This window comes from Rattus norvegicus, chromosome 8 (assembly GCF_036323735.1).
Source record: "Rattus norvegicus strain BN/NHsdMcwi chromosome 8, GRCr8, whole genome shotgun sequence".
Classification (NCBI taxonomy): Eukaryota; Metazoa; Chordata; class Mammalia; order Rodentia; family Muridae; genus Rattus; species Rattus norvegicus.
Genome location: NC_086026.1, coordinates 30,744,214 through 30,816,302, shown reverse-complemented (window position 1 = coordinate 30,816,302; position 72,089 = coordinate 30,744,214). Strand labels below are relative to the sequence as shown.

The following is a 72,089-nucleotide window of genomic DNA, read 5'->3' as shown; positions in this document are numbered from 1 at the left end:
AGAGGGTACCTGGAAGAGAATGGGGGACAAGAGACTCGAAGAAGTATGCCAAGATAAGAGTCTGATCAAGGCAACAATTCTATTTTTTCCCAAGGCTGAATTTATACCATAGCAGGGGTAACAGAGAGACAGGGGAAGTGGCAAGCATCTATGCAAGCCAAGGACACAGTACTCTTGTGGTCAGCTGATGTCAACAGGATGTTTGTTTTTCAGAAAGGTCTCAGGTTTGTCATATCACTGGGCATCCTGACCACCGGATTTGTACTTGTCTTCTGCAGCCGGCTGGGGATTTTCCATGAACCCAGCCATACCTAACTCTACCTATATTATTAACATCAATAATGGGGGTTTTAAGGGCATCGCTCCCAACAGTTGTTCAGTTGTAAATAATGAAGGCCTCACAGTTGTAGCAAAAGTCACATTTCTTGAAATACAGCAGACACGGTTGACAGACATGGAAGTAACAGGTAGTAATTTAGTAAGGAGACCCAGAAAACAAGGCAAAGGGAAGTAGGTTTTCATTACTGCACAGTATATACACTCAATGAAATATGATAATGAACTCACTTATGTGCACAATTGCTATAGGGCGATAAAAAAACTTTTAAACTTTGATTTTCTTGTGATTGTAAGAAAAGCGAGATTCTTTTTTTAAAGCCAGTTTTCCTTACCTGACAAGATAGAAATGCCACAGGCTTTTGCACTGCTTTTCTTGTTCATATTAAGGAGATAAAAAAAAGAATCTTCTAATTAAACCATTAAACCTAAGGGAAAATCCTTCCTACACATTTCTTTTGTTCCAAGTCTCAAACACTTTCCTTTGTAACCTCCAGGTGAGTAAAATTCATTTCTACCGCAGCTAAACATCTCCTGGAGCAGCTAGGTTCACAGCATGCCGTTAAGTCTGCCTCCAGAGCCCTACCCTCATTTCAGGCTTTTGCTCATACATGGGGGACAATATTCTGCTTCAGCTCTTTTTGTTTGCCAGTCATGGGGGTTTTCTCTTTGCTACACAGAAGAGACTCACTGAAAGATGGGCTATGAAGTGAAGTAAAGCGGGCATCAAACCCCGAGGTCCTGTCACTCACCTGTGAGTGTTCGCCCAGTCCTCTCCTCCCTATAACTCTAACAAGGGGGTGTCCTTGCCTTGGAGAGGATAAGACAGGTGACAGACATGGTATTAAAGTCTCTGCTGACATCCTTCTGACTTCCTTCAACTTGAGAGTAGTGTTTCCACTTTCTTCTCCAGAACCTCTAAGCTCTTTGTCCAGAGAGAGTCCTGTATGTAATATCAGTTAACAAAACTCAGTTATTTGTTTGTCTTGGAGTAACAAGCAAGCCTTAGAAGGCAAGTCAATGCACACTGTAAGAGAAAAAGAACATTGTGGATGAAACAAGTGCAGATATTCTCATAGAGGTGTGTGCATGATTCCCACAAAACACATGTAGATTGTTCTGTATGAGTGCCATGGGACAGATGCCATAGACATCTTCTAGAGTCATAAGGATATTTAGAGGGTTAACATCAGACAAATTAATGGTATCCCTCTGAATAGTGTGCCCCAGGGTGGTCTGCCTTTGCTCATCTTTTCCAATCCTACAATGTTGCTTCAGTTGCTTCCTCTCTGTGGAACAAGCAGCTTGACATCTAAGTATGACCCAAATAGTTTAATGCTTAGAAACAGTGGAGAAGTCTAGGCCTTCAAAGTCAAGGTTGACAGAATAGATGGCTGCAATGTCATAAGATTTCAGTATTCTTTGGAATTAGTTCAATTAGGAAGAGTAGATTGTCCAGTTTAGATCTTAAAAAATTACTGGACCCAGTGCTTAGGCTGTTTGGCCAAGGTTAGGCAGCCCTGGCTCACAGGTAACTGGGGCTGCATTCCAGTAACAAGGGTACTGGTGGAATAGACACTGCCACACTACATGGTGCCTGGTGTTTAGGCACCACACATTTCCCACAATAATATTTCCTTTAATTATCACACAGTCCTAGGAGGGAAATGACATCAGGCTCAGGAGTCCCCAACTCTAGTTTCACAATAGTTTTCAAGATACTTAGAAACAAATGAGCAAACACAACATTCTGTGCTTACTTTTAGACATCAGTTGAATGTGTTAAATACCAACCTGAGAATGTGTGTTACAAGTGGGAGGCTGTCTACCGTAATTTGCTTAAGGAGCAAGAATTAGGAAAATATAGAGTTATTTGCTCAACGAAGCTTTCCTTTTCCTGGTGTTACCTAATTTCAATTGAGTTATATTTCCATTAGATATGTGAAGTGCTGACTTACTCTCTATGCTAATGAGGTTATGTTCAATTCAACCTTTTTATTTACTTCACAAATAACTAATGGACAGGTATGGTATATCTTGACTACTGAAATTTGAAAAACATCTTTATCCTGTACAACCATCTAGACTAGAAGAGAGAGCTTGAGAAGTGGGGGAATGTGCTATGTTGAAACATTGAACAGGATTACTTTCTTCCAAATTAAAAACAAGTGGAGCATATAAATTGTGCCATTCATGGGCAAGCACTGGGGTAATGGGGTAATGGGTGAGACTGTGATAGTCATTGGTTGATGGATATTCAACCTAGCTGGCAAGATGGCATCCAAGAGTCATGATGTTAATTTTGCATTGTTATGAATGAAAATGGTGCTGGTAGGATGAGGGGAAGCCTACAACCACTGAGAAGAGCACAGTTTCAGGAAAGCCTACTTTCGAAATGCACTTTTAGGTAAGCATTTTCCAAGCACTCAAAGGGGAAGAGGCATGGAAAAGCTTACTTTATAGAAAGGATCTTGTGGTCAGACCCTTGGCTATATAGGCTAGACACAGCTGTAAAGAGATGGCTAAAAGTTGCTATGGTTTAGACTGAGTTTCTGTTACTGATGGGAGCTCACCAAGGCAGACAGACCCAAGCAGACCCAGGATCTAACTGCCGAAAAATATCTTCAGTTAATCCAACTGTAAATTTATCTGAATAAAAAAGGATGGGACTAATCTCTTATTCAGCTTAGGGAATTGGACTAGGATGTTGTCAACTGGCCTAAATTTGGCCAAAGATGGCCACTGTACTCATGTTTGTACTGAGTGCTCTTCGACCTGAAAACTCAACTTAGGAATAAACTTGTATAACAATGACTAAGCTAGGGCAATCATAGCACATAAGCCTGCTAGAGTCACAAATGTCTACGATATGCCACTCTTAGCATGACTCTGTATTACACTTCTGATTCTTTTGTACCCACATCTCTCTTCTCCTCTCCTCGTCTCCTCTCCTCTCCTCCTCCTCTTCTTCTTCTTCTTCTTCTTCTTCTTCTTCTTCTTCTTCTTCTTCTTCTTCTTCTTCTTCTTCTTCTTCTTCTTCTTCTTCTCCTCCTCCTCCTCCTCCTCCTCCTCCTCCTCCTCCTCCTCCCCCTCCTCCTCCTCCTCCTCCTCCTCCTCCTCCTCCTCCTCCTCCTCCTCCTCCTCCTCCTCCTCCTCCTCCTCCTCCTCCTTCTTCTTCTTCTTCTTCTTCTTCTTCTTCTTCTTCTTCTTCTTCTTCTTCTTCTTCTTCCTCTCTCTCTCTCTCTCTCTCTCTCTCTCTCTCTCTCTCTCTCTCTCTCTCTCTCTCGTTCTTAGATGCTGTCAGCTTCCCAAATTATTCTTTCTTCTGGATAGTCAAACTATCTATTAGCCAGAATGTTGTTACTGTGGCAAACACCTTACATAAACAACTTATGGGGAAAAGGGTTTATTTTAGCTGTGGATAAAAAGATTTACCTGTCCTGGGGAAAAGGGTATTATAAGCAGCTACCATTAAGGTAGCCATGAGCCAGACAAAACCAATGTCCGGATTTCTTTTTTCTGCTTTAGTCTAAGGTGGATCTTCTCTCTTCCTTGATGCCTTCTGGACACTCCCACAAAGTTTCCAAAGGTGGGATCTATGAATGTCCCAAGTGTGTCCCAACTTAACCAAGTTGACAAAAATGACACTCATTAATTTAATTATTTTTTTCTTTTCCTTTTTTATTAGTCATTCCATTCATTTACACCTCAAATGATATTACAGTTCCCGGTTGCTCCCTTTACCAACTCCCATCCCACGTCCACCCTCCACCCTCCCTTTTGCATGTATGAGAGTGTTCCCCGACCCACTCACACTCTTCTGCCCCACTGCTCCAGCATCCCCCTAGGCTGTGGCATCAAACCTCCCCTGGACCAAGGGCCTCCCTTTCTGTCAGGCAAGGCCATCCTCTGCTACATATATAGAGAGCCATGGATCCTTCCAGGTACACTCCTTGGTTGGTTGTCTAGACTCTGGGAGAGCTGAATAGTCAGGCCAGCTTGTGTTGTTCTTCCTATGGGGTTGCAATCCCCCTTAGCTCCTCCAGTCCTTCTGTCAGCTCCCCCACTAGGTTCCCTGAGCTTAGTCTGAAGGTTGGCTCCAAGCATCCACATCTGCATTGGTCAGTTGCTGGCTGGACCTCCTCAGGAACTGCCATACTAGGTTCCTGTCAGCAAGCAACTCTTGATCATGGTAACAGTGTTGGGTTTGGTGTCTGCAGACATGTTGGATCCCCAGGTAGGGCCGTCCCTGGTTGGCCCTTCCTTCAGTCTCTATTCCATTTTTTTGTCTCTGTTCTTCCTTTGGACACAAACATTTCTGGATTTTTAAAAACTTTGAGATGCGTGGGTGTCCCCATCCCTGGACCAGGGTCTAGCCTACCTACTGGAGGTGGTCTCTACAGGTTCTAGCTCCCCCTACTCTGTGCATTTCAGTTAAAGTCATCCCTGTTGAGTCCTGGGAGCCTCACGTTTCCCTGGTGTCTGGGACCATCCAGTAGCTATCCCCAGTTCCTCACATCCCTGCTACATATCTTTGTTGGATTTCCTGTATCTCTCTCACATCTTTTCCAGTTCGTGATACTGAAAGCACTACTCTTATTTCCTCCCCCTCCTTCCTCCCTCCCTGGTTCCCTTCTCCCCCTATCTCCCATAGTCATCTTGTTTCACCCTCAATGCAGGACTGAAGCATCCACACCTCATTCTTCATTCCTTCTAAGCTCCATATGGTCTGTGGGTTATATTATGGGCATTGTGAGCTTTTGGGCTAATATCCACTTATTATTGAGTACATACCATGTGAGTTCCTTTGTGTCTGGGTTACCTCACTCAGGATGATATTTTCTAGTTCCATCCATTTTCCTGCAAATTTCATGAAGTCATTGTTTTTAATCATTGTGTCATACTCCATTGTATATGTCTATATGTACTACATTTTCTGTATCTATTCCTCTGTTGAGGGACATCTGGGTTGTTTCCAGCTTCAGGAAATATAATTATAAATAAGGCTGCTATGAACCTAGTGGAGCATGTGTCTTTGTTATATGTTGTAGCATCTTTTGGATATAAGCCCAGGAGTGGTATAGCTGGGTCCTCAAGTAGAAGTATTTCCAATTTTCTCAGGAACTGCCAGACTGATTTCCAAAGTGGTTGTACCACCTTGCAGTCCCACTAGCAATGGAGGAGTGTTTCTCTTTCTCCACATCCTCTCCAGCATCTGCTGCCACCTGCATTTTTGATCTTAGCCATTCTGAGAATTTAATTTTTTGTGTGTGTGTATAAGTGTGTGTGTGTGTGTGTGTGTATGTGTGTGTGTGTGTATGTGTGTGTTTAAACTTCTGGACAGCAGCAACTAGCAGGTGCTATTTATCAGATCTATTCTATGTTATTATATATATTCCAGCAATCAGTTATTTGTTATCCTAACTACTCTGGGAGGTTGGTACCATTCTTAACTCAAGTGGAGACTGAAGTATTTGAAGTCAAGAAACCTATTAAATATCACATAGAGAAGTCAAGCCAGAGCAGTGCCACTTCAGAGTGCACATGTGTGCAGTCCCTGCTGCCGCTTTCCTTGCTGATTATTCTCCTGTCTGAGGAACCAGTTTATTGCTTATAGGGAATATGACAAACACTTCCTATAAATGATTTACTTTTTAACCAAATAAATCACGCAGTAGCATTATCACCTCTGTCTTACAGATAAGAATCCCAAGGCCCAAGATTACATAGGTGGTAAGTCACGTGGTCATAACATGGAGTGGGGTGAATCAGTGTATCCAAGCCTGCACTTTTACCCACCATTAGGCTGCTCCCAACTGCAACTTACTTAAGGGATTCAGGAATCTGCGTGTAGTTGACACTCTGTATTGTGTTTTGTGTTAAACACTGTAGATAACAAGATAATCTCAATTTCCAGTAAAGTTTGTGAGGAAGAAAAGAAAATTTACCTTTTTTGTGCATTAATTGGATCATCTGTGAGAATGGAAAGAAAAAGAAGGAGGGAGGAAAAGAAGAGACTACTCAGCTATTAAAAACAATAACTTCATGAAATTCAGAGGCAAATAGGTGGAACTAGAAAATATCATCCTGAGTGAGGTAACCCAGTCACACCCCTCCACACACACATACATGGTATGCACTCACTGATAAGTGGATATTAGCCCAAAAGCTCATACTACCCAAGATACTATCCACAGACTATGTAAAGCTCAAGAAGGATGACCAAAGTGTGGATGCTTCAGTTTTCTTAGATGGGGAAACAAAATATTCATAGGAGGAAATACGGAGACAAAGTTTGGAGCAGAGACTGAAGAAAAGGCCATCCTGAGACTGCCCCACCTGGGGACCCAGCTCATATACATAGAGCCACCAAACCCAGACAATATTGCTGTTGCCAAGAAGTGCATGCTGACAGGAGCCTGATATAGCTGTTTCCTGAGAGGCTCGGCCAGACCATGACAAATGCAGAGGCAGATGCTGGTAGCCAACATTGAACTGAGAACAGGGCCCCCTTTAGAGGAGTTAGAGAATTTGTAACCCCATAAGAACAAAAATACCAACCAACCAGTGCCCCTAGGGACTAAACCACTATCCAAAGAGTACACATGAACAGACCCATGACTCCAGCTGCGTATGTAGCAGAGGATGGCCTTGTGGGCACCAATGTGAGGAGAGACCCTTGGTCCTGCCAAGGCTCGATCTCCCAGTGTAGGGGAATGTCAGGGCGGGGAGGTGGGAAGGGGTGGGTGGATGGGTGCATGGGGAAACACCCTTATAGAAGCAGGGGGAGGGGAATGGGAAAGGGGATAACATTTGAAATGTAAATAAAAATATCCAATAAAAATTAAAAATAAATAAAAAAGAATGCTAAAAAACGGTGAAAGAATCAGGAAGAGGAGGAAGAAGAGGAAAAAGGGAGGGGAGGTGTGGTGGTTTGAAAGAGAATGGTTTCTCTCTCTCCCTGCTGCCTGTAGATCCAGATGCATAACACCCAGCTCCTTCTCTCACACCACGTCTGTCTGCATGTCTGTCTGCACGTCTCCATGCTTCCCATCACAACAATAATAGACTAAACCTCTGAACCCTAAGCCAGCCTCAATCGAATGCTTCCTTCTATAAAGGTGGCTTTGATCATGGTGTCTCTGCACAGCAATCGAATAGTGGCTGAGACAGGAGGGCTATCAGTTTTTATCACTGGGGATGTGTCTCTTCCAAATAGTCTATCTATCCTTCCCTCACTTATTTATAAATGAAAATTTTTCCACTAAATTCTGGGACTGACTATTGAAACTCCAGTTCTGAAGTTTGCAAACACACCTTCAATTAGAGGACGAAATGTAGATTAACCATCACTCTATGATTAGGCTAGAATTCTGAGTTTGAGAGAAAGGGCTAGCCTGACAGCGAATCCAGCTAGAATTACATAACACCACATCTGTCCTGTCTCTGATGAGTCAGTCCCACAGACAGCCAGTCTCATTCATATTCAAGTCATAAGTTGAAGAAAAACATATTCAGCTTCCTCATCGTTTAAGTAATGTATTTTGATAATTGAATATATTATTTCTATGAATAAACAGCATTAAAGAGGTGGTGTCTACCTTATATTTTCTAAAAGGGTAGAGGCCTCGGGCTACATGCATTAGGTTGTCTCCTGTGGGCTTGGTTCATGTATGTCAACACCATCTGTCACACATGGCCTACTAGAAACTGTTCCGGATAGACTAGGGTGGTGCTCAGTAGTAGAACAGCTGCCCGCATGTGTGAAGCCCTGAGCTCAACATTCAATCTTGAAAAACAGAAGAGAAAGAAATTTCAAACGTTGAGAAAGTGACCTTGGAGGCACCTGTGCACTGAGATCACAGGGGCTCTCCATTCGTTTCCCTGGTTCTTTGCTGGTGGTGGCCAGGGCTTTTCTTATGTGTCTACGAAGAACTCCTTCTCCAGTGTCCCAGCCCAGACCTGGGCTCCTGTCGTCAACTGCCACAGCAGTCAGAAGCGTGGCGTCTCTTTTTCTGCTGGATCCTGATGGACCTGAAGGATGTCCCATGTTTCCTTCACTGCTCCACTCTGAGGAGTGCTGTGTGCTTTCGTACACATAGGTAGAGCCCATGACCCCAGTACTCCAGGTCCCCTTTAGAAGGCATCTTTGCAGCAACCTGCACACTAACACAGACATGGTTACTACTGTCCTTTTGGGTTCATTCTACTACTATTTCCTGCAATCCACCCAAGATGCATATCACCAGTGAATTGTTACTTTTTATTTGTTTTATTATCCCTTAATTATTTTTTAAATAATATTTTATATTCCTTCTTTGACGATCTCATCCATGTGTAGAGTACATTTGAACATATGTATACCTCCATTGATCACATTCAACATTCCCAGTCCCTGCAGCATATCTACCCGCCAAGTTCATGCCCCACCCTCTCATAGTTGGCATTAACTGGACACAGCCGAGAAACATCTGAAAAGGGAGACTAACTGAAGCAATTGCCATCACTGGATTGATCTGTGAGCATGTCTGTGAAGAACCCTGTTATTTGAATGCACATAGGAATGCACTATTGTGTATTACGAGCGTCACCGTTTTCTGGGAAGATGGCCCTGGATTGCATAAGACAGCTACAGTAAAGGGAAGGGTAGAGTGAGCAAGCCTGGTTGTAAGGTTCTTCCAGGAATTTTGCTTCAGGTTCCTAGCTTGAGTTCATACCTGACCTCCCTCAATGATGGACTGTTATCTGAAAATCTCAACCAAATAAACCCTTTTCTCTCTAAGCTGCTTTGTGTTGGAGAGCTTTATCACATTAACAGAAGAAACTAGAACATCCTCACCTTCTGTGCCCAATTAGTGCTGTGTGGATATGGATGCTGTACCATCCATGGGGTGTGGGGAATATTCCAGTGGTTACATATGCAAAGAAAATTGACTCTTGATCCCCCAGCAGGCATCTATTGCCAATGGCCTTGTGACAGCCCCTCTCCCATCTGCATTAGAACTTTAATTGGCTTGATATTGTGCAATTCTTGTGCAGGTAACCATAGCTACTGATACACTGAGAACACTTCTCCTTATGCTTCACCTCTTAATTCCTTTCTTTTTCCTCTTTCATGAAGCTCCCTGAGACTTAGCAACAGGAGAGATGCTCCACTTCTTACTGCCAAGAGAAGATCTACTGACCAAAAACAGTGCAAACTTATGAATATAAACACACATATTTTAAGAAGAAATTTGACAACATAATCATTCAACAAAACAACAAGAACTTCTCTCTACAGCCTGTGACACACTATGGCTTTCTCAGTGTTTTTGACCATGTTTGCAGTACCAGTCATGAATTCCATGCTGCAGAACAGGTCTTGAATTTGATCAAATTTCTACCTAATTTGGATCCTTACTATGCATTACATGATGTTGAGAAAAATTATTCACAAATAGTTATATGGATAAATTATTTAAAATTATAATCAGTTCTGATCAACAATATAAAAACATACTCTAGCTTTACCACAATAAACTTTTCTAATAATTTAAATTTTATGTCCTCAAGGGTATTGGTTTCATCCATCTTATGGGCAAGAATCAATCCCTGACACAATTAATGATACGCTCGTATGCTTGAAGACAGAAATCTATCATAACTTTCCTCTGAGAGTCTTTACCCAGAAGCTGACAGAAACAGATGCAGAGGACCAAAGCCAAACATTAGATGTTGCTTAGGAAGAAGAGTTAGGGGAAGGATTGAGAAACATGTAGGGGAAAAGGACTTCATAAGATCAACAGAGGCAACTAACCTGGACCCTTGAGGGCTCCCAGGGACTGAACCACTAACCAAAGAACACACCGTGCTGGACCTAGCCTCCCACCTCCCACACATATGTAGCAGATGTAAAGCATGGTCTTCATCTGAGTCCACAACAACTGGAGCATGGCCTTACCCTGTCTCTGCTGCCTACCTGTAGTTTCTGCTCCCCTATCTGGGCTGTCTTGACTGGGCTCTCAGTGACAGAGGATACACCAAGTCCTCAAATGACTAAAAGTGCCAGGGTTGAGTTTGAAATAAAAACAATACCAGGTGTCCCTTAAATTCTTGCCAAAACAATTTTATACCCAAGGTTTTTACCCAAGACAACAATTGTTGCTTAGACATAGCCAATAATTTGAACAATGACTATGAAGATCTAAAAGACCCTAGCTTCTCGAGTCCCTGCCAAGGAATTGCCACTTATATGAATACACCAGGAGAAAGGGGATTTCTGTCCCAAAGTCTGCCTGGATACAGAAAGCTACCTGTGAAACTCACTAATTCAATTCCTGTTGGGGGGACACCTGCCAACGTGTAGTCACTTGCCCAAAGTGCCCTCAGCACCATGTCTGTCCTGCTGGCTATGATGCAAGGTTCTGTGAGACAGATTACAATGAATGTACTTTCAGCCCTTACCACAATGGAGCTGTGTGCCAGGATAGACTCAATGGCCCCTCCTGCTTCTGCATGCCTGGATACCAAGGCAGGCATTGTGACTTGGAAGTGGATGAAAGTTTTCCTGATCCCAGCATGAATGAGGCTGTGTGCCAATGACATAGGAAGAAACATGTGTGTCTGTCCTCAAGAGTGAGCTGTGTGTGAATTGTGAGTTGTTAATTAATGAATGTGGATCCTAGTGGTATCTACATAATGCCACATGTCAGGATGCTCTTGGGGCTTACTTCTGTGACTCTGTACTTGGATCCCTTGGAGAGCACTGTGAACTCAATGTACGTACCAGTCAGCCACATCTCCATGGAGGCATTTGTGTGTGGAGGGAGGAATCAACTGCTGTGTCTCCTCAGATCATGGATTCACAGAGACACACTGTGAGACTTTGAGGCCTCTTTGTTAGTCAAAGCCTTGTCACAATGATATAACATGTGAAGACACTGTTCACAGCTATATTTCTCACTGATGGCCTGGGTACACAGTATGAGACAGACACAAATGACTTCAGTAGCAATCCCTGCCAAATTGTGGGTGGGGCAATGTGCTGAGTTGTCCTTAGAGGATCAATAGGGACACATTGCAGTCCTAGCTTCCTCCTTCACCTACCTTGGAGCCTCCGGATATGTTTGTATCTGTCTGCCTAGATTCACAGACAGGAACCTAGCATGACTGTCCTCTGAGAGGCTCTACTCAGCAGCTGACTGAAAGAGATGCAAAGACCAACAGACAAACATTAAACAGAGCTCTGAAATTCTTGTGGAAAGTTGGCAGAAGGATTGAGGAACTCAGAGGGGAGAAGACTGGCAGAGTCAACTAACCTGAACCCTTGGAGACTCCCAGAAAATGAACCACCAACCAAAGAACATGCATGGGCTAGACTTAGGCCTCCCTTCACACATATAGCGGATGTACAGCTTGGTCTTCATGCAAGTTCCCTAGCAACTGGAGGTGGGGCTTTCCCCGACTCTGTTGTTTGCCTGTGGATCCCTTTTCCCTAACTGGGCTGCTTGCCTGGCCTGAGTGGGAGAGGATGTCCCTAGTCCTCCACTGACTTGAGGTGCCAGGGTGTATTGGTACCCAGGGGGCACCTTCCTTTCTCAGATGTGAGGGGGACAGATGATGGGGAAGGGGCCATGTGAGGAAGAGACTGGGAAGAGAGGGGAGCTGAAATTGGGGTGTAAATTATATAAATAAATTAATTAATGGAAAAAGATTATTGGTTTCAAAAGTAATCTGTTTTCACTTAGTATGAATACTTTTGTTTTGTCCTTAGCCAAGGAGAAGTAAAGTTGAAAACACTTGGCCAGTCAACATTGTTAGCCTGCTGATTACTGGGGAAGTCTGGACCATCCCTGAACTCTTCTTGAAAGACAATGGTTCAAAGGAACTCTGAGTCTTACATATACCCCAATACAATCCCATGAACAGCCACACATCTAGACAATAAATACAAAGGATCTTCTATTTCATGATTCTGGAAAACTGGTGGTGGGTAGCTTTGGGCTTGCTGCCCATCATGTCACCTCAATATCATCAGAATGTGGAGCTCAAAAAAGGCTCTATGGACTGAGTTCTCATCTTGGTTTCTTGATGTCTAATTTTTTCCAACCAAAGTAGTGGTTTGATTAACCTTAGAAAACATTGAGTTTCTGCAAGTTTAAAAGATATTTCCATTTCAGAAGAAATTAATTTTTGCATAAGTGCAATGTCATTTGTTATATAATAGAGCATTTAAGCTTTGGCTTCCTCCCTTCGTTTTTGCATCCCACATAACAAGTGTTTGAAGTTTCACACTGACCTCATTTTCTATGGCAAATTCTCATTTTTTCCCCTCAGTTGCTTACATAAAATTGCAAAGATGCATATTCTTTACAGTTGATTAGAAGCTTTTAGGCGAAGGTCTTGCAATTTACAGGGAAGCAGAACTTGCCCCCAGCATGCAGCACTCAAGCACTCACTATTTGGGTACGGGACCAAAGATGAGGGAAATGATCTGTGACACAGGGAAGAAAGAAGTTAGCACTGCAAGAAGATTAGCCACAGTGAAAGACATCTGGGGTAGGGGTGTCATGTAGGGGCAGCACTTGGGCAAGGAACTACTAGGGGCTCAGCAAAGGGCAGGAAGATGCTTGCTGTAGGGAAACCTACTCTGGACGGATAGGCTGCAGACATTTGATGAGGAGGGCAGTGCAGAAGTTGTTCAGACTACTCTCAAATCCCAAACTCACTCATTCTTACCCATGTGACCTCCTAAGCATTTCTCTTGGATGCTAGTTGATTCGAACACCTTAAGACCGGGCACACTTCTTCCTCTGGCACATTTCTTCCACACTTCTCTGCACCCACATGCAGTCAGTCCCTGCTCATCACTGCTAATTGGGCTTTCAAAGATATGAGGACACATGCTGCAGCTTTCACAAATCGTCTCTTTTCTCTGCTTCTGTGACAATACTTTGATACCTCATCTTCATGGCTATTCTTTGAGCTCTTTTCAGTTCTTCTGGGTCCCTCAGCTCTGTCTTGGATCTAGAAAAGAATCATTTCATGTAGCTAAACTCTGGGATATACTCAACCCACATTAGGACTGGCACTTTTCATTTCTTCAACACCAACTGTATCTATATATAGCATTGCTGATGTCCAGTGAGTCTGCCACTAAATAGGCATGTAGCCAAATGATACAATGGCTCTCATCCAATATGGTAGTATTGGATCATAATTTGATCTCTGAAATGGTAATTTATGTTTCTTCTGCTGGGTAAGACAGACCTAACTTCTCAGCGTCTTCTAGCTGGGGTTATTTGGAAAGCATGTCATTGCTGCATACATACTAGTCATTAGTGAAAACATTGATTGCAATAAAAATGAGGATGGGGCAACCATTAAAAATGTTTTCTTTAATAGTGTATTCTCAAGGACATAATACAAATTGTCAGGTTGAATAGAGAAAACATACTTGAGTACACTCTTTCTGTGACCTTTGACCCTGTGATAGAAAATGTCCATGCATTCTTTCAGAACAATTTGTTTTGATCTACACTTTCATTTAGCTGTTGTTTCAGGTTTAATTGCAAATAAATACAGGAAATACAAATCTGACAATTGGAGTTTCTCATAGCTGACAATTTATTAAGGTAATATCTGGATGACTTTCACGTGAAGCTTTCTTAATATAGTACTGTCTACAGTAATATTTCAATAAGGAGATAATATATTCCTAGCAGATTTTAGTATTTTGTTTCCTAGTGAGAATAGAGAATGATTTTTTAAAGTTACATTGAAAATCTATTTCTAACCTCTTATGAGGATATATATGAATAGATTGTTTTTATCAGATTACATTTTTTCAATAAAAACTTGAGCACTAAAATATTCATTTTTCTATTGTGGAAGAAAATAGAAATATTAATTTTTTCCAGTCTGATTTTCCAGACTATTCAGGCATGCAAGGGAAAAAGAACAATGTGGTTTCCCACACATTATTATACTCAGAAGGAATTAAACCTACTCAAGAACTTTTAAACTAGAAATGGGTCTGCACAACTCTCTGATTACGCAACTGTAACCCTGAGTTGAAATGTTAAAATACACATTAGAAATAATGTGGAATGCCCATAGTTCAGTGGCATATGTGCCCAACTCCATTCTTTAAGTTAGAAAAACTGTATTGCTCTGTGATGGGTAGTGTTAATTATCAACTTGATAAAAATCTAAAATTTCCTCAGAGATGGGTCTATGGTCGCTCTTGAGGAGAATTATCTTGATCATATCATTTGATGTGTGGGGAACCATCTTAACTGTAAGGAAGACCATTTCCAAGACAGGGGACTTTGGCTAGTATAAAATGGAGAAAGTAAAGTTTGCTTTCATTAATTCCTTTCTATTCTTTACTAGAGGTGAGGTATGTTTAGCTCCTATAAGCTCCTGCAGCCGTCACTTCCTGGCTATGATAGACTGTCACTTGGAACTGTGAGCCGGAATAAACCTTCCATAAGTTGTTTTCATTAAAAATGCTTTATTACAGAAACAAAAAAAGAAACTAAGATAGAAATTGGTATTAAGAAGTGAGGGAATTGACATAATAAACCTAATTATTGGGTTCTTAGACATTTGACCCAATTTTGCTGGAGGAATATGGGAGAGTTTAGAATTTTGAGTTAGAAATGTGCCTGATAACCTGAGCTAATTGGGTCATAGCATTAACTTGACAGAATATAAATTCACCTACAAGGCAAGACTCGGGGTACACCTGCCATAGGTTATCTATATTATAGCTAGCTTCTGAGATCCTGGATGAAAAAAATGCCTCATAGAGGCCTGGTTTATGATGTTCAGAGTGGAACAAGGATTGTTTGTAGAATTGCGAACAGAGAACTTATAAAATATTTTGGTCAAGTATCTATCTAGCTTCATTTTGCCTATGTATGGAAAACTTGAGTGATTTGGACTTAAAGGTAAAGGATTAATCTGTTTCACAGTACCTTTCAAGACCTGAGAGTGTTCAGGTTGCTGCTGAGAAGGTGTCTGTAATTTTGAATGAATCAACATAACTGAAGAGAAACCCTCTATTTTATCTTAGAACAACAAAAAGTTTTCCCAAGGGAAATCCCCTCACCACATTGGAGGCTTCATCCTGAACTAATAGCAAAACTTAGCTATTAGCAGAACATAATGGTCATGAGCTCACAGTAGAAATTAATGGTCAAGAGCTGATGGAACAAGAGGTAGAAGGCTATGACTTGCAAGAGGTTTGGGCGTCCAGTTGTTATCAGGTAAAGAAGTGGTGGTTAGTGTTCATTGTTAACTTGACAGAATCTAAAAGTCACCAGAGAGGAAAGACTCTGTGCATACCCATCAGGCATTACCTACATTATGGCAAGCTTTTGAGGATGTCTGTGAGGGATTGTCTTGACGGTATTGATATGAGAAAACACATTTTAAGCATGGGTAGAATAATTCCTAGAGAAAGAGAACTAAGCATTGCTCTGTTCTCCTAGCTGTGTACTTAATATCATGAGACACTTGATGTCCCTGCCATCTTGAATTTCCCACCATGATGGGTTGTGATTTCAACTAAAATAAACCCTTTTTCTCTTAAGTTGCTTTTATCATAGCATTTTATCACAGCGAAAGAAATACAGACACTGTATTTGCAAAGAGATTTTATCAATACTTGGTGTTAGTTCTAGTCAAATATTACTGCACCTATTTGAAATAATTACATAAATTAAACATTTTTATGATAATGCATATTTTAATATTGATTTGGGATATTAAATCAACATGCATTTTCTGGGATAAATTTCATTGTTTGATAGTCCTATTTAAATACAAAAGAATTAGTGCTAATAAACTTTAAAAAGATTTTAAAGATAAACTTTAAATTGTATGTCTGTGTGTGTGCTCTTGAGTATGCCTGCAGAAAACAGGGAATCAGATCCCGTGGAGCTGGAATTACAGGTTTTTGAAAGCTACCCAGTGTGAGTGCTGAGAATTGAACCCTGGTCATCTTCAAGAGCAGTACCCCTCTTCATCATTTAAAAGGCATGATGTAATATTTGGGTTGTTATTTTAAAAACTATTTGAAAACTATGTTTATAAAACTATGCTATTATTATTTTATATATAAGAATAGAAAATGATTTTTGAAGTTCTAAATTATTTTTCCATTGTAAAAAAATAGAAATATGAATTTTGTTCTATCTGATGTTTTATAAACTATGTAAATATCGAAAGGAACAGTGTGTTTCCCACACATTTTTATACTCTGAAAAAGTTCAGCCTACTCAAGAACTTGTTCAATAGTAGAATAATTTTCTTAAATAGATATAAGAAATTTGGTGTATCTTTATCTTAAAATAATTTATAATCAAATATCTATGTTGTAATAAGTTTACTCATCCACTTTGTATATTAGAGTCAATAATTGTTTTAAAACTGACCACTTTCTTTTCTTACATTTTTATATTTTTTTAATATAGCATTTAGCTCTAGTGACACTTTTTATTGTATTATTTTACTGATGTTCTTAAATAACTTTTGACTTATTTCTCCATATTTCTATGTCTTTATATTTCAATTCTCCATAAATAAACCACCAAAATGGCAGCTGTATGGTTAGAGAGAAGGATTTTGTTAAGTAAGAGAAGAGAACAGCCAGAGACATCTGGAAAGTTCCAGGGCATAGAGAGAAAGACATAAAAGCAATGGCCAGCTCTAGCAAAGAAGGACAAGAAAATAGCATGTGTGTTATAAGTAGCTAAGAGGAAGGAAGCCTTGAACTGGAGCAGCTTGAGGTGAGGATGAGGTATGAAGGGCCAGGAGGTTGATGTGGGCTTTAAAATGCATCACAGGTCCATCAGAACAGGGACTAAGAAGTTTGGAAGCTAACATGTGCTCTGACATATAACCACAGTTGTATGTCAAGGAAAATGGTTCTTCTTGGCAGGCAGAAACCCTTTTACATGTTCCTGAGCAATGCCTAGACCTGTCACTTCTGTATCCCACCCCCGTTTTTTGCTTTAGCTTGTGATGAAAGCTTAGTTTTTATTCTTCCTTTTTCTTTGTCAGTTTATAAAGATAGGAATTACTAGCATAATCTATATTGTGCTTTAGTATCTCCCTATGATCATGCTGTTCTATGTTTTCTAGTTTCTACTATTATATCTTCTATGAAATATATATATGTATCAAAATTAAACAAAATTGTTTAATTTCTATTTTTAGTTTTATATTTAAATTTAGAAATTAAAAATTTATCTTGTGTTGTATTTTGAATGTAAAAGATCCCTTTTAGTCTCACATGTTTGAACACTTGGCCCTCACATATGGACACTGTGAAAGCTTTAGAACCATACATAGTCTTGTCAGCAGAAGTGGGTCAGTGAGGATAGGCTTTCAAGATGAAATTAAATCTCCATGGACACAGTACTGGGTGAAACAGGCACTTTCAATAGTAGACTCCCATGTCAATGCTTGTTCAAAGTATCCTTTTCTTTATTTTCAGCTAAAACATGTTGCACACTTTCAGAAAATGTCCTACTATTACTGTAGTCTCCATAGCCTTAAACTGAGCATGCTTGGGAATGGACCAGTTGTTACAGAATCGATGGTTTGACTCCTCGATCAAACCCTGGAGCTTCCTTCACTTGAGAACATTGCTTTGGAAGTGGCACCCATACTCTCCTTTCCTACTGCAGAGGCTATCATTATGTCTTCAATAGATGTGGTTTTGTTTTGCACTAACTAATATGTGAAACCATCAAGCTCAGCTGATGTTGTAGCCTTAGTTCTCTCTACCTCCTGGTCTTCCAAAATGTCAGAAGCAGTAGGCATAATGTCCCACCAGCTAGGAATAAAAATTTCTGTGATGCCCACCCTACTATGAGGAATTGTTTCACTAAAATCCACGAATTAAAATAACCTCTTCTTCCTTCAAGTTTTTTTCTATGAACATTTTGTCATGGCAACCAAAAATTAGCTAGTAGTGTTAGAGTTTTTCATGGTTAGAAAACTAATGATGAATGATGCCAATCCTTTTCATAGGATTGTTGATATTTGCTTTATGTCTAGCCTATGGTCATTTTTATTATACTTGAAAATAGAAGGATTCTGTGATTGTTGGATATGATATTACATGCATACCATTTATATCAGTTTTCAATTTTTATCTCTTATGATTCACATTTTCTAAGTATTTTTTAATTCTCTTAGCTTCTTATACTGATTTCCATGCTCTGAACTTTTCAAATATTACTTTTGGAAAAGGTGACATGCAATGTAGAGTAAATCTACCAGATAATACATTTTATAATAAAAATACATTGTCATTTTTAAAAGCAAGTTACTGAGGTAGATACAGTTTGATGAGCAAAACTCAATGGAGTCAGAGCCGTGAAATCAAGAAAAATTCATGTAAGATAGTTTTACCAATGGAGAAAAAGACTGGTGGTCATTAGTAGAAGCTAACTGTATAACAAAATTATAGGTCATCCAAAGTACAAGACTGCTTTCAATGTATTATAAATGCTAAAGACCAAATATTAGAATAATAGAAAAGTATAAATAATATTTTAGGTTAGATGGGTATTCTTAGAGGCAAGTTTTAAAATGTGACTCGCCACATGAGATTTTAATATTTGGTAGCACTAAAATTGATCCTTCTGTTAAAATAAAAACCAGCATAGACAAAATTAAGAAATGGGAAATGGTTTGTAGGGAGGTATTTGTCTAATCTAAGACAGACAGAAATTTAAATCTAGTTCCTTTTACTAAAGCCAAGTTAAGATACCAGGAAGAAAATCTGGATCAAGAACTCTTAGGAAACCCTGGTTACTTAAGGTTGAAGTCTATCATGTCCTGATAATTCCCTTGAGCTTGGTACAAAATGTAGGACTCCTTTTTCCAGTCAGGCTTCTTCTTCTCTACCTTGTCTGGGGAGCCCCAACTTCCACAATCTACCCGAGGAGTAGCACATAATACTTGGCGAAATTACAGGTTCGACCTCCTAGAATGCTTTTCCATGCAAATGAGCCATTCCCAGAACCTAAAACCATAGCCAATGAAACTTACCCAAAAAACCCCTTTCCACTCTCCAAGGTTTCTGTAGTTCTTGTTCACCCCAAAGTATATGCGCACAAGTTGTTTCAATGAACATCATCAGAGAGAGAGATGTTTCTATGAATGTCACATTACAGTGCTGTAATACTGAAATCTTAGAGAAAAACTCTGCCCTTCAGCATTCACTACAACAATGGGATCCTGCTGACACATCCATTCCTGACTTTACCTCATCCTTTCCCACCCAGTGTGCGTGGGTTCTAGACACCCCAAGGGAAGACATGGACCATAGAACTTTGCTCTGCTCCAACATTCCTTGCATGGTATATACTAGCCCAGTGTGCACTGGGGCCCAGATACCCCTGGACATAGACCTTGGAACTCAGCTCTGCTCCATCCTTTCCTGCTTGGTATATAGCAGTACCTAGACACCACATGGGAAGAATCTGAAAAACAGAACCAAACATGTGTATCTTCTGAGATTTGAGTCTTAGAAGTGAAATTGCAAATGAGCAGTAGGGATGGAGTAGTGCTCAACTGCATGTGATTGGTGAGTATGTACCTGCACATAGCCAGTATCATGGGTCGGATACCACCCAGGAGTCACTGACTGGTAAATAGCTTAATCTTAAAGGTAAAAGTAGTGCTTACTCAATGAATCTATCAGAGAAAGCTAGCTCTATATTACAACAGTTTGAGTAAGAATGACTCCCATAGGCGCATATACTTCAAGGCTTGTTCATTAGGAAATGGAACTACTTTACAAGGATTAGGTGTGGCTTTGTTGGAGGAAGTGTGCCACTGGGCATGTTCTTTGATGTTTCAGATGTCTAAGAAAGACCCATTCTCTCTCCTTCTGTGGGTTGCCATAAAACTATCAGCTATCATATCTTCCTTCTCAGTACCATACTTCCTGTCATTATGGGAATGGACTAAACCTCTGAAACCACACACAAGTCTTAATTAAATGCTTTCCTTTATAAGGGTTGCCATGATCATGGTGTCTCTTCACAGTAATACAACATTAACGGAGACACATATGATCATAGGACATTTTAAAATTACATAAAGAAATTTAGACACAAGATGGTATTAAACACCAGAGTAATTAAAATGAGTATCACACCCTTCCCTGAACTTCACAAAGAGCATGGCACCTAACACTACAATAGTTATGCCACCAGAACCTGTGATGTGACCACTGGACGTGTGTTAAAGAGTCAACAGGCAGAGAACTCTCACCTGTTCAGGGACTTCAGCATGGCTTAGTCCTCACTACTGATGTGACATTCTGGAATTGCTATCTCCACTTCCACCCCCCCCCCCCCAAAATACCTTGCTGGACCTGTTTCTGCACTTTGCCACTGTGACATCTACAGTTGTGCACCTCAACTCTACCCTGTGACTTAACTCTGAAGTTACATCTAGCCAGGGTCATTGTCTAACTGCTTGGGTAGAAATTATTTTCATATCACTAAGATATTTTTCCTCCTTTGCAGTCAGTAACACTTCTTGGGAATTCTTTGGATCTTCTGTGGTCTCTGTAACTCTTTGGCAGGCATGATGTAACCTACAGACACATATGTACATACAGTACACACACCTAAGTATGTAGTCAGAATGTATTGTCAAAAGCATGATCTGGTCATTATTAGTGGTGGTTAAGAGATGAATGAAGAATCTGCCTTCCAACAGCCAACTATACAGGGAAACCAGAATCACTTGTCACACTGCAGTCACTGAAATAGCCTGTGGACTTATTGTTTGTCTTGGTTACCTCTTAAAAGTTGTGACCAAGTTTCTGACAATATATTGGTTAGGTTTTGGGCTGTTTCTGGGCTCTCAGACTTTCATTTAAGCAGTGGAAATGAAGGTAAACACTGATTTCTAAAGCAGTGAGAAGATTATTCAAAAGTGAAGTGAAAATTCAGGTCAGAGTTTGTAGTCAGGGTGACAGTGGGCCACATCAGTAAAAGTACTCAAGGGTTCCAGTTATTGTTTGGAGGCTTTCTGTTGTGAGATTCAGAAGGAGGAGAAGTTTGGTTACCAAAGGAGGTAGCACAGATCATTCTTAATTTTGATCAAGAAATTTGGATTGTGTAAGCCTGTGCATATTTTGTCTTATAATGCATCTGATTTTAGCCTTACGTGTGCCCAGCTGTGCCCAGGCACAAGGTAACAAATCGGTAACAAATATGAGATTCTTTCTGACACCCAAAGGGAACAGATTGCATTATTGCCCTTGCATCCCAAGCCTGACTAGGTCAGAGCAGCCCACAGCCCATAGTTTTGAGATGTGGTCCAGAATGCATTTGAATGGAAATGTGCTACCAAGGGGTTACTAATGGAAATAATATGTTTTCATTGTTTAAAGTAGGTATATGCAAAGTCTGATTCATGCTGGGGACCTAGGCTGCTATTATGTTTCAAGGTACACTGTTAGTTAAAGAGTGTGTGTAGAGCTGACAGGAGGTGGAACCATGGATTCCATTGTTATACAATGGTGGAGAAAGCAATTTAGGTGTCATCTATAAAGAGCAGATAATATGCTGGCTGCTGTAGAAGATTTTCAAAATCTATGCATATAGGAAAGAAATCTAGATGGAATCACCAAATAACATGGGAGACCGTGCTCCAATTATATACATCTTTCATCATCAAGTAAAACTTCCAGTTCCAGGAACAGTTTTGATATGATTCAGCTGTTGACTAAAAGTATTCTATGGATCCCCAAACAACATAGGCTGTTACCAAGGCTATTGATTGTTCTGTACAAACTTATGGTAAGGATCTGTTGCTAAAGACAGTACATACACATCTCATTGAACAGAGAAATCAATCTAGTGTCTACCTAAAGCCTTCATCAGTACTGATAGTGTTCATGGTTCCAGAAGGTATTCCGTATACTACCAAAAAGAAAGGTAACCACAAACTGTAGGGTAATCTCTTGTGTAGTGCATGGAAGCATTGCCTGTTAATAAAGAGCTGAGGCAGGGTTAGATTTGGGAGAGAGAGAGGAATGCTGGAAGATAGTTTGGCATGGGAAGATTCACTCTCTGGACTCTGAGGAAGTTGCATGTATGAAAGTGAAGAGGTAACAAGGCATGTGGCAGATACAGAATAGAATAAACAGGTATTTGTTATGAGGTAGTTAGGGAACAAGCCCAGGCAAAAGCCTATAAGCATAGTTATTGAATAATAAGCTTCCAAGTCATTACTGGGGAACTGGAGCCCAGTGGAAAAGCCTGAGGTTCCAATCAATGCAGCTATAAGATCTGCAATCTACAATAACCTGCCTACATGATGTATTAATGCAATAATGACACAAACTTGGAAGAAACCAACCACTCTCTGACGAGATCTACAGCCTACCTCATGAGCAGGAAAATGCCATGAGCCCAGGAGAAAACCAAATTCTACCATTCTCCTAAAAAACATAGTAATAAATGACTCCTAACAACATTCTGTTTTACCCAGAGATCAGAATTTTTCTCAGCTATAACAAGGGAGACTTTCTCATGCTGTACATGGGAACCAATGTAGACACCCACAACTTGACAATGTGTAGAGAATGAGAGAGTTTGGAAAACTCAATATTAAATGGAATGTCTTCACCAAATCCCTCCCGTTAGGGATCAGGGAGCTCTGTGGAAAAGGAGGCAGAAAGATTGTAAGAGCCAGTGGATGGAGGCCACCAAGGAAGTAGTGTTCCAGACAAAACAGGACTAACACATATAGGAACTCACAGACACTCTGGCAACATGTGCAGAATCCGCACAGATTCAAGTCAGATGGGGCCTCAGTGCTGCTAGGGAGAACTGGACATAAGCTCTCATCCATAACCAAGAAGCTATCTCTAAAGGACAAAGGCTTATAAAGGAAAAATTAGTTTCCTCCAGTGGAATGCATTAGGCATATAAACCCTACTTAAGGGTAGGCTCCATGTCCAGGAGTGATCCTTGACCAATATCAAGCAAACGCTGTGATATTTTTTATAAACTTTTATCTCAAGTTGTTAGGTCTTTTTTAATATCTTACATGTCTTTTGCATGTATGTTATATTTCTGATTATGTTTTTATGGTAGTGTGTGTATGGGTGTTATGTGTGTTTATGTTTCTTGTGTTTTGTCTTGTCTTAAATTCTGTTTTGTGTATTTTTTTATTTGTCTAATGGAGAGAGAGAGAGAGAGAGAGAGAGAGAGAGAGAGAGAGAGAGAGGAGAGAGTGATCACAGAGTTGGATGGGTGGGGAGGATCTAGGAGGAGGTGATGGAGGGAAATTGTGATCAGAATATAGTGTATAAATTTTCAGTAATAAAAACAAAGAATAGACAATTATGATGTGTATGAGTTGAAGCAAATAGGAAAAGAGGTAAAGAGGAAGTTGAATAAAGCACAGAAAGTCCTATTCCAAAACCATGGCAGCTAAAGTTCTAGAAACTGGAACTGAGAAGTGTAACCAAGTTTACACTATATATGTACAGCTGGGCAACAAAACACTGTTCCAAAACACCCTTCTACAATGTTTCTTAGTTTACAATTACATTGGAAGGACATTGTGATGGTGAACAATTTCTAAATTCATGTATTAGGAATTACCTGGGGGACAGTGAAGTAGCCTCTGGGTGTTTCTTTGAGAATATTTCCAGAGACAATCAGATCATGAGGCCGCTGGCATAAGTAATCTTATTATGGATTCATAGTATAATAGCATCGCTAGAGGTTGGTGGAAAGTAGGACCTGAAGAGTTAAGGCACTCAGCATGTGTTTTGAAGGCTGTGTCTTGCCTTGGCCCTTTCAGAATTCCCTCTCCCCTGTTTCCTAATGTTCATATGGCAAACTACTTAATCCTCCACACCTTTCTATCCATGATGCATTAAAGTCTCTGACCAAAGCAAGCATCCTCCTGCATTAATAGTTCTGTCCAGTTTTAGCCAGAGAAATACAGAAACAATGTATTTTCTACATGTTACATAGTTAGGTCAGAGTATATACATTCAGAAATTCGAATATCCTTAGAAAAAATTATCTTCTTATATAGTCTCAGCCATTTACAGTTTAAGCTGAATCTAGAGTGAATTAATCAAGCTCTAAAAGAACCCCACAGGGATTTATGTTAGAATTGACTCCTAATAAGGAATTCCAATTTAGAATTACATTAAATGAATAACTTAATATGAATAATTGACCTAGATTCTATCCAAGGAAATCCATTAAAATCACAAAAATGCAAAAAAAATAAAAATGAAAGCATTAAAATATTAACTTCCTCCTGAGCTCTAGGATAGGATATTCTGTTCCCTGTCTACTCTTCCAAGTTCGTCAATTTTCTTTAGTATTCATTCTACATTTTAAAGTAAAAGGAATTATTTAAATAACGAGCCATCTAGAAATAGAGCCAGGAAGGACAGTTATTTCTAATACTATGTTTTACCTTTTAATGAGAAGGAAGAGTTGAAAGCTAAAGTTTCCATGTCAGAAGTTCCTTATCAAAGCTGATTGCAAACCTTGCAGAGGCAGAAAAACAGGATACTGTAGTTCTCTGTCAGTCACAAGGCTTTCCTGCTAGAAACAGTGTTTGAAAATCAAATGCCCCCTTTTGAACTTAGCATAGTACCCAGGACAGTGTTACCAAAGCTTTCTCAGTGGAATGGGCTGCTTTGAAATCAAAGTGCGTACTGTTCTGAAGCACCCAGAGGACAAGTCCTGTAGGTGCTTCAGACGCACAGATGGCATTTCTTCCTGGTGGAAGGATGAATCCCCAAAACAGAGAGAGAAACTTTGACTTTATCTTTCCTCACTAAAGGACAAACCAAGATATCAATGGCTCAGTCTGTGAGTTCTTTCTAAAGAACGGTTCTGTCTACAGAAATCAGCAGATGCCTTGGAGCTGAAAATGAAACTACAATGTCTTTCTGCTACATCTCCATCCCTTTGCCTTCCCTTAGTATGAGAGACGGAGACAGGGTGGGTCATTGGGAGTTAAGAAGGTGCAAGACAGACACAGAACATGGGAACTCTCTCTCTCTCTCTCTCTCTCTCTCTCTCTCTCTCTCTCTCTCTCTGTGTGTGTGTGTGTGTGTGTGTCTGTGTGTGTGTGTGTGTGTGTGTGTGTGTGTGTGTGTGTGTGTGTGTGTGTGTGTGTTTGGAGATGGTATTCAAGAGCCATACTATTTTTATTGTTCCCTGGATGCCTCTGAGATGAAGAAACAGAATCAGGTCTACCAGTGGCGTCACCGAAACACTCTTGCAGAGAGTTCTGTATGATGCCATTGCAAGTGAACTAAAAGACTCAAGGGGAACTCCTTTAGATGAGATGTGAAGAATATGAATTCAGAATATGTGAACTGTGGACTTTAACAGTCTTTGCTCTTTAATTTTTCAAGAAATTGATTAAGGAGGAGGTGTGTGTGTGTGTGTGTGTGTATGTGTGTGTGTGTGTGTGTGTGTGTGTATCATATCATATAGAGGCCAAAGATCAACATCATATGTCTTCTGTTGGTGTCCACATTATTTATTAAGACAGGATCTGTCACTGAACCTCGAACTTACTGATTGGCTGAGGTAGTTGGCCAGCAAGCCCCAGGAATCCATCTGTCTGCCCGATCCTCAACCCCCATTTTCCAGCTCTGGAGTTGCAGACTGGTAGCAATATGGACTGTTTTCTACTGCATAACCTAAAGCACAGAGCAAATGTGACTCTAACCAGGGAAATTCTGACGAAGAGAAGAAGCTAGCAGCCGACTCATTTGATATTTAAACCCACATGGAACATGAAGGCTCGGCAGTAAGTAGCATCGTTCTTAAATCCTCCTGGTTTAGAAAGGCCCATGCTATTTGAGGCATCAGGCATGGAAGCCCTCACAAAAGAGATTTCCCTTATTGCACATCAGCTGAGACAATGGTCTATGATTTGAGACCTCGGGCAGGCATGTCAGGAAAGAACCATTCTCTACAGCTTCAGCAAAAGAAATAAATGTACTTTCTGAGTTTCAGTGCTCTGTTTGAGCTGCTTAAGGAATGCTCCCTAAAATAACACAGAAAAGACCACCTACAAACAGTAGCAAATCCAACCTTATGTTTATGATTCTGAATGCAGTTTCTACTCAGTGAGGCTCAGTGTTGTTGGAGGAAGGCTATTGGAAGAGAACTTTATGGTAGCTCCAACCAGACTCATCCACTCTTCTGCTAATCCAGAAAGTTCAATTAAAATAGAGCTTTTGCCTGTAAAACCCACTTCGGTTTATCCCTCAGAATTTCCAGGAGGCACCACTTGCTGCAGATTAATGCTCAGCATGAAGAGGATTAAGTGCTTAGACAATTCCAGCAGTCAAGAGGAGATTAGGGAAATCACTCTAACTTTTGCTAGTTGGCTCCCAAGGACCCCAATTCAGTTTGTTGCTGGCAGTTTATACACATAAGCAAGAAACTGTAAAAATAACAGTTTATTGTCATCATGCCAAACTAGGAATGTTGGAGTCAGGTGACTTAACTGGATTTTTAGCTCTGGTACTTAACAGCTGTGAAACCTTGAGAAGCTTACCTGACCTTCAGGCAGCTCACTTTTGTCATAAGGATGTGTCTGCCCACCCTTCCTAGAAGAGTCCGAGGGCTGGGGCAATTTCATCACTTCTCAAAGAGCCCACCTCTTCCTCTCCTCACCTCGAGTGTTCCAACATGCAGATTCTGGAGGGGCGTGGTACCCTAGAGAAAGTTGACATCTTTAAAGTGTGAAGAGGGTGACTGTGACAGGGTAGGAATCAGAAAATGCATGATGGGAAGAAGAGTTTCCGTGTGTTTGTTTATTATCTTTCAGATGTTCCATTTTCTCCTGGGATTTCTCTCTTTCCTGCTAAAGGAACTCAGATTTTGATGAGTGAAAAACCCTATCCATTGAACCTTTCGGTTCTTTCTATCTGACAAATGCTACAGAGGGATTTCTGTTTTGAGATTTGTGTATAGTATCACTACTTCTCTGACTGACTCCTATAGCAAAGTATTTTTCCACTGCCATATTAATTTTCAGAACCATGCCCACTCACACAAACATATATTTCATTTTTTCCCAACACCTACCATTTCTCATGACTTACTGACACTTTTTGCTTTCCTACTGTGCACAATTTTGAGGAAGCTTTTATACTTCACATAGTGTTTATTCTGGCTGAAGTTTTTCTGCTCTGCTGAAGGAGTTAACGTTAGCTCTGGGTTTTTATGAAGTTTCTTGCAGACGTTGATATATGTTAGTCAGTGACTATATATGAACATCCACTAGTCAATGCTGTAAATTCTCATTTCTAGAACTTTCTAGATGATAAAAAGCTTGATCTTTGAAATATTCTCACATCAGGTATAGGAGTTCATGAATCAGGCTGTGTGGATTCACTAGGGGAGTACAGGTCTTCAGCCAGTGTGTATTTATGTAGTCTCCAGTTGTTATTGAGGACACTCTTTTGTCCAATTAATTTCCTCATTAATAAAAATTTAATTAAAATTTTAAATTAAAGTTTTGCTGTAAATAACATGCCAAAAAAAACCAAAAACACTTTGCAAGTTTATCCAGACCCACTGGGCCTATCCTTTAGGCCTGAGGAGTCTTGGGGAACACCCAAGAACTTCATGCATCTTGTGGAGCACTGCAGGGCCCCATGAATACCCAGCTTGTAAATTTACCCCACCAATCAGGAAGATATGGGAAGATGGAAAGATCTCCCATGCTCATGTATCAGTATGACCAATATAGGAAAATGGCTATGTTAACAAATGCAATCTACAGATTCAATGAAATTCCCATCAAGATTCCAAAACAATTCTTTACAGGTCTTCATATGGATAATTAAAACCCCAAGGATATCTACAAAGTACAATATTAAACAATAAATGAACCCGTGGAGGTATCACGCTGATCTCAAGCTGCATTGTAGAGCAGTTGTAATAAACTGCATGGCATTGCTATAGAAACAGACAGAATCAATGGAATCAAATCTAAGACCCAGAAATAAACCCACACACCAGAAACTTGATTTTTGAAAAAAAAAAAAGCCAAACCATGTAACAGAAAGACAGCACATCTTCAACAAACGGTGCTGGTCTAACTGGGTGTCTGCATGTAGAAGAATACAAATAGATCTGTATTTATCACCCTGCACAAAACTAAGTCCACATGGATCAATATGTCAACCTAAAAACAGATATGCTAAATCTAATAGAACAGAAAACGGGTAGTTAGCCTTGAACTCATTGGAACAGGAGGCAACTTCATGGACAGAACACCAATGGGTCAGTTTCTAAGATCAACCATTGATAAATGAGACCCTGAAAAGCTGCTGTCAGTCAGAAGCACCGTCAATAGGACAAAATGACAGCATGTTGCTTGGGAAAATCTTCACAATCCCTACCTCTATCAGAGGGCTAATATCCAAAATATATAAAGAACTAAAGAAGTTAGACTCCAATAAAAAAAATAACCCAATTAAAAAATGGAGTATAGAGCTAGACAGAATTCTCAACAGAGGAATCTCAAATGGCTAAGAAGCACTTAAAGAAATGTTCAAAGTCCTTAGATGCCAGGGAATTGCAAATCAGAACAACTCTGAAATGCCACCTTATACCCATCAAAATGGTTAATATCAAAACCTCAAGAGACAGCATATGATTGCCAAGAATGTAGAGCAAGGGGAACATTCCTTCATTGCTGGTGGGAGTGCAAATTTGAACAATCACTCTAGAAATCCATTTGGTGGTTTCTCAGAAAATTGAGATAGTTCTACCTCAAGACCTAGCTATACCACTATAGACATATATCCTGTAGTAGGTTGGCCTAATGCTGCTTGTAGTTTAATGCTAATATTGGACTCCCAAGACTGGCTGCCCCAGAGAGTTTGCACATAAAACTCTGCGTGACCCTGTTCCCAAGTTATTTCTGATTGGCAATTAAAGATGTCAACAGTCAATAGTTGAGAAAAAGAGACACAGGAGAGGTTTAGGCTTCCTAGGCTTGGGGTTGAAGGAAAACTATGAGAAGGAAGAAGGTGCAGAAGAGGAGGAAGGAGAAGCCACCATGGGTTAGAAATAAAGAAAATGTTGCCCTCTGGGTTGGGCAATCGGAGTTAAGGTTAATCCAGATGAAATATAGTAAGTAATAACTCAGGGTTATCGATAGTAAAGTCGATTCTGACAGCATAGAGGGTAGGCAGTTGCCTGGCTTTTGTATTGTTAAGGCTTATTGTTAATAGAAAGGTGGTGTGCATTTTTTAATTCAGGAACTAAATGTTCTAAGGTGGGGTAGAAATCCCCAGTAGGGACTAAGTAATTTCTACAATACCCCAAAAATATTCTACCATTTTACAAGGACACTTAGTCAATTATGTTCATAGCAGCTTTGTTTGTAACCGCCAGAAACTGGAAACATCCTAACTGGGGAATGGATAAAGAAAAAGAAGTTCATTTACATAATGGAATACTACTCAGCTATTAAAAACGAAGTCATGAAATTTGCAGCAAATGGATGGAACTAGAGAACATCATCCTGAGTGAGGTAATCCAGACCTAAAATGACATGCATGGTATGTATTCACTTACAAGTGGATATTAGCCAAAAAGTACAGGCTAAGCATGGTATAGTCAACAGACCCAAAGAAACCCAATATTAAGAAGGACCCAAGGGAGGATGGTTGAATCTTCCCCAGAAAAGGTAATAAAATAGGTATCCGAGTTTGATGGAGAGAGGGACCTATGTGAGAGACGAGTTGGGATATGATCAGGGAGGTGCGAGCAAATGGAGGGAAATGGGAGAGGGAATGAACAATTGAGAGACATGGGATGGAGGGAGTCCACTGGGGGCAAATGTCACTCCTAACAGGGGGCAATAAGGATCCAGAGGTGGCTACTTTCTATAGCCAGGAGGACCCCCCAGGAGAGGGATAAGACAGCATTCCACCCACAAAACCTTCAACCCAAAGTGTGTCCTGCCTACAAGATGTACATGGACAAAGAAACAGCCAAGACTGAGGGAACAGGCAACCAATGACTGTCCCAAATTGAGACCCATCCCATGGACAATGAGACCCGTAAGACCAGTCCCTGACACTAATAACGATACTCTGCTCTGGCAGACAGGAGCCTACCATAACGGTCCTCTGAGAGGTTCCACGCAGCAGCCAATGAAAAGAGATGCAGAGACCCACAACCAAACATTAGCTGGAGCTCGAGTATAATTATGGAAGAACTGGGGGAAGAACTGAGGAATCCGAAGAGGACATGGACTCCACAGGAAGACCAACAGAATAAACTAACATGGACCCTTGGGGGCTCCCGGAGGCTGAACCACCAACCAATGAGCAAACACAGTCTGGAACCCTGCCCCCTGCACATCTGCACTTGTGTAGCAGATGAGCAACTTGATCTTCGTGAGGTACCCCCAACAACTGGAGCTCATGAGGGTGATTGGAGTGTCTCTGAATCTGTTGTCTGCCTGCCATTCCTGTCCTTCCAGTTCTCCTAACTGGGCTGCCTTCTCTGGCCCCAGTGGGAGGAAGAATGTCCCTAGTGCAGAGACAGAAGGGTGGAGGAGGGGTGGGGAGGATCGGACTATGTAGTTAGGAAGGTGGAATGCTGTGAGAGGATACTGGGAGGAGAGGGAGGACTGATAATGGGATGTAAATTGAATAAATAAATAAGTTTGAAAAGACTATCCAGACCTGTGCATCTCAATGAACTTCTTTCTACTTAGAACAGCCATTTAGGAGCTGTAACAATTCCTGGTAGATTTTGCTTGCTTACTGTCAACTATATGTTATACTCTCGTACAATATACCCCGCACCCCCACATACATACATACATATATACATACATACATACATGCATGGAAAAATCCGTGATAAAGGTAAAAGCATAAAAACACATAGCAATTTTTATTATGCTAAAAAATAAAAGCATATGTAGGAGAAAAGTCCACAACAGTGTTATCATAACCCTCTTTATGTGTATGGTTCACAGTTCAGTGTAGTGAACATACTCCTCATATCTAGCCATTGTCAGCATTGCCCGTCTTTCCAGGTTATTTTTTAATGGAGTTCACATAACCTTTCTTTTCTATTTTTTCCTTTCTCTCTTCCCTTCATCCTTTCTCCCATCTCCTTATAAAATCTCACTATATAAAAAAGCTTGTTACATAACCTAGAATAACCTTAAACTCATCATCTTCTGTCCTGAACAGCAGGGATTATAGGCAAACACCACAAATGCTTCGTGCTCTCTTCCCTCTGCCCCCAACAATCATCATCCTGTTGTCTGCCTCTAATGCTTTGCCTATTCTATGTGCCTCATATGCAGAAAAATACTGAGAGTTTTTCTATTTGTGATTATTTTATTTAAGATCATGTCTGCAGGGTTAGCAAGATGGTGAAAATCTTGACACTAAGTGGGATGACCGAAGTTTAATCTTCAGGATCCATATTACCTCAATGTGTGTGTGTGTGTGTGTGTGTGTGTGTGTGTGTGTGTGTGTGTGTGTGTATGTGTGTGTGTGTTCATGTTATGATGCTCATGTGAACCTCCAAATGCTAATGCCAAAAAATTGTATCCTCATGGTTCAGTGTGTTCCTTCTCTTGCTCTAAAAGTTGAATCATATTTCATTTACAGTATACTACGTTTTGTTTATTCTTTTGGTTTCTTCTATGCTTTGCTTCTGTGAATAATGTTGTGGTGAGCATGGGTGCACACATCTTTCCTCAAGAGACTTTTTTCCATTCTCGTGTGTATACACATACAAACTGAGGGGCCTGACTGAATAACGCTCTCATATATTTTCTGAGGAACTGTAATACTCTTTTCCACAATGGCTAGACCTTCCAATCTGACTACCAATGGTAGGACAATGCTTAACATTTTTTCTGGTCTCTTTCTGAATTAGCCAATGTTCATAATTTCAGCAAAAAACCACTCTAACAGTATCCGGTGGCATCTTGTCACAGTATTGATCCCTGATGATGACTGATGTCCACAAGCGTATTGGCTATGTGTCCATCACATCTTTAGAGAAATGACACATCAGACCTGTCCCTGGGTTCCTTTCATGAATGCTCTATGTTTATGGCTTACCAAGATGAGGTTACCCGCTGGTCCTAGAGTTGTGTCACCAGCAGGTGGCAAGGACTACACAGGAGTGGGTCCCTAGACCTTGCCATCTTAAATGAATCCTCTTTTCATGTTCTTCCCTCATATTCTGTCACTGAAGAGTACAGTAGTTGAGAACATTTTTAAGCTGGCATGGGAATTAAAAATTTGTCACACTGAGTCAGAGATGGCTAGCCTTTCTAAAGCAACCTTCAATACTTTAGGAAAGTACTCATACCTCCAAAGCTTTTGTTTTCACTATGTCAAAGCAGGATTGGGGTTGGCTAGGTGGTTTGTAGATTTTTTTTCCTTCTAGGACTTTGTGTGACTCAAGAGGGTTAATTGAAGACCACCTAATGGGCTGCATATGCTGTTGTTAAAGATGTAGACAGTGGTCACAATGTGAACACTAGGAGTAGTAGTGGAAGGAGAGATGAGCAAAGCAAAGAAAACCCAATACAAATTCATTTCACATAAAGTAGTTGTGATCTCAGAGCAACCTGGAACATGATGGACAACCCACCCCATTAAATAGAACTAATCTTCTCTTGACTTATCATATTGTCTGTCGAGTAAGGCTAAGGAAAGACCTGGTGATGTGGATTTAGAAACAACAGAACTCAGAAATATGAAGTTTGGTGATGTTTATGTTTGGTCTTCAAAGAAAGCCACGACACCGACTGCTTCTGTTGCTGTGTTGCCTTCAGTGCTCCGGGAGAGGTGGCTGCATTTCTGTAATCTCGTTCTTGGTTTATTACACAGACTCAAGAGTCTTAAGGACTTGCCTCATTAAAATCACGGGAAATAAACAGTAGCTACATTTTCAGAGTTTTACCTTTCAGTCCATCTGTGCTGGTTTGAATAAGAACAGCCCCTGGAGGCACGTGTATTTGAACTCACAGTCACCAGGAAGTGGCACTGTTTGAGAGGATTAGAAGAATTCCTAGGTGTGGTCTTGTTGGAGGAAGTGTGCCTCTAGGGGTGGGCTTTCAGAGTTCACAAAGCCCACACCAGATGCAGCATCTCTCTCTGCCCGCTGCCTGTGGGTCAAGATGAAAACTCTCAGCTATTGCTTCTGTTATGTCTGACTACTTCCTCTTGTGATGACAATGGACTAACCCTCTAAAACTGTAAGCAATCCCAAAGTTAAGTGTTTTCTTTTATCACCATTGCCTCAGTCATGGTGCCTCTTGTTTTCTTGTTTGTTGGGAAGGGTAATGTCTGAGTTCCAAAGACTAAATGAGTATGAGCTTTTAAACTATATTTTATTTTTTTGATATTGTTTTATTTTTGGAGACAATGTCTCATGTGGCCCAGAAAAACTACTAACTTATTTAGCCAAGAATGATCCTTGTGCATCTAATCAGCCAAAACCCATCATATCTGATCAACTATGAGCTTTGAAACTTTCAAAAGCCAACTAAATATGCAAAAATAAGGTGTTCTACTATCATTGAGATAGTGTGTGTGTGTGTGTGTGTGTGTGTGTGTGTGTGTGTGTACAATTAAAAGAGGCTGACAGAAAATTTACCTGAGACAAACAAAGCAGGTCTCTATAAAGGCATTTCTGCAGAAATCTATAGACTTCTAGGCAAGGGAACACACTGGCCAAGGGAGGTCTACAGGACTTCATACTCGCAGATGTGGGACAGCAGAAACAAGCACGTTGCAGCTTGTGTGACTTAGTCCAGACCTTTCATATGAGTACATGTGAAAAGAGTCTCCTCATAATAAGTGTATTAAACTCATTGACTTCGCTTCCGTGAAGAGATGATTTTTTTTTAAATTTATGACTGAACATTATGGAAGCCCTGTGAAGGCTAAGAGGACAGTCCTCAGAGAGTCAGGAACAGGTTTGGATAAGTGACATGCCACTGATTCACGGACCATGCCCCATTTCTTCCTGTAAAGTGGCTCAGCTGAGCTATTTCTTTATTTCATTTAACACAATGAGAGAAGAGGGACCTTGACATAGGCACTCTGCTCTCTTCAACGACTTCCTTAGGTTGACTTTCCATTTGAAAGGAGTTGCACAGGAAATTAAGATAGGCGAATTCCTTGAAGGCAGCACATATTAGGTAGAAGGCATATTGTACAACAGGGTAGCTGTCAACCCGTCGTGGTTCCTTGATCAGCTATGGTGCCTGGTACTTTGTTTAGCATTTTACCGAGAAATGATTTCTCTTTGTTCCAGGAAGGTAGAAACTCAGCAGAAGGAATTTTGAGTCAGAGCTCAGAAGCTGGAATTTATATATCTAACTGGCATACACACACACACACACACACACACACACACACAGACACACACACACACACACACATATGATATGTACTATATCCATCAACTGATATATCTATATCTATATTTATATATCTATATCTATATCTATTCACATATATGTGATTTTTACATAGAGACACATGTATATGATAGATATGTATGATATATGTTTTATATATATGCAAGTAAATATGGAGATAAATAACAGTCACCTTTTTTAACAAGGCTGTGTTAGTGATCAAATGAAATAAGGTTGAAACAGTGTTTATGGGAAGTATTGAACACTCTGGATTGTGACCTGGTGGTCTTAAGTAGACGCTTCCACCTCCTCCTTTCATCTACCCTTAGAAAGTGGGTGATGGGAAAGAAAAGGCTGAGACACACTTGCTGCTTTGTAGCATGAGTAAACTGTCACTGCCTCGTGGCAGCTCAGGTCTTCCTGCAGTTGGCTAGCTTTGCTTGGTGGCATCGGATTCCAGGGAAGCCAGCTGGCCTTTGCAGACGCTCAGATGTCACTTAGACAAGGTACACAGACAATTTCACATAGAATCTGAGTACAGTGTTTTCTTCCAAACTGTTCGATGCTCACAGTGGATTTACATGGTGAGAAAGTGTGTTCTGTCTTATGGGACCATCATGTAGTCCCTGGTGAATCACTGGCCTATGATGTTTGCACGATTATTAGATGTTCAGGGCATGCAACATAGGGTAAAACCTCCAAATTGAACTATGTTCTTGTGGTAAAACAAATTTTAGCAGAATTAGCACTGACCTCTTGCTCATTAACACAAGAGTCAAAGACTCTGTTGCATGAAACTGCTTAAGAAGGTCAGTGTTCTACAGAGTACCTTAGAGAAAGGCTTTGAAGAGCCATGGTGCAGAGTGCAGAACACTGGCCATGGGCCTTGCCTGTTCATGCTCCGTAATTCCTTTGTGCAGCTTAGCCTGCTAGTGCTTCCAGACATCCTCTGGTACATCTTCAGGTAACCAGCAGAGGCCCTTTACTGCCTGAAGGTACTTGGTGTATGTGGGGTGCCCTGCACCCACCCACCACATTGCCATGCAGGCTGCAATCTCTGACACCGATAAATAGAAAATCTAACTGGTGGGTCTAACGAGGTATAACATACCATTCATTAAGCATTTCTGAATGTTTGGAAATTTTTTCCTTCCTTTCCTTCCTTCCTTCCTTCCTTCCTTCCTTCCTTTCTTTCTTTCTTTCTTTCTTTCTTTCTTTCTTTCTTTCTTTCTGTCTTTCTCTCTTTCTCTCTTTCTCTCTTTCTCTCTTTCTCTCTCTCTTTCTTTCTTTCTTTCTTTCTTTCTTTCTTTCTTTCTTTCTTTCTTTCTTTCTGTGTGCATAGTTCCCCAGCTCCCTGAACACATGTGGTCAGAAGACAGTCATGTTAGTCATTTCTCTCCTCTTTCATATAAGCCACTTTACCCAGTCAACTGACTTGTTGACCCTGAAAGATCTTAGATAGGATGAGGTCATAGAAGGGAATCATGAGAATTTTTATTCACAATATGCTATTCTATAGAAGTGAATATTATACTACTGATCACATTTTGGAATCATATATTTGAATATATGTATGTGCATATGGTGAGTCTGTGTGTGCGTGCCTGTGAATATATGGAAAAATGAGAAAGAGAGAGGCATGCACCATCTTCAATGCTACATGTACTAGGAAAATATTTATGGAAATAAGTACATAAAACTCATACCTACTGTTGGCTATAGGTAGCTGTCACATTAAAATGTATCTTAAATTAACGCACTTTGAAGTTCCTATAATCGTTTATACAGTAAGATAAAAATTAGTTTTTGCTAATTCTGTTTTCAAGTCTGTTTAGAGACAAAGAAGAGAGTAAACTTCACATGGTTGTGCTGTGAGTCTCTAACAATGTGGGAAACCTGTGTGCCCCTGCACTGAGGAACATTGAGGGAGACTGGCAAGCATTCTTGGAAGGTGAGTCACAGGGGTAACAATTATTCTACAGGGAGAATTTAGGTTCTAAAGATTTCGTCTTCTTTAGACCTTCTACAAGAACGTATGTCACCATTATATCAAACAAATGCTTAATTTTAGAAGAGAAGGTTGGGGTTTTTAATCCAAGGCTACAATGTTCTGTATCTGCTATTTTTTGGGGGGTGGGTGATAATAACTTGAGTGGAAAGGTCTGGGAACACCCCTATCAAGTACAGAAATGGAAATTATAATATATATTAAGGACACTTTTCTACAATTTTGAAAACTGAAAGGCTTACTTTAAGCATCACGAATGTGATACCCTTCTTACAGTGCTCTAGCTTTAGTGATTCACCTTTCACTCACTGTTCACCGAATAGAGTAACAAGCTCCGGTGTCATTGCCTAAGGTGAAGAACATGGAGACTCTGGAGTCGGAAGAGCTCTATTATTCTCTGCATAACATGGAGCTCTTGTCCCCAGTTCTGAGCTCAGAATAACACCTCCTATCAGAAAGACTTGGAATCAGTAACTGAGCAATGGCCAGGCCCCTGGACTCCCTTAATATTCTTCCTTCTCTGTACCATGGCTTGACGCAATGGCATTCCTCAAATGTCAACTCCTGTGGACTTTGCTAGCTACATAATTTTTAAAAATAGCAAGGAAGAATCCTAACTCATAGCAGCCTCCAGTTAGTGATGTTTTCGTCACTGCAGGCAACCAGCTCCCTGCTCTTCAAGGTGGTTGAAGTGTCTTGGTGCAACTGGATCCTGCCAGAGTGTGTGTGTGGGGGGGGGGGGGTTGTGTAGCCAGTGAGCATAACCCAGTGTGTTGATGTAGAAACTGTGTGACTATCAATGTAACACCCTAGCTTAAACTGGTAGCATCAGTAATGAGCTTCAGTGATAATATACTTTAGATAATTATAGTCTCCATCATTATGCAATTATACTTTGAAACATTCTCGAAGCAATGGAGAGTCTTAGTAACACTGGTGGATGAGAACCAGAGGTAGAAACTGGTTAGGCAGTTCAGAATAAAACAACCCCAAAGAAAATGGTCAGTTTCTTTCTGGGCTAAAAGCCCAGAAATGCCTTGACCGGTGTAAAAGCCTTGCTGGAGGCCCATGGTACCAGAAGGATCTGAAAATGTCTCTGGTTTAGCCATGGTCTGACTGGAGATGCCAGGAAGGCGTCTGATTTTCCTTTTACCTCTCCTTAAAGGTAAAAGGACTGTTTTTGTTCCAGAAACCATACTGAGGACACCACCAAAAATGAGAGGACATAGACACTTTTTTTTTTATTAACTTGAGTATTTCTTATATACATTTTGAGTGTTATTCCCTTTCCCGATTTCTGGGCCAACATCCCCCTAGCCCCTTCCCCTCCCCTTCTTTATGGGTGTTCCCCTCCCCATCCTCCCCCCATTGCCGCCCTCCCCCCAACAATCTAGTTCACTGGGGGTTCAGTCTTAGCAGGACCCAGGGCTTCCCCTTCCACTGGTGCTCTTACTAGGATATTCATTGCTACCTATGAGGTCAGAGTCCCGGGTCAGTCCATGTATAGTCTTTAGGTAGTGGCTTAGTCCCTGGAAGCTCTGGTTGCTTGGCTTTGTTGTACATATGGGGTCTCGAGCCCCTTCAAGCTCTTCCAGTTCTTTCTCTGATTCCTTCAACGGGGGTCCTATTCTCAATTCAGTGGTTTGCTGCTGGCATTCGCCTATGTATTTGCTGTATTCTGGCTGTGTCTCTACACAGGAGTGATCTACATCCGGCTCCTGTCGGCCTGTACTTCTTTGCTTCATCCATCTTGTCTAATTGGATGGCTGTAAATGCATGGGCCACATGTGGGGCAGGCTCTGAATGGGTGTTCCTTCTGTGTCTGTTTTAATCTTTGCCTCTCTATTCCCTGCCAAGGGTATTCTTGTTCCCCTTTTAAAGAAGGAGTGAAGCATTCACACTTTGATCATCCATCTTGAGTTTCATTTGTTCTAGGCATCTAGGGTAATTCAAGCATTTGGGCTAATAGCCACTTATCAATGAGTGCATATACCATGTGTGTTTTTCTGTAATTGGGTTACCTCACTCAGGATGATATTTTCCAGTTCCGACCATTTGCCTACGAATTTCATAAAGTCATTGTTTTTGATAGCTGAGTAATATTCCATTGTGTAGATGTACCACATTTTCTGTATCCATTCCTCTGTTGAAGGGCATCTGGGTTCTTTCCAGCTTCTGGCTATTATAAATAAGGCTGCTATGAACATAGTGGAGCACGTGTCTTTTTTATATGTTGGGGCATCTTTTGGGTATATGCCCAAGAGAGGTATAGCTGGATCCTCAGGCAGTTCAATGTCCAATTTTCTGAGGAACCTCCAGACTCATTTCCAGAATGGTTGTACCAGTCTGCAATCCCACCAACAATGGAGGAGTGTTCCTCTTTCTCCACATCCTCGCCAGCATCTGCTGTCACCTGAGTTTTTGATCTTAGCCATTCTCACTGATGTGAGGTGAAATCTCAGGGTTGTTTTGATTTGCATTTCCCTTATGACTAAAGATGTTGAACATTTCTTTAGGTGTTTCTCAGCCATTCGGCATTCCTCAGCTGTGAATTCTTTGTTTAGCTCTGAACCCCATTTTTTAATAGGGTTGTTTGTCTCCCTGCGGTCTAACTTCTTGAGTTCTTTGTATATTTTGGATATAAGGCCTCTATCTGTTGTAGGATTGGTAAAGATCTTTTCCCAATCTGTTGGTTGCCGTTTTGTCCTAACCACACTGTCCTTTGCCTTACAGAAGCTTTGCAGTTTTATGAGATCCCATTTGTCAATTCTTGATCTTAGAGCATAAGCCATTGGTGTTTTGTTCAGGAAATTTTTTCCAGTGCCCATGTGTTCCAGGAAAAGAAGAAGTCAAAATATCACTATTTGCAGATGATATGTTAGCTTATTTAAGTGATCCCAAAAGTTCCACCAGAGAACTACTAAAGCTGATAAACAACTTCAGCAAATTGTCTGGGTATAAAATTAACTCAAATAAATGAGTAGCCTTCCTCTACAGGAAAGAGAAACAAGCCGAGAAAGAAATTAAGGAAACGACACCCTTCATAATAGACCCAATCAATATAAAGTACCTCGGTGTGACTTTAACCAAGCAAGTAAAAGATTTGTACAATAAGAACTTCAAGACTCTGAAGAAAGAAATTGAAGAAGACCTCAGAAGATGGAAAGATCTTCCATGTTCATGGATTGGCAGGATTAATATAGTAAAAATGGCCATTTTACCAAAAGCGATCTACAGATTCAATGCAATCCCCATCAAAATACCAATCCAATTCTTCAAAGAGTTAGACAGAACAATTTGCAAATTCATCTGGAATAACAAAAAACCCAGGATAGCTAAAACTATCCTCAACAATAAAAGGACTTCAGGGGGAATCACTATCCCTGAACTCAAGCAGTATTACAGAGCAATAGTGATAAAAACTGCATGGTATTGGTACAGAGACAGACAGATAGACCAATGGAACAGAATTGAAGACCCAGAAATGAACCTGCACACCTATGGGCACTTGATTTTTGACAAAGGAGCCAAAACCATCCAATGGAAAAAAGATAGCATTTTCAGCAAATGGTGCTGGTTCAACTGGAGGTCAACATGTAGAAGAATGCAGATCGATCCATGCTTATCACCCTGTACAAAGCTTAAGTCCAAGTGGATCAAGGACCTCCACATCAAACCAGATACACTCAAACTAATAGAAGAAAAACTAGGGAAGCATCTGGAACACATGAGCACTCTTGAAGAAAACTGGACTGACTACTTATCCACATCCCTTCCCTCGTCCACTAAGGCTTTCTTAATGAATGCCAAGATGATAAAGCTCAATGGTACCCTATGCCTGGGGACCTCTTCTGCTGGACAGGACCTCTGCTCTTGGCTTCTTTTTTAACCTCCCTATAATAAACACTTCTTTCTAAAACTCACCCTAATTGGTCCATGAACTTTATTCTTAAAACCTATGAGACTAGAACCCCAAATCCTTAGGCTTAGAGGGCTGTTCATCAACTGTTGAGTATCTGGGACCCCTGGCCTCTCAAGATAAACACAAAAACAACCAAGAAAGGCTCTATTGCTCTCAAAGATGCCCCTATATTCCTAAATCATGATGTCATCCGTATTTTCAATGTTGCTATGCTTCTTAATTCATTGTTTGGTTTGTGAAAATCATAAATAACAGTTAAAATATATCAAAAATCAGTATCAATAAAGATTTGGAAATCTGAAAGCCACAGGAACAGTACTTTATATCACATGCCTCTGTGCTGACGGCATCCAGAGCTGTGAAAAGGCAGTATAGCAGGAGTGGGTGGCCTCGAAGGCGACAGCACATATATAAACCGATAAAGGAGCCAGAGAGTCGAAAAGGCAGAAGCACACGTGAAAGTTGATAAAGAATCCAGAGAGAAGCTGTGTGTGTTTGGTTGGGGTTTCAGGTCCTGAGGGGTGCTGTCACCTTCACCTCTCCAGCCCTGCTGCATCTCCTGCATTTCCAAGCTTGTGACAAGAAGGTTCTCCTTCATTGGCTTTACACAGTGATGATAAAGGCCGAAGTCCCTTGCGGACTAATATTTGCCCCCACTCTGTACCTCTCTCTGTACCGCACATACCAGGGGCCGATGCTCTCATTTAGTCATGCAGTCTGGGCACAACCACACAGCTTTGGAACAGGGAAACTGCAGCAACCACAGGTAGCTATGGTCCAGAGAAGCCGGAAAAGCAAACTTTCTTTCCCTCATTCTAAAGGCTGTGCTGTGAACCACCAGATTGTATAATTGAGCAATTTCTCGAAGTTTTACCCTGGATCCTGTTTGGATAATTTTCTGTGTGTGTCTCCTCTAAATCACACTTAGGAAGAGCAATGTTGCTTTCTCTTTAACTAGCAGAGATGCTAACAGGCTTAAGAGGTGATTCTGCTGTCCCTTTTCACAGACAACGTAAATGTCTTGGTTCACATTATCCATCCACACTTAACCTGCCAAATATGACTTATTTCCTGTTGTTCTCCTTCCTTTTTCACTTCCGCTGTGTTGTCCTGTCAGCGTCTAATTTCTCCACCCACGCTGAAAGGCTTACTCTGGACAACAATCATGGGGAGCTTCCTCCCAAAGTCCTCTGTCTACCCACTTAATGTTCTTTCCCAATTGCATCCACACAATTTCTTTATGTTAAAAGAACAAAACACACAAAAGCAGCCAGAACATTCCTTCCTTCACATACTTGATTTTTTCACTTCAACCAAAGATTCTGACAGCTGTCTAGCATGCTCTTTCCCCACATTGTCCTACATAGCTGTCCCTAGCCTACAGCTATGCCTGCTGCCATTCCTGTCCTCTCCCATGTCCACAGTCATGGTTACTACTGAGTACCAGGGTGCCCTTTTCTTTGCCCTCCAGCTCTTTCAGACTTCCTTCGAAGTCCACTCCTTACAGCCTCGCTTCTTGCGCCTCTCCTGGTTCATCTTTTTCTCCTTCCCTAGATACTCTCTGGGATGGTTTGAATGAGAAATATGCCCCATAGTCTAAGGCATTTGGACACTTGCTTCTAAACTGATGCTGTGCAGGAGGCTTAGGAGGCATGGCCTTGTTGAAGGAAACATCACTGGAGACAGCCTTTGGAAGTATAAATTAAACATTCATGCAATTTTGAGTAAAATTTTTGCTTCCTACTCCAGGTTCAAGATGTGAGCTCCTAGCTTTTGCTCTAGCCACCATGTCTGGTTCTCTTTTTTTTTTTTCCAGTGAACTCTCAACTTTTATTGGTCCCTCAGTCCCCAGGGGGTTCCCTTCTTCTCAGCCTTGTGCCTCAGAACTCTGGTATCATTGGTCTTGGACACCACTTTGCCATCCACGACCTTAAAGGTAGTTGTCCTCTGGAGTTGCTGGAGTCCAGGGCGTCGTTGAGACTGAAATCTTCCTCATCCTCCAGCAAGCGGCCATAGGTGGCAATCTCCACCTCAAGTTTGACCTTGGTGTTCAACAGGGCTTCATATTCCTTGGTCTGACACTGTCCTGCCCGAGTTTGTGCCAGCTCTGATTCCAGATGCAGAAGGACCCCATTGAATTGCTCCATCTGCGCCCTGTATCTGGCCTCCACTTCCCTGAGGTTGTTCTCCAAGTTGATGTTCTGGTTTTTCATGGAGTCCAGGTCAATCTCCAAGGTCTGGAGGGTTCGTCTCAGCTCCAAGAGTGTGGTCTCAGTGTCCCTGATTTCGGCAGACTTGGTAGTGACTACCGTGGTACTCTCCTCAATCTGCTGAGACCAGTACTTGTCCAGTTCCTCACGGTTCTTCTGAGCCAGCTCTTCCACGATCTTGCTGAGGTCCTGAGATTTGGGAGCATCCACTTCCACAGTCAACCCAGAACTCGCAGTCTGAGCTTCCAGGCCTTGGACTTCCTCCTCATGATTCTTCTTCATAAACAGCAGCTCCTCCTTGAGCGTTTCGATTTCTGTCTCCAGCTGCAATCTTGTGATGTTGGTGTCAGTCACCACCTTGCGGAGTCCATGAACGTCACTCTCCACAGACTGACGGTGGCCAGTTCTGTCTCATACTTGACTCTAAAGTCATCAGCGGTAAGACGGGCATTGTCGACCTGCAGGACGATGCGGGCATTGTCCACAGAATTCGCAAAGATCTGAGCCCCCTTTTCTCCAGATATTCCAGGATTTTGCTCTCTAGTTTCCTGTTCTCGGTCTCCAGGCTCTTCACCTTGTCTAGGTAGCTGACCAGGCGGTCATTCAGATCTTGCATGGTCTCCTTCTCAGTCTGGACCCCACCCATTCCCGCCAGGCCTGCGGACCCCACGGAGCCACCCCAGACAGAGCGGGTCACGGATATCCAGGACTCTGAGCCCCCAGCACCTGCATAGACGCTGGCTGCACTGCTGGCAGGCCAGACCCGCTGGCTGAGAGTCTGCACAGAGCCCAAGGACCGGTAGTTGGTGGAGAAAGTGGTGGAGCGGGTGGTAAAGCTTATCTTGTCTGGAGAGGAGAGAGAAGTGAGAAACCAGGATTGGAGTTCCGCTGCGGTCCCATGTCTGGTTCTTATCACAGTTGCACAAAGGTAACGAAATCTCTTGCCTCCACCCATCTCTTATAAATGTACACACTCTCCTTTTCCTTTTCTTTCTTCGAAGATTTTGAGCACATCTGCCATACTCTTTAGTCTATCAGATTTTAGTTTCTTGCCTTGGTCTGTCTGTGTTCTAACTTGCACTCCTATCAGTTCTATAACACAAATGTACTCATGGTACTTTTGTGTTTAGAACATTGTTTTCATGTGCCTGTGCCCCTGGGTCAGGTCAAGCTGCTTCCGAACTTTAAATTTTTGAGCCAGACTAAGCTGATACTGCCCTCACAAGGTGCAGATTAGATTTCCTACAAGATAGAGACGGCTCCTCTGTGGATGGGTGAACAAACATTGCAGACTGATCCTATAATGTATGTGCCTTTTGGAGAGTTTGAGCCGGCTGGTTCACTGTAGCAGATGCTATGTAACCAGAAGCTATTTTCCTCTTTACAGACTAATCTGTGCTAGATGTTGTTGTGTAGCATTTTCCCCTGAGATTGTAACAGTCCATCCTGCATAAAGCTCCTTAAGCCAGAAAGTAAATAAACCAAAACAGTTTCAGGAAGTCCCTGAAGCTGACAAGATTTACTAGGTCCTGCCCTGTTAGTGTAAACAATAAAGACTGGGGAGAGTCATTCGTGAACAAGCCAAGCTAAAACTGAGTTAAGGCCAGTTGCCTGGAACAAGCACAGACACGCCTCAATGCCTAGAACAGGTTTATACTGGTCAGTTTCACTCCGAAAGGACACTTTCCAACATGTTGAAGCACCTGCAGGTTGTTTAGTGTGCCCCAGGTGCCCATGTTTTGTGAACTGTCATCTATGCTGGGGTTGTGTTTTGGATTTTGGTGATAACAGCCGTCACTGAGTAATTTTTACTTCTTTAAGTAACTTGTCACATAGATTAATCCTTTTGCTTGCTCTCTCTTGCTCTCTTGCTTTCTTACCCTCTTACCACTTTGTCCCTTCTTTCTCCATTCCCCTCCCCCCTCTCTCTCCATGTGCTCATGGCTAGGGCTGGCCTCTACTCCTCTCTCTCTCTCTCTCTCTCTCTCTCTCTCTCTCTCTCTCTCTCTCTGTTTCTCTCTCTCTCCCCCCTCTCTCTCCATGTGCTCATGGCTAGGGCTGGCCTCTACTCCTCTCTCTCTCTCTCTTTCTCTCTCTCTCTCTCTCTTTGTTTCTCTCTCTCTCCCCCCTTCTCTGTTCCCAGTACTCTTAACTCCCCTCCCCATGCACTGAATAAACGCTATTCTACACACACACACACACACACACACACACACACACACACACACACACACCCTTTTACCGGATGGGTGCAGTTATTTAAAGTATAGTCACAATGAGCACCTGATTGTGCTTCATTGAATACAGGAGGAAGTTAAAGACATGAGTGCTGGACAAGCAGGCAAGAGACCCGATAGTAACAGGTGTGTGTAGCACTCCATCTTTTACAGGTCTCCAGGCAGAGTCTGCTTAACATCTGGGAAGCAACCTGGGCTGGGCTTGGATGAGACTGATTGTTAGTCATCTCTCTCTCTCTCTCTCTCTCTCTCTCTCTCTCTCTCTCTCTCTCTCTCTCTCTCTAGGGAGCTGCTCTTAAGCCTTTGTTGCCATCCATGGCTCCACAGCAGATGGTGTATCAGTTTATCTTGCTGCCCTGTTTCCTATTAGGAAATTGTTAGACCAAACCTTCCTTTTAAAGGAGAAACATGTCATTCTCCTAAAAAGTCCATTAAATGCTGTTGATTTCCTCTGTGGGAGCCTTGTACACATGTGGCTATTGAAGCTTTCTTTGGAATTAGTCTGCGTTATGAAGCTCTCAATCTAGGATGAATCCAATCTTTGGGGAATTTCTTCTCCCTCAAAGAAATTGCTTCAGATAAGCCTTGAAAGAACTCCCTTGGATATATTTATCATCAGGAAATTGCTTCTGCAAATGTTTTTGTCTTAATCATCTATTTGAAGACAGCAAACTATTAGTATGTCATAGTTATCACTGAGAACTAGAAAATAAAAATTCATTTAATAAACCAGTAGGGTGGACCACTGAAATTGGCATACTTGTATACTTGGAACAAACCACTTCAGTAACAGCTTATACATTATCTTGTGATCATCCTTCAACCCACTCTCAATCTGACCCCCATTCCCATGTCAATACTCCACCTTTGAGAGTTCTTGTCACACTTCTTACCTATCAGTCTAATACTCACACTTAGTTTGAGGCTCCCTGAAGCTTTGGGTTCCGTTTCTGCCACTGTATCCTACAGCTTCCTGCTAGATTGTGGATTAATGAAGAGTTTGTGTCGGGGTGGGATGGAAACCTGAGTGAGCCTTGCAACTGTTTGGTAAATTGCCACTTGGGCCAAGAGTTCCCAATGCAAACTTCACTGAAACAAGCTGCATGTGACACCTACAGAATTCTGGTTATGACCTACATTTCTTGGTTCCATTCCCAATATTGTAAGTCAGAGTAAGATTGAGATATAAATAACTTAATAAGTTATCTTGGCTAATTATGAAAGGTATCCCAGTTCAGGAAATTCTCAACATAGTACAAGGATTTAAGAATACTCTTGGCCACATACGTAGCAAAGGGTGGCATTGTCCAGCATCAATAGGAGGAAACGTCCTTGGTCATGTAAAGGCTTGTCTCCCCAATGTAGGGTAATGCTAGGACATTCAGGTTGGAGTGGTTGTGTGGGAGTGGGAGCATCCTCATAGACACAGGGCAGGGGAGGGGATATAAAAGAGAAAGGAAAGGGAAACCTTTGAATGTAAATACATAAAATATCCAAGAAAAATGAAATTAAAAAGAGACGAATATTGGATGAGTCTTGGTTTGATAGTCTATATAACCAGCTTAACATTGGTCTAGAAACTTCCACTAACATGGATGAGCTTAGATTTTGCTATAATGTATTATAGCTCATCTCCAGCTTCATAGAGACAGGACACCTCTGGCCTCCTTGGACATCAGCATTCATTTGCATATACTCATACACAGTTTCATATACATAAATCATTATTATTATTGATATTATTAATAATACATTATAGCAAAATCCCCATCTCTCCAGCCCCTCACTATAATTTCTTAAAATGTACATAATTTAAAAAGTTTTTTAACTTCTAATTTATTATTCAAGATTTGATTTTTTTCTCCATCTTTATTAAATTGGGTATTTCTTATTTACATTACAATTGTTATTCCCTTTCCCTGTTTCCAGGTCAACATTCCCTCAACCCCTCCCCCTCCCCTTTGCTATGGGTGTTCCCCTCCCCATCCTCCCCCCATTACTGCCCTCCCCACAACAATCCCGTTCACTGAGGGTTCAGTCTTGGCAGGACCAAGGTCTTCCCCTTCCACTGGTGCCCTTACTAGGCTATTCATTGCTACATATGCAGTTGGAGTCCAGGGTCAGTCCATGTATAGTCTTTGGGCAGTGGCTTAGTCCCTGCAAGCCCTGGTTGGTTGGCATTGTTGTTCATGTGGGGTCTCACGCCCCTTCAAGCTCTTCCAGTCCTTTCTCTGAAACCTTCAACAGGGGTCCCGTTCTCAGTTCAGTGGTTTGCTGCTGGCATTCGCCTATGTATTTGCTGTATTCTGGCTGTGTCTCTCAGGAGAGTTCTACATCCAGATCCTGTCGGCCTGCACTTCTTTGCTTCATCCATCTTATCTAGTTTGGTGGCTGTATATGTATGGGCCACATGTGGGGCAGGCTCTGAATGGCTGTTCCTTCTGCCTCTGTTCTAAACTTTGCCTCCCTATCCCCTCCCAAGGGTATTCTTGTTCCCCTTTTAAAGAAGGAGTGAAACATCCACATTTTGTACATCCTTCTTGAGATTCAGGTGTTCTGTACATTTAAGGTAATTCAAGCATTTGGGCTAATATCCACTTATCAATGAGTGCATACCATGTGTATTTTTCTGTGATTGAGTTACCTCACTCAGGATGATATTTTCCAGTTCCATCCGTTTGCCTATGAATTTCATAAAGTCATTGTTTTGGATAACTGAGTAGTATTCCATTGTGTAGATGTACCACATTTTCTGTATCCATTCCTCTGTTGAAGGGCATCTGGGTTCTTTCCAGCTTCTGGCTATTATAAATAAGGCTGCTATGAACATAGTGGAGCACGTGTCTTTGTTATATGTTGGACCATCATTTGGGTATATGGCCAAGAGAAGTATAGCTGGGTCCTCAGGTAGTTCAATGTCCAATTTTCTGAGGAACCTCCAGACTGATTTCCAGAATGGTTGTACAAGTCTGCAATCCCACCAACAATGGAGGAGTGTTCCTCTTTCTCCGCATCCTCGCCAGCATCTGCTGTCACCTGAGTTTTTGATCTTAGCCATTCTGACTAGTATGAGGTAGAATCTCAGGGTTGTTTTGATTTGCATTTCTCTTATGACTAAAGATGTTGAACATTTCTTTAGGTGTTTCTCAGCCATTCGGCATTCCTCAGTTGTGAATTCTTTGTTTAGCTCTGAACCCCATTTTTAATAGGGTTATTTGTCTCCCTGCAGTCTAACTTTGTGGGTTCTTTGTATATTTTGGATATGAGTCCTCTCTCAGTTGTAGGATTGGTTATCAGTTATAGGATTGGTGATTTGATTTATCATACAAAATAAAAGAGTGTAACTCGGCTGATGCCACTTGATGTGTATACCTATGACATGAAGACTTCTGGCATCTTTGTGTTCATGCTTGGTTGGCCACTCAGCTCTTGGCAGCAGTCTTCGTTTGTGTGCTGGCCTCCATGCCATTGTCTAACGCTCTGTTATGGCTAGGTCTGCTTTATATATAACTTTATCCCACTCTTATCCTTTTAGCTCCATCCTGGGTGATATTTCTTAAGGCTGAACAAGCAAATGTGGGACAGGCCATACCTGTTAAACTGCTGATGGGCTTCTACCCTTCCAGTCCTCTGCATTCTGTAATGGTGGCTCTAGGCTGGTTGGCTTCTGACTTCTCTCAGGAGTTGTGAAAGTATCTCTCATGGTTCATCTCAGTCTCTTCAAGGACGCATGCCTGGTATTCCTTAAGGAAGGCAGCCCTCCTACATATCAGTCATCAGGAACAAAGAATTTTCAATGCAAATGATCTGTGACTGCATCTTACCAAATTTCCACTCTTTAGAGAAAGACAATGACACTGCAAAACTGGAATGAGGAAGTCTGTCCTAGGATCTGACTTCCTTTCCTCAGACGAACAGGGAGGATAATGCCTGGAGGATAGTGTGGTGGTTTGAATGAAATGCCTCCTTCCCAAAGGTTCACAGGGAGTGCCATTATTTGAAAATAGGAGGACATTTGGCCTCGTTGGAGTATGTGTGGCCTTATGTGTCGGCTTGAAGTTTTCGGAAGCTCAATATTGGTCCAGCATCTTTCTGTTTTTCTGTGTCTGTCTGTCTGTCTGTCTGTCTGTCTGTCTGTCTGTCTCTCTCTCTCTCTCTCTCTCTCTCTCTCTCTCTCTCACACACACACACACGCACACACACACTCCTCCAGCTGCCTGCCAATCCAGATGTAGAGCCCTTGACTTCTTCTCCAGCACTATGTTTGCCAGTGTGCCACCATGCTTCCGACCATGATGATAATGGACTAAATCTCTGAACTGCCAGCCCCAATAAAATGTATTCTTTTTATAAGAATTGTTGTGGTCATGGTGTCTCTTCATAGCACTATAAATGCTAGCTAAGACAGAAGGGGCAGGATTCTCTAAAAGGAAATGTATGCTTTAAACCAGGGTCCAATATATGGTTTCTTACATAGCCAGGATCCATGGGTCTAGGAATTGAAAGGTAGAAAGGGAGATAATTCCATTCACTATCACTCTTAATAACTAACTAGGAGACATTTTGCTTTCTGTTTCTGCAACTTTAAGTTCTTCTGGCCTAGAAATTTTGGTTCCAGGAGGAGGAGTGTGTCTGCCAGGAGCCACAAAAAACATTTGATTGAACTGGATGAACTCAAGATTGTGGATCTTGAGGCAGTAAGGCATATCTTTAATATGGGCCATACCTTCTTCTGGAAATCTATATAAGAATATAGAAGGAAAAAAGCTTTTATTTTTGCTTTTTGCCCTCATCTTTCAAGCAATCTATTCTTTCACTGGTATGGACGCCTGGTTCTTTGGGAATTCAGCATACACAGATGATCAGCTGAAACATCTATCCCTATGAACTGAGAAACTACTGGATTCCTATACTTTCCATTTACAACCAGCCATTAGCTGGACTGTGACTTGTAAGTCATTTGAATATATATATATATATATATATATATATATATATATATATATATAGTGTGTGTGTGTGTGTGTGTGTGTGTGTGTGTGAGAGAGAGAGAGAGAGAGAGAGAGAGAGAGAGAGAGAGAATAATTTTATAATTTCTGTTACTCTAGAGAACCCTAATATACAGACAACATCCTGCAGGAGACAGAACAAAGTAGAAAACAAGTGGAAAAACAAAAGCTGTTTTCCTGAAGCAATTGATACAACTGTTGAAATGTCTGAGAGGGACCGAAAGTATCCAAGACATTAAAAATAATTCATCTTTTAAAGGTTGAGAATCCTCAACTCTTGGAAACCATTATATCTGAAATAAACAGTGTAGGAGCCTTTGGCTGAGCCCGGAGGTCAGGGCTGGAGCGGCAGGCTGCACACGGACCGGGGCTCAGCCAGACCTCTGGCTTCTCAGGGGCCTGCCCTCCATTTTTCTTTTCTTCCCATCACCCACTGCTTCCAGGTTATTCAAAAAGAGAAAGAATCTGAGAAAAGAGAACACATGGAACCATTGGCAGCTATGTTCATTTTTATAACAAATCATTAGAAAGTCGATGGCTCAATCCCAGTGTGGGATACAAGAGTCTGCAGTGAAAGCACCCACAGAGTAGCACTCACTCTTACTACTCACTCTGAAGACTCCAGGCTTTGCCGGGCTACAGCCATGGCTGACGCCATGCAGGAAGAGCTGCAGTAGGCAAGTGAGCTTCCAGGAGACTGCCCACCACTTTGCTCGGGGCTGTGACAGCTGTACCTTGGAGGAACACAGCCCCAGAGGCTTCATCTCAGGCTTGCTTCTTGCTACTGGTGTGCCTTCTCGTGTTTCTCATTGCTATATTTCTCATATTTCTGTCCTTGTGTTTCCCATAGACGACATGAAGATGAACATTCTTGAGATAGTGCTGTTTAGATGGATTCATGGTTTTATGGAATTCCCATTTTGAGTTAAGTAGTTTTAGGAAGTTAGTTTGATTTAAATAATTTTGGAAGTCAGGGTAGTTGATCAGAAGTTTAAAGTTATAATCAAGAATAGAATGTGACTCTTCTCCATAGAGTACCAAGGGCTGCATAGCTTAGAAAAGTGCAGTGAGCTTCCATGAATTACGAGCAGATTAATTGTAGAAGCAAGAAAAATAGGGACACGTTAATGATCAAAGAAAACATTCATTCTTTTTTTTTTATTAACTTGAGTATTTCTTATTTACATTTCGAGTATTATTCCCTTTCCCGGTTTCCGGGCAATCATCCCCCTAATCCCTCCCCCTCCCCTTCTTTATGGGTGTTCCCCTCCCCATTCTCCCCCCATTGCCACCCTCCCCCCAACAATCACGTTCACTGGGGGTTCAGTCTTAGCAGGACCAAGGGCTTCCCCTTCCACTGGTGATCTTACTAGGATATTCATTGCTACCTATGAGGTCAGAGTCCAGAGTCCAGGATCAGTCCATGTATATCTTTAGGTAGTGGCTTAGTCCCTGGAAGCTCTGGTTGCTTGGCATTGTTGTTCATAAGGGGTCTCGAGCTCCTTCAAGCTCTTCAAGTTCTTTCTCTGATTCCTTCAACGGGGGTCCCGTTCTCAGTTCAGTGGTTTGCTGCTGGCATTTGCCTCTGTATTTGCTGTATTCTGGCTGTGTCTCTCAGGAGAGATCTACATCCGGCTCCTGTCGGCCTGCACTTCTTTGCTTCATCCATCTTGTCTAATTGGATGGCTGTATATGTATGGGCCACATGTGAGGCAGGCTCTGAATGGGTGTTCCTTCTGTGTCTGTTTTAATCTTTGCCTCTCTCTTCCCTGCCAAGGGTATTCTTGTTCCCCTTTTAAAGAAGGAGTGAAGCATTCACATTTTGATCATCCGTCTTGAGTTTCATTTGTTCTAGGCATCTAGGGTAATTCAAGCATTTGGGCTAATAGCCACTTATCAATGAGTGCATACCATGTGTGTTTTTCTGTGATTGGGTTACCTCACTCAGGATGATATTTTCCAGTTCCAACCATTTGCCTACGAATTTCATAAAGTCATTGTTTTTGATAGCTGAGTAATATTTCATTGTGTAGATGTACCACATTTTCTGTATCTATTCCTCTGTTGAAGGGCATCTGGGTTCTTTCCTGCTTCTGGCTATTATAAATAAGGCTGCTATGAACATAGTGGAGCACGTGTCTTTTTTATATGTTGGGGCATCTTTTGGGTATATGCCCAAGAGAGGTATAGCTGGATCCTCAGGCAGTTCAATGTCCAATTTTCTGAGGAACCTCCAGACTCATTTCCAGAATGGTTGTACCAGTCTGCAATCCCACCAACAATGAAGGAGTGTTCCTCTTTCTCCACATCCTCGCCAGCATCTGCTGTCACCTGAGTTTTTGATTTTAGCCATTCTCACTGGTGTGAGGTGAAATCTCAGGGTTGTTTTGATTTGCATTTCCCTTATGACTAAAGATGTTGAACATTTCTTTAGGTGTTTCTCAGCCATTCGGCATTCCTCAGCTGTGAATTCTTTGTTTAGCTCTGAACCCCATTTTTAATAGGGTTATTTGTCTCCCTGCGGTCTAACTTCTTGAGTTCTTTGTATATTTTGGATATAAGGCCTCTATCTGTTGTAGGATTGGTAAAGATCTTTTCCCAATCTGTTGGTTGCCAGAAAATATTCATTCTTATTTGGGTCTGAGTTCCTAGATCCTGTGACCTAGGGATACGGCCATATGTTTTAGGGTGTACCATGAAAAGACAGGGTTGTGAATGAAGAATAAATAATTTTATTATGAGTATAAGAATACAGGATAGATAGATGATCAGGCAGTTTAGCTGAACATATTTCTTAAAATAAGAGGTAAGATAGTTGATGATCTGTTTCTCAGTAAATACAAATTGTTGTCAGTTAAGCATTGGGAGAGACTTGCTACTGTAGGTTTGAGTTGCTTAAACTTTATTAATGAAAATTATTGATTTGGGGTTACAGTGAATGTGTGAAGAAAAAGATAGATGAGAAATGTATAGTTAGGTATAAGTTTCAAAAGTATAATATGCAATCAATAATTCTATTATAATTACCCTATTATAATAATCCCATTAAAATTATAATTATGGCTTTAATCTCCTTTAGAAGAATATGTTTTGTGGTGGTTGTTTTTCAAGAATATGTAAATTGTGGCTATGAGGTAATCTTTTTCCTACAGAGAAAACTCTGTCTTAGATGGTATAAAAGTCTAAGAGAAAAAATAAAGTTGTCGGAACCTGCTCATTGGAGCTATTCTCAGTCCATCCAATATGTTTGTACATGTGTATGTCTGTTCATCTGTATGTATGTCTGTATGTGTGTCTTTATGTATGTATGCATGCCTGTCTGTCTGTATGTATATATGTATTATGCATGCATAAATATGTTTATGTATGTATGTATGTATGCATGTGTGTATGTATGTATATATGTGAAGTTGTTGGAGCTTGCTGAAACGTCCTTCATCCACCAAGTATGTGAGTGCATGCCTGGTTCACATCATCACTGACCTCACCACGACTTCCTTCTTCACATGACTCTCTCATGCTCTCTTCTTTTCTAAGGATATTTGGCTTTAAGATCTGCATTGACTTAGGATGACCTCATCTGTGACTTTTAAGTAAAATTATACTTGAAAAGACCCATTTCTCAAATACAGCTACAGTGGCAGACTAGTTTGAACATATCTTTTGAGGGCCCATATTCAACTAAGCACATACGCCAAGCCAGCAGGGGAATGTGCCTCTTTGGTAAGGCCTGACACTATGTCTCTGGGCACTTGTCCTGGGTCATTCTTGCATTCTTTCCCCAAAGCCAGCCACATTGACCTCTGTGGCTACACGGTCATGATGAACTTATAGTGAAGAGTAGAATAGAGTTCAGGTACTGCACAGAGCAGGAAGTAAGTAGAAAATTGGAGAGATTGGCCAGCAGATTGGGTAGACAGAAAAACCCTGGTGTTCTGTGCCAGCATGGAGAGAAATATACTCAACAAGAGTATAATGCAACTACAACAGTGGATTCCTTTCTGCACGGCTCAATGCTCAATTCTCATCTCCCGTTGGCCACTCTTCTCAGATACATTTCCCCTGGCCACCCCGTTATATTTTACCTTTATTTTTGAATGACATATCAACAGCGTATGTAAGAACTATAATATGGCACTTCATTCATTTATACATACATACATACATACATACATACATACATTATTTAAATTTTGGTCATTTGGAATCCAGAGTTTCCCTGTGTGTCAGGCAAGCAAACAGTTCAAAAGCAGTGGGGACCAGATGGATGTCCGGAAAGTCAAATCAGTTTTGACAGTATTGACCTGAAAATAGTGTCCTGCCTCATGGTGCTACCCCAGAGCATCCCCACCTCACGTCATATTCCAAGTAAACTTCCAGATTATTTTACCATTTCTGACAGACAAGCTATAGATTCAGAATTCTACAAGTCCCACTGACTGTGTGAGCACCCGCAACCTGAGAAGCCTCTTTATTATAAAAGACAGTACAACAGATGAAGACGAAAAGACTCACAGATTGCGATGCAGCCATCCTCCTACGTCAGCCTCCCTTGTGATTGAATTACAGTCCTGTATGCGAGCGATCATAACTTTTAGTTTCTTATTTGGTTTTACTGATTTCTACTAACCAAAGGACAAAGTGGAACAAACAAACAACAAACAAACAAACAAACAAAAAACCCAAGAAAAAGTTTACCCTGTACACCCAATACCAGAGACATAGCAGAGACTGGTTCTGGTTCAAAAAGAATTTGCTGTTAAATAAAAGATTGAATGTGTTGATCAAAGGAGAACATGTTGTCTCTGACATCCGTTTCCTTCTTTCCTAATCCTAATTTGATAGTGGTCATTAAATATTCTTCTTCCTCCTCTCTAAATAAAAATCACCTTATTGTAATGAACACACACACACACACACACACACACACACACACACACACACACACACACACACACCAACTAAACAGCGATTTCTGTTGCTATGGTAAAGATCAGGACTAAAAGCAACCTGAGGGGAACGTCTTGATCACAGTCCATCATTAAGGGAAGCCACAGCCGGAAGCAGATACAGGAACTGCTGCAGAAATGGAGGAACACTGTTTGATGTCATTCTCATTACCTGCTTAGCCTTTCTTACACGACACAGGACCACCTGTCCAGGGGTGACACCACCCACAGTGAACTGGACCCTCCCATATCAATCACTAATGTGAAAACACCTGGCCAATTGCCCTAAAGGCCTGTGTGACAGAAGCAATTTCTTGCTTGTGGTTCTTTCTTCTTAGATGATCCTAGCTTGTGTTGAGGCTTCAAAAAATAAAAAATAAATAGAAAATAATAACTACCCAAAATATGTGTTTTGTCCCAGAACATATACATCTCAGTGAACTTCTATACATTTGGAATAGCCATTCTGAAGCTATTTCACACTTTGACTATCAATTACATTTTAAATTCACTTATCCACCATGAAGAGAAAAATAACTATGGCAGAATTAATGCTAGAAAAACAATTAACTTCAAATCCTTTCTGAACTCCTGTGTCTTGTCTGCCTTCTGTCCTTCTTCATCACCAAATGTCACCTTTTCTTGGTTGTTTTTCTAATAAAATACTATACACATCCTTACGTATTCTGACATATATTCCTTTGTGCATTATAGGTTAGAATATGCACATGAGGGAAGATCCTTTTTTCTGTAATAGTGTAACTTCGTTTAGGATCATGCATTTTAAGTCTAGTAATTTTCATGCTTTTATATTTCCTTAGAACTGAGTAATATCCCACTTTATATATGTACCAGATTTCATTAGCCATTTATCTGTTCATCAGCATCTGGGTTGGTTGCATTTTTTTTTTTGCGGCCATAAATAGAGATAAACATGGATGCGCAAATATCTCTGTGAAAGAGTGTGGAATTCCTTGGGTATGTGCCATGAGTAGAATAGCCAGGTGATGTGATAAATGTTTTTTGCACTTTTTAAAGAACTTCAAAACTGATTTCTATAATGGTTGTATTAATTTGTACTCAAACCAACCCCGAATATGAGTTCCCTTGCCCTACCTCCTCTCTAACATTCCCTGCTGGATTTCTTTGTGAAAACCACTCTAGTTGGGGTGAGGTGATATCTCAAAGTTTTTTAATACTTCATTCATACTTTCATTTAATCCCATTAGGGGAAGGAGTCCCAGAAGGCCTTGCATTTGTGCCCTAATAGCAATTTATAGCTGATCTCTCTTGGATCCACTGCACTTAAAGTGTGAGTGTACCCAGGAGCTACTTTTTCTAAACCAAGCATGGTAACTCCTCAGTGGTCACAATAATTTTCTCCAGAAAATGGCATAGAGAACAAGAGGGAGTAGAAGCCATGTTTCCCAGGACAAATGCCAAGTGCAGAGACATTGAAGAGCTGGTCCTCGTGTTTCTTGCTGAGGCTCTCCTGCAAAAATCACTATAGTCTTTGAGGATCCTACACTTCCCAAACTTCAAAGATTCTTTATTAGTACTTTCTTTCTTCTATTTAGTCTGGAGGAATGACACCTCTCACTGTAAACATCTTGAGCTTTTTTAAATATATAAGCATATGTGTTTTTTTTTTAAAATCCAAACCCTACTGGTGAGAAACACTGTGGTCATTTCTGTATGCACATATATATGAAAATAAATGGAGGGCACTGTAAATAGACTGAATAGTTATTTATATAACAACAGAGTGACACTTTACATAAAATAATAGTCTTGGAAAGAAAATATGAAATTTATATTTTCATGAATTATGCAAGAGGAAATGAAGTAGACTTGGAAATGAAATATTCACTGAACTACAGGAATCTTACAACAAAGAAACATAAGATTCTAGAAGGACCTTCCAAAAATTAAGAACACTCATCTAAAATGGTATTCAAAACTCTCATAAGTTTTTACCATTTATTCTATATTTTAGCTGAATCCATGCCTCCCAACTCTTCCATTTATCCCAGTGTCTCCCTTCTGGATGTTTTTGCCTGTAGGTTCTCTAGTCATCCTAAAGTCCTATAAGATTTATTACCTTCCTTTGTCACACACAATTAACATTTACCACTTCCTTAGGTTGTTCTAAATGAAACGCTTCAAACACCCACTTCTCTCCAAGTATCTCTCCCTTGGCACTCCTCATCACCACCCCCTATTCTGTGTTGATGGCATCTATTCTTGTGTGCATTTGAGGACTTTCCTCTTTTATCTCTGATGTAAGACTTACTACCTTTAGATGTAAGATTTCTATTTCTGTTGATTATTTCCTTATTTTGTTAGGACATATTTTCAAGCAACTTCTTGATATGACTGCAGGGAAGAAAAGATTACTGAGTCTGGAAGATCCTTTCCTTGTTAGGATAAAATTGATTAGGCTGGAGTCTATCTTCCTCTAGTCTCGGTGAGCATTTTCTCTCAAGATTGCATAAAAACTCATTTCTTCTGGGAAGAAGGCCTATTTTCAATAGAAATTATTCATTATGTTTTCCTCCTCCTCCTCCTCCTCCTCCTCCTCCTCCTCCTCCTTCTCCTCCTCCTTGCCTTCATCATTGAAGTAAGCTTAGAGTGTAAAGAACATCTGATGAGTTTTTCGTGAACTGTCACAATCTAGAATCACCTGGAAAACAGCTCTCAGTGAAGCATTGTCTAGATTGGCCCACAGGCATATTGGTGGGTGATTAGAGCCATGCCTGCCATGATTCCAGGGACCAATCTGACTGGGGTCATGAGGGAATGAAGAACAGACAAACACAGTTATGTAGACACATGGCTGACCAGACACACAGACAGAAAGCTCACTCTGGGCTCACTGCTGAAAATACTATAGAACCCTGGAAGCTTATCATGATTATTACATGGAGGTGAAGAGAATGATAGAGCTATTGCATACAACCAAACAGGGAGGCAGGTTTATTATATGTAAATAAACAAAACAGCAGGGCTTATAACATACAGTTGGAAAAAGGAGACAGGTTTAGCCCATCTAATTAGAAGCAGTCTCTGTAATACTTCAGGAAATAATATTTCAGGAATAAGTATTATGGAGTAGAAAGCTACTATAGACATTTTCTGCACACACGTTAACATTCGCACGTGAACCAGAAGGGAAGGTTTTCCCATTTTTCTTTGAGCCTCAACCCAGGTCATTTTCTAATGGGTTTGAGGTTAGTGTCTGTGTTGATTACACATTTACTCAAGATATTAATTACTCAGGGCTTCCTCAATTACTTATATAGTATTTTGATTATATTAATTGAAGTGAGAAGATTTGCCCACTGTGGGTGGTTCCATTCCCTAGACCATGGATCTTAAACAGTATGAGAGGGAAGAAAATGAGCTGGGCATGGATGAATTAATTCATTGTGTTCTACTCTTGGCTGTGGATGTGAGGTAACTTGTTGATCCAAGTTCCTTCTGTCTTCTCTAAAATGATGAGCAGTATACTTGACTCACCTAGAATTATAAACTGAACAAATCCCTTCTCCCTCAAGGTGTTTTTGTTAAGTTATTTTATCATACATAGAGAAGGAAACTAGAATAGAAGGTACAGGATAAATTTTACTAGAAATTATTAAACAGTATTGTAAAATGACTAACAGTTTATGCTTTAGTAAGCCATTATGTGAGAGTCCTAAAACCCCTTTTCTTTGCCAGAACTAGCTTGGTGGTATTTTTTAAAATTATTATTGAAGCCCTTGTAGTAAATCCATTGCATTTTTAATTCCAACTATGTGATAATGAAAAAATATTTGAACAATTTTTGTATGTTTATTGGTTATCAATATTGTTTCTGAAACACCTACTTAAATATTTCATGAATTTAAATGTGTTTTTTAACTTTTAACATTTATGGAGTGTGTGTGTGTGTGTGTGTGTGTGTGTGTGTGTGTGTGTGTGTGCGCGCGCACGCGCATGCATGTGCATGTATGTGCTATGGTATATGCATGTGTGAAGATGTGTATCACTATAGAGGATGGAGATCAATGTTTGGTGTCTTCCTCTATTACCATTCACTTTAGTTTTTGAGATGAGATTAATCACTGGAGTTTGATACTTCTGATAGACTGACTGTCTAGCAAGCCCAAGGGATATTTCTGTCCTCTCCCAGCCCCCATCCTGGAGCTATAGACTCAACAGATAAGGGGTTTTAGGACTCTCACATAATGGCCTACTAAAGCATAAACTGTTAATCATTTACAATATTGTTTAATAATGTGTCTCAACATTTGGTTATACACAAGTGTTGCAGATTCATACTCAGCATCCTCAAGCCTTCCTGGCAAGGAGCTTGCTTACCCACAGAATCATATTTCCAACTCTGAAAAACAATTTTTAGAAATGCTCAATGTACTTTGGTTTCAAGTCCTCTCCTAAACACATGTACATGGACTATTTTACTTCCGTATATCATTGCTGCATAATTTACAATGTTTTAAAAACAAATCTTAGGATATAAATGTTATATAGTAGCTTATCTTATTGAATTTTGGGATATACCTATAAAACTACTACTAAAATTTATATCAATTGCTCAAATTGTTCCTCTTAGTGCCCAGCTCTCCTTAGTATAAAACTTGATTCCTTAGGGTTCCAGCGAACAAACTGTTTGGTATTATGTATTTATGTGTTTCCTATAGTTTTATATAAATGGAATCACAACACAAACACTTCCAATTTTATTTCACTCAGCAATAGCTTTCACAGTCATCCTTGTAGTTTTATATGTCAGTAACACAGCATTCATCAACTTGAGTGTGTGAAAGTGTCTTTTCCTTTCTTGGATGAGGCTGGGTAGCCCATTATGTATTGCATAAATGTATTCGGATTATGTTTGTTAATATTTATTTATTGGTTCACTTATTTAAATTTGCCATTTTGGGATTGAACCCAGAGTCTCCTGCGTGCTCTACTATCTTCTCCAGCTCCTTCAAAGAATCTTGTAATAGGCTCACTATGTTTCTCAGGCTGCCCTTGGCTTGCCAGGTTCCTGCCTCAGCCTAGCAACAGACTTGGCTTAAAGACATGTTTTCAGTTTGTTAAGTGTTCACTGTCAGTCTTCTGGAAGTGTTGTGAGGAAGCCAACACCAATGCTTTTTGAGAAGAAACTGAATTAATGATGGCATCTGCCAAGGTGGAACAGATAGAGCTTCTAGAGTATACAAGGAAGATGAAGCCCTAACCTCCATCTAAGGATCTGCAGAAGCTTAGACTCAGGCAGACCAGAAGACTGTGTGATTGCAAACAGATGACTTACTTTCTATATGTAAAAGGTAGTATCGTCAGAAAAGTCACTTAAGTTCCCCATTTATGTGTCTGGCTAAAAATGATTGGACTCACTTCAACAAATTAAGCATCTGTAGAATACTATTGTAAGAAAGAATACTGAAGGGGGTTGGGGATTTAGCTCAGTGGTAGAGCACTTGCCTAGGAAGCGCAAGGCCCTGGGTTCGGTCCCCAGCTCCAAAAAAAAAAAAAAAATAATAATAATACTGAAGACAGGGCTGCTACGGTAACATGGACACAGTCTTTACAAAATCATCATACTAAACTTGCATACCTAAAACATATAAACACAACATGAAGACCTGAACATGGCTTCCGAGGATCAAAGTCACATAAATATTCTGTTAATATAATTCTTATGGCTAAAGAATACAGAAGAAAATTAAATTTCAATACGTGTAGAGGAACATGTATCAAAAATTTAGTATCTTCCATGATGAAAATCCCACAAAACCAGTGAGAGACAATGTTTTTTCAATTAAGACGGAGGAGACCTATGATGGAGCTTTACAAATTCCAGGCTTTATGTTGAGACACTTAACACGTTAGCACTGAGGCTGGAAAGAAAGCAAGTCCATCTGTTCTCATCACTTCTAGACAAGATTGTTGTTGAAATCTTCCTACAATAAAATCTCTAGGAATCAGAGATTTCACAGATGGATAGCTAAAAGCAGTCAACAAAACAATTACACCAGCTCTACACAACACTTCCAGGAGACTGACAATGAAGCCTTAACAAACTGAACACCAGGCATGGCTGCCCATGTCTTTAAGCCAAGTCAGTGGTGAGGCTGAGGCAAGAACATTGCAAGCTCAAGGCCAACCTTAGCAAATGCCTTATTACAAAATTTTTTAAAAGAGCTGGGGATGATTGCAAAGCATACTTCAAAAATTCTTGCTTTTCTTTAAGCACGATCCTTTAAGAGATGATACATTTTATTTTCTACAATGGTCACAGCAATATTTTCTAACCCACATGCTCTTCTATGGTATGAGCTTGTGATTTTCCCTTCCACAACATGAGGTGGCATATAATCTATTTTTTCCTATTTGCTATTTAAAATTATTTATTTTTAATTTACATAAGCAGTGTTGACTATCATTTCCAAATAAAATTTATTTTTATTGTTTTTTAACCCCCTTTTTCTCTGCAGCCTCTTTACTCTGGAATCATTCTACCCACTACCATAAACTTATGTCTTGTGTATCTTGTTGCCTTTCTCCATTCCTTTTTGAAAATTAATCATTTTATTTGTTTGCATTTCAAATGATATCCCCCTTCCTTGTTACTCTTTCACGACCCTCTATCCCGTCTTCCCTCTCCTTTGTCTCTATGAGGGTGCTTCTCCACCCACTCACCTACTTCCACCTCACCACTCTAGCATCCTCCTACACTGGGGCATCAAACCTCCACAGGACCAAGGGTATTTCCTCCCATTGATGTTAGACAGGCCATCCTCTGCTACATGTGTATCTAGAGCCATGGATCCCTCCATGTATACTCTCTGGTTGGTGGTTTAGCCTCTGGAAGCTCTGTGTGAGTAGATAGGCACTGCCCCCAGTTGAGAGGTGGGGCCATCCACTCGTCTCAAAATTTTTAACCCAGAAATTTCCCTGTCCAAAGGAAAGGTGGGTACAAGAAATGAAACAGAGACTGAAGGATAGGCAATTCAGAGACCTCCCCACTTAGGGATCCATCCCATTTGCAGACATGAAATGTCAACATTATTGCTGATGCCAAGAAGCACTTTCTGACAGGAGCCTAGTATGGCTGTTTGCTGAGAGGTTCTACCAGCACCTGACCAAAACAGATACAAATACTCACAGCCAACCATTGGACTGAGCCCAGGGACCCCACTGAGAGAGCTAGAGGAAGGACTGAAGGAGCTGAAGGGGATTGTAACATCATAGGAAGAACAACTAGCCAGATCTTTCCCCATTTCTTTAGCACAAAAGATAACAAGGATAGAGAGAGAACAGCAATATTCTTTATACACTGACTTGGGGATGTGACTAGTACAGATATTATGGAATAAGGATAAAATTTCTCAAAAAACATTAAAAATATGATCTGGACGGATGGCTTGTTGGATAAATTGCTTGATGTACAAGGATGAGGCTCTGAATTGAAATCTCAATGCCAAGTACAGGGTGGGCCTAGCTACATGTTTCTGTCATTCACAGCACTGGGAGGATTCTCGTGTTTCACTGGCCAGTTAGTCTACCCAACCAGTGACCTTTAGCTTCATTGAAAGAGACTATCACAAGGTAGGTAGGTGGGTAGGTAGGTAGGTAGATAGATAGATAGATAGATAGATAGATAGATAGATAGATAAAAAGATAAAATTTCTTTTTCAGGGGTGAACATGCACTGAAGAACACACGTACATCCATACATTTGTACACATGCATAAATCACACATATATATCCTACATACATTTATAATATTGAAAATAGAACTATCACACAAATCAGTTACATCATTTCTATACATACAATCAAAGGACTCTGTATCCTGCCATGTACATATAGTTACAAAACTATTGTTGGTTTCTGTATTTTTTTTAACAGCAAGAAAATAGAGCTCACCCATATGCCCATCAAGAAATAAAGGAAAAAAAAAGAAATAAAGGGAAACTGAGAACATAATGAAAACTATGTGTATAATTTTGGGGTATATTATTCTTGCGGTCATTTAAAACACATCAACCTTACCTGGCTGGGATGCCTGTGTACAATAATAACTGGCATGGCAAGATATGCTTAAGAATGCAACAGAGGTACACACATCTTGACAGCAGCCAACAGCTGTCTAATTGTACTGATGAAGGTTCTCAGAAGCAGGGAAGTTATAGTTGTTACCAGAAACCTAGACAATTACCCAGGGACACTGAGGCCATGAATCTTAGGTGAGATCCTACTCTATCACTTTATTAAGTCAGCATAATTTCTAATTATCATCTAAACACATATCCTTATACACACAGATAAATGTAGCTCCCATTCCCTCATAAAAGAAGCTTCTCTTTACAATGGAAGGATATTATTACAGAAAACCTCAACTGGTAAAAATGCAAAGAAGTATTGATTGCAGAGGGCCCAGCCCCACTGAATACAACCCTTGTACCTAAGGCTCAGGGAACATCATAGAAGTGGGGGTGTTGAGATTGTATGGAGCAGAAGATCAGCGAGTATGCTATAAGATTGTGTCTCCTAAAAATGACAGGGATGCTTCCTCTGTTATACACATGGAAGACAGGCTATCTCAGGGGACCCACCCTTAGATAAAAAAAACTACAGAAAGCTGAAGAATGCTGAAAGGAGAATTAGTTGTCTCCAAGGATGAGCTCCTAACTGGTTATGCAATTAAGTGGTCAGCACTGAAATCATATACATAGAAGAAGTACTAAATATGCTTATAAAGTTGCATTTATGTATTTATGCAAAATAATCTCTTAACAAAATTTTAAAAGAGATAATAAATTTGAGGAAGAGTGAAGGTGGTAGCAAGTTAAAGGAAAGTATTTAGAAGAAACAATATAGCTACATTTAAGAGTATGTACAACTATATTTAACAATATAAAAAATATAACTATATTTTAACCAACAATTGCAATTCATTTGCAACAATTTCAAACAAAGGTATAAAAATAAAGGACACCAATTTATCACAGAATGGAGAAAGAGAAGACTTTTGCTTCTTTTTTGTCTGACCCACAGATCTCATCTCATCAGGTTTTGTTCAGTTATGTGAGATTCCTAAAGATAAAATGTGGTAAAAGTGGAACACATCACATTTCTGTGAAACAGAATGAGCCTGAGAGTGCGACTCTGGTTTTAGTTCTCATTTAAACTTGGTTGGATCTGAGCATGTCGGCTCATCCTGCAACATCTAAAAATTTGTTCTATTCACACAATCACCTTTACGTACTGTGATGTTCACTCTGGGAAATGGAATTGTTCTTAAGGAAACTTGGATTTCTTTTTGAGGGATGTCTCAGAATAATTTGGAAATGGACTCAAAAGGAAGCTTACTAACAATATTATCAGACCAAATGAACAAACAAACAATCAGGACGATTGCATGAGAACTTGGTGGCTGGTGTGGAGGGGATGGAAAAGAGGAGAGAAAGTTGTGTCTTTTGCAATGGAGTTCAGCAAGAACTCAAGCAGTGGATGGGGAAGAATATTTTTAAGAAGAAAGACATAAAGTGACCTCCATGACAAAGCAGGTTCTTTCATAATAAATCTGGGGAGGACTATCTCATCAGAGAAGGTGAGAGAGCAAGTTTCTCTCATAGACAAGGGCTTAATCTTGATGATGATTAAGGTTGAGGTACCATTCATCCTGGTAGATTTCTTCATTGGTCAAACTAGGATGCTCAGGAAGGCTATTAGTTGTGTTGTCTTTGGGAAATTGGAAATGCTAGTCTCAGAAAATGGGCTATTTGAGATGGAATAGAGATCATGGGAGTGAATGAACCTAGGAAGACATTTCCAGCATATTAAAAAAAAGAGAGAAAGGGAAGGAAAGGGGAGTAGAAGTTACTTTTTCTAAGCTTGAACTCAGTAAAAGAAACAGACTATGCAGTACTACTGGATGGAACAAAGCATTGCCAGAGCTGACCTGGCAGAGAGGCCTCTGGGAAAGATAAGTACTTTCCCTCATTGGGAGACAATGGCTCTTCTGTTCTCCTTAGTTCATCCTTGATGGGTCAGATGGGTGGTGGACTCCTGGCCTGGTGATTGACTGACCTAGCTGGATTAGCTTTTTAAAAAGAGCAGACAGTGATATGCAATGTTTTGAATTCTTTTTTTGGAACTGAGGACCAAACCCAGGGCCTTGCGCTTGCTAGGCAAGCGAGCGCTCTACCAGTGAGCTAAATCCCCAACCCCCGCAATGTTTTGAATAGCTTGGAATATCAAGTCTCCATCCAGGAGCAGAAATAAAACTTTGTTTCTCTTTCTCTAAACCAGATGGGAGTAGCTTGACTTAGTGTACCTCAGAAAAGCCCCACCTTCTCTACAGCGATTTCGAACCTATGGGAAGTCTGCCCTTCCTACATTTACCAGGGAAGCAGGAGGTGTGGTGTCCAACGTTGAACCTGAGAGAAGGGATCATCCTTATGTTGTTGATCTCTGTAACAGCTATCTTTATAAACAACCTATGGCTTTCTGATTTCCAATTTGCTTCAGTTTAGAAGAACACTGGAAAGAAGTTGGGGAAACAAAGGAACGGAAGTTGGATGTTTATTCCTTCGGGTCTTATTATATTGTGGTTATACTGACCATGTTCCCCACTAGAGTGAATAACCCATTTCTAAGCAAGTCCTTATCTCTCTTCAGGCTTAGGAGTGGTAATTACATCTCAGCGTGGCTGGTCCCAAGGTACAACATTATGCTTCATCATAATCTTAAATATTCCTTATGTCTTCGTGATTCAATCTTTTAACGAATTCTCCTGGAGTTATCCTATTTTAGACATGCCATCTGTTTCTAGCAATGAACCTAACAGTTATGTTCAGATAGTCCCTGGCACTGCTACCACATAAAGTATTTTACAATTCTATAAAGCAGACTTTTGCAAGATATGATTCTTTGGCCTCATAGAAACTGTTTTATATTGAATGTGCTTCCACAAGCAAATGTCGAACACAGTGCACATGCATCAATGGTGTTCATTTTCTCCATTCACACGGCTTTTTACAAAGGATTGGAATTGACTTTCCTATGTTGATGCAACTGAAATTCACCTTCTTAGAAAAGATGTGAGGGACGATGATAAAATTGCTTGCATTTGTACCTGCCATTCATTGTCAGAACACACAGTGGTGGTGTGGTTCAAAAGGACAGCACGAACAAGTCATCTGCCCCAGCTCTGACACCCCACACAAGTGAAGAATTTGACTGTTTTGAATTTCAAATGCTATTTATATTATGTTTCCGTTTTCAATTCCATCTTTTAAATAGATATCACACTTGAGATCTTTATTGAGAAAGTGACATTTTATACAAATGCATAACTTCTATCCCTCTGCTTTAGGGTTCTCGCCATTGCACTTGCAGATAGCTGTGGTTATTTGAAATGCATTAATCATGCTATGGCATAAAACTTGGTTCAGCAAATATGAGGCTGGATGATGAAACTTGAACAAAGACAAGGATTGTGTAGGGAAGAATGTAGTCATCATGAAAATGGTGATGCCAGTTGGAAACCTGGTAACCTGTTGCCATGGTATGCTACTGCTGTTCTCAGTAAGAATAAAGTAAGAAAGGAAGGTGTTCATGTAATAATTTTACTACAGTAAATCTTCAGTTCAATTGCAAAACTAAAACCCATTATGGATTAGCAGGAAGAATATTAAAATAGGCTTGCTAGCTTTCTGGGCTTTGAGAACTCCAAAAGCAAGATTATATGAAAAGTTTATAATTTTTATATTTTAGTATAGTTATGTTGAAAAATTATATTGTACAAAAGAGTTTGAATATCATAAATCTGCGCCCCTTCTTTTATGGGGTTGAATAGAATGCTAGTGTGTGGACACTGGGTGGCTTCCTGAGATCTTTCTGAATTTTAGACTGAGAAAATCAGAACCACCAGGCCATCTCTGCCAAACAATCCTAATCACTGTTTCTCCACAGAACACTTAGAAAGTCTGACTTAATTAAACATCCATCCATTAGAGACCGGCAGTGGTGATGCATGCCTTTGATTCCAGGGCTCAGGAGGAAGAGGCAGATTATTGCTATGAGGTTCAGAACAGTCTGGTCTACATAGCTAGTTTCAGAATAGCCAGGGCTATACAGAGACATCCTTTCTCAAAAACAAAACAAAATAAAACAAAAACAACAAAAAGCCTCCATATATTTATCTAGTAATTATATACAAAACTCTGTGGTATATAACTAATAAACATATTTCATTATCCTTGGTTTATAAGCCACGAAACTTATATATATATACACATATATACATATATATATATACACCATATATATACACATATATGCACACACATTATATATACACTATATATATACATTATATATCATATAATGTGTATACATTAATAAATACATGTATGCTTATGTGAGGGCATGTTGGATAGTTTTATATCAACTTGACATAAACTAAAACACCCTGGGCTGGTGGTCCTTCAATTCTATGAAGAAGCAAGCTGAACAAACCATGAAGAAGAAGCCAGAAAGCAGGAAGACTCCATGGCCTCCACATCAGTTTTTGCCTGCAGGTTCTTGCTCTGCTTGAGCTCATGTTCTGGCTTCCTTCAGTGAGATGCTAGGATATGGAAGTGTAAGTCAAATAAACCCTTTCACCCCACATCCCCCTCACAAAAGAATGGTACATAATGAAGAGTTGTTTCCGGCCATTTCTTATTTTAAGCAAAATTGCAGTCTATATTTATACACATTATTTTGAATATTCAAACCATAGCCCATTGCTGAGTCACAGTTTACAGCAAGTAATTTTTTCCAAAGTAAAAATTATGATCACAGTAAATGACCATGGTACAATTAATACAACATTTTTATCTGGAGACTTACAGCTAATTTCCTAAGTGAATGGTACTAATGTGCCAACATAATAAGTTCTCGTACAATGGAATTGGTCTCATAAATAATAATAAATAGGTTTTTAATCCATGACATTTAAAACTAACAGAAAAATAAATTTGAGTCAAGAGACAGTAATTAATAAATTGCATAGTCAATTTAATGACTTCATAGGAAGAGAAAGAGAGATATATACACTGGCTGTATTGTTGAGAATATTGCATAAACTACACCTGGGCTACTGATTCAGCTAAAAGAAAACAAAGCACTGATGTGACATCTTGCTCACAAACACAGTGCATTGCCAAACACAGAGCTTGGAAACTGGGTAGGAGGCTCTACATACCAATTTTCACTGCAAAAGTCTAGGCTAAAGAGTGTGTATTAGTCAGGGTTCTCTAAAGGAACAGAAGTGATAGAATGTATACACACCTCCCGCCCTCTAACACACACAGCGTTTGACTCTGGTGTTTGAATCCCAGAGTACTTGGTGAGAATTGGAGGTCTTATCTGTGTTGGAATATGAGAGATGCTGGTTACCTGCAAAATGATGTCTCAGACCAGGACAGGTGCAGTTGCCAGCGAAGAGTGAGGGCAAACCAGACAGATTCAAGTTTCCTCCTTCCTTGTCCTTTTCTGTGTGATTCCCAGAAAAGGAGTGAGACAGATTTGGGGTGGGTTTTCTCACCTCAGATAATCTGATGAAGAAAATCCCTGACAGCATCTTCAGTTTTAGCTGCTCCCAGGGGTAGTCAGTTGATAACCAAGACCAGCTATCACAGTCTTCTTATTTTGTGAGTGCTTTTGAGACAGCATCTCACAGTGAGTGTAGTCCAGGCTGGCCTTAAATTACCCTCCTGCCTCATTTCCCGTGTGCTGGGATTATGGGCATGAAACACCAATAATGGTAACCTGAAAACGAACTCATAGCTGAATGGGTTAGGGGAACCGACAGGTATAAAACATTTGGAAAAGTAAATGTAAAGTTATTTTGCTCATAATATGAAAAAATTAGCCTTGTAAAAACTGCTCACAGTAAATTTTAACTAATAAAATGCCCAATAAAATTTGACAACATTTCAGTGAAGCAAAACAAAACCTTAATACTTCTAAGGAACTAAAGCATTTCCCTAATATCTAAAACAGTCTTGGGCAAAAAGTACACAGTTTATTTAGAGGTATTAGCTGTCCCTTAATCTCCTGTAAAGTTTTAATAATCAAACCACCAAATTACTGGTCCTAGAACAGAACAGAATAGAGCTTAGAAGAAAAATGTCATCTTCCACATCCTACTCCAGAACCTACCATTTTAGACTCCTTAAAGCTTTATCTGTTGGTTGCTGTAGACCCTTCAGATACCCTATATGTCTCTGAGACCCAGGACCTATACACATAGTCAAGAAAAACTTGCTCCTGACAACTGGTCCAAAGGCCTCAGACACCAGAAAGTAACTGACACAGAGAAGACATTCTACAGATGTGAGGACCAGGCGTTGGGACCTAAGAGGTCTTCAGTTGGCTTGAGGCAGGCTTAGGGCTTTGTAGGAAGTGGCTACCTGCCTTCGGGTGAGGGGGAGCTGACAAATCATGAGGAAATCTGAAAGACAGCCACTGAGGAGTGTTCTGATTTCACAATTACTTAATCCAAAATTGTTCATCAAATGTATCTTAAATAACTGCAAGTTCTCGTAAAAGATAATTGGAAAAATATTTTAAGTGTTTTTAAAATTATTCAGGGGCTGTCAGGATGTCTCAGTCTTTATGGGTAAAGACTGGCCTGGTAATCTGAGTTCAGTATCTAGGACCCACAAGGTACAAGGAGAGAAATAATTCCTGAAAGTTGTCCTTTTAATTTCTGCATGCCTTCCCACTATCCCAATAAGTAAGAAAGTAAATAAATAAATAAGATTTAAGTGTGTTTTAAAGTACCCCAAATTTCACTTTCACTGTGTACTCTTTCAATAACAATAAGGATAGTCATGAAGCAAAACAATCCATTTTGTGACAAGTGTTATCTGTTCATACATCCAATTCTCCTGATCACAAAATCAATCATGCCATTAATTGTGCACATTGTCTTTTCTTTCTCCACTTACTTTTAACTGTATTTATTTATTGTTTGTTTTCTTTGTTTCTTTACATCAAGTGATGTTACATTGGGCTACAGAAATGAATCATTAAATATTCGTCCACTATCCATCATAGCACAGTGCTTTCCAGTGAGAGGGTCCCTCTGTAACTGCAGTGAATTTTAATGAGATGGCTACTGATCAGAAATAAGTGGATGTGTACATGTGTTATGACGGGATTAAAAAAATCAGAAATCATAACCCCCAAAAACAAAACAAAACAAAACAAAAACAAAAACAAAAACAAAAACCCAAGCATTCATTTTCTTTTTTACCCAATCCCTATGCCCAGTGAAATTCTCCCAAGGTTTGCTAAATAATGACCAAAACCGCAGTCCATCCCTATAGAGTGCTCTACACTTTCTTTGTATCATCCCATGGATGATGGAAGGTGGGTTCAGGACTATGAGTAGTAGACAGAAAATAGTAAATACCTGTGTTAACATCGTAGCCTCAGTGAGGGTTCTCTGAATTGAGGTCAACTAAGAAAACTGAGACCTAAACTGAGACATAAATGGAGCAGAACTTCTGCTCTTAGAAATACTTTTTCCACTCACAGGCTGATGCTTGAGACATTTTTAAATAGATTTTAATTTCTTTTGCAACAGTTTTAGAGTCACAGAAAGGAGGGAGAAAATATACAGTATGTTAATTATTCTTGGCTACTGTAACATTATCACAGGCTAAGTGACTTAAAGTGCAAACATTATTTATCATATTCTGGAAACAAGGAAGTCTCTGTAAGTGTCATGAAGCGGTGGTTAGCTTTTTTCTTGATATGCAGATGGCTTGTTTTTTAGCTGTATTGTTTTGACATGGTAAAAAATAAACCAAAAACAACACACACACACACACACACACACACACACACACACACACACACACACACACACACAAGAACAACAACCAGGGTCTCTTTTATTAGGCTACTAATGCCCATTCATATGGGCTCTCCTCTCATGTCCTAATTACCTGCCTCCAGAGCTCCTTTCATATTCACGTTTTGTCAGGTTCTTTCTGGACGTGAGACTTTCTCAGACTTGCCTTGCTGTGATTATTAATTGGCTGTCAACTTGACAAACCTGGGAAGAGGAGACATAACTTTAAGAATTACCTCCATCACATTAGCCTGTAAGCATGTCTGTGATAGCATTTTCTTGACTGCAGATTGACGTAGGAGGCTCAGCCCACTGTGGGCAGTACCATCCATAGGCAAGAAATGTAAGAATGGCAGCTGACCGTTGAACCTGGAACAAGCCAGTAAGAGGTGTTCCTCTGTGGATTCTGCATTAGCTCCTGCCTTGGCTTTCTTTCATTATGGACTCTAACCTAGAAGCCAAATAAAACTTCCACAAGCCACTCTTAGTTATGATGTTTATCACAGCCATGGGGGAGCAAACCAGAACACTTGTTTTCCCTTGCTTTTGAAAATTTTGATGTTTGGAGGACTAGTAGTTAAATATTTTCTACAACTTATGAAATAGAGAATTCTGAATTTTTCGTTTTTGTTTTGTGTTTTATGGGAGTCTAGGTTTAGGGGGAATCATAGAGGAAGGAATCATTCTTAACATCCCAGCCATATCCAACTGCCAAAGTTTTCTCCTCCCTGACATAGTAGCCTACCTGAGGTAACAATTGTTGCACTTCTCCCCTGAGAAGTTTCTCCTTGCTACACTCTCCCCATACTCTTTCCACTTGGAAAGGAGTAAGTAGTTGGGCTCCCACTCCTCAAGGGAAGAACATCTATAACTGAGTTATATAGAGACCTTCAGCCATTGCTATACTTTCAGATTTCTGTAGTTCTATAGGTGATTTTTTTTTAAGATTTAATTTGCAGTCAGGCACAGTGGTAGGTGCCTGTAGTCCTTAAGATGATCAATAGATTTGCGAGTCTGAGATCCAGCCTAAA

At 40.4% G+C, this 72,089-nt stretch overlaps 2 pseudogenes; one reads left to right on the top strand and one right to left on the bottom strand.

Annotated features, from left to right (window-relative positions):
- Positions 1-10,402: 10,402 nt before the first annotated feature.
- Positions 10,403-11,487, top strand: Crb1-ps2 (crumbs cell polarity complex component 1, pseudogene 2; annotated as a pseudogene).
- A 31,067-nt stretch (positions 11,488-42,554) lies between these two features.
- Krt18-ps2 (keratin 18, pseudogene 2) lies at positions 42,555-43,889 on the bottom strand (annotated as a pseudogene).
- Between the last annotated feature and the right edge of the window lie 28,200 nt (positions 43,890-72,089).